The 72,089-nt window shown below is 36.1% G+C and overlaps 3 protein-coding genes, 1 long non-coding RNA gene and 2 pseudogenes across 6 annotated transcripts; 1 reads left to right on the top strand and 5 right to left on the bottom strand.

The window, feature by feature from the left end:
• Positions 1 to 5,526: 5,526 nt before the first annotated feature.
• On the bottom strand, positions 5,527 to 8,142 carry LOC149007839 (uncharacterized). Its single transcript, XR_016175336.1, has 4 exons — positions 8,042 to 8,142; positions 7,451 to 7,939; positions 6,843 to 7,223; positions 5,527 to 5,930 (listed from the first exon to the last, which is right to left on the bottom strand). It is a non-coding gene; the product is annotated as an uncharacterized LOC149007839 (long non-coding RNA).
• Positions 8,143 to 17,860: 9,718 nt separating this feature from the next.
• Positions 17,861 to 29,836, bottom strand: LOC149007837 (ABC transporter G family member 31-like; annotated as a pseudogene). Its single transcript, XR_016175282.1, has 8 exons — positions 29,609 to 29,836; positions 29,255 to 29,525; positions 27,761 to 28,326; positions 27,571 to 27,674; positions 27,261 to 27,416; positions 26,001 to 27,102; positions 25,810 to 25,893; positions 17,861 to 19,305 (listed from the first exon to the last, which is right to left on the bottom strand). The product of XR_016175282.1 is annotated as an ABC transporter G family member 31-like (transcript).
• Positions 25,759 to 26,273, bottom strand: LOC149007838 (ABC transporter G family member 31 pseudogene; annotated as a pseudogene).
• A 6,493-nt stretch (positions 29,837 to 36,329) lies between the features above and the next one.
• On the top strand, positions 36,330 to 39,530 carry LOC149007836 (putative mannitol dehydrogenase). Its single transcript, XM_089167167.1, has 6 exons — positions 36,330 to 36,480; positions 37,740 to 37,860; positions 38,006 to 38,119; positions 38,367 to 38,886; positions 39,016 to 39,169; positions 39,325 to 39,530. Exons 1-6 carry the CDS (start codon positions 36,330 to 36,332, stop codon positions 39,528 to 39,530), a joined length of 1,266 nt encoding a protein of 421 aa, XP_089023293.1.
• On the bottom strand, positions 38,277 to 44,040 carry LOC149007835 (uncharacterized). 2 transcript variants are annotated; one of them, XR_016175049.1, is made up of 8 exons: positions 43,323 to 44,040; positions 42,348 to 42,434; positions 42,163 to 42,207; positions 41,976 to 42,071; positions 41,738 to 41,839; positions 40,849 to 41,003; positions 39,051 to 40,766; positions 38,277 to 38,940 (listed from the first exon to the last, which is right to left on the bottom strand). XR_016175049.1 is itself a non-coding variant. In XM_089165513.1 (7 exons), the coding sequence occupies exons 1-7, from the start codon at positions 43,899 to 43,901 to the stop codon at positions 40,685 to 40,687; spliced, it is 1,146 nt and encodes a 381-aa protein (XP_089021639.1). In that variant the 5' UTR covers positions 43,902 to 44,040; the 3' UTR covers positions 38,918 to 40,684. The 2 variants fall into 2 exon arrangements, 1 of the variants encoding a protein (XP_089021639.1); XM_089165513.1 differs by having other exon boundaries at positions 38,918 to 40,766.
• A 9,743-nt stretch (positions 44,041 to 53,783) lies between these two features.
• LOC149007834 (ubiquitin-conjugating enzyme E2 variant 1C) lies at positions 53,784 to 60,581 on the bottom strand. Its single transcript, XM_089165532.1, has 4 exons — positions 60,286 to 60,581; positions 57,182 to 57,321; positions 54,470 to 54,595; positions 53,784 to 54,250 (listed from the first exon to the last, which is right to left on the bottom strand). Exons 1-4 carry the CDS (start codon positions 60,317 to 60,319, stop codon positions 54,110 to 54,112), a joined length of 441 nt encoding a protein of 146 aa, XP_089021658.1. The 5' UTR covers positions 60,320 to 60,581; the 3' UTR covers positions 53,784 to 54,109.
• Positions 60,582 to 72,089: the final 11,508 nt, after the last annotated feature.

The following is a 72,089-nucleotide window of genomic DNA, read 5'->3' as shown; positions in this document are numbered from 1 at the left end:
TGTAAAAATGCATTCTTAACATCCATTTGAAAGAGAGGCCATTCACAATTGACGACTATTGACATTAACACTCTTACAGTGTTCATCTTCACTACTGGTGCAAAAGTTTCCTTATAGTCAACCCCATATGTTTGGGTATATCCTTTGGCAACAAGCCTAGTCTTGTATCTTTCAATTGTACCATCACTGTTGTATTTGGTTTTATAGACCCATCGACAACCAACTGGGTGTACACCATTTGGAAGTGGAACAATATCCCAAGTATGATTCTTATCAAGGGCCTTTAGTTCGTCTTCCATAGCCTTTATCCATACTGATGAATTCTTGGCTTCAAGGTAATTAATTGGTTCCTTATGATCATCAATGGCAGTTAAAAATGTAAGAAATTGAGGAGAAATACGATCATAACAAATATGAGATTGAATGGGATATTTTACTGCATGATATGTTGAAAAGTCATGCAATCTGATGGAAGGTTTAGAAACTCGAGTTGACCTTCGAACTTGTATAGATGATGTCTGCTCATTCTCAGATGGAACCAATATTTGTGGTTCTTCTTGAGTATCAAGATTTTGTTGCTCAATGTCGATTGATGAGCTATCTAGTATACTTGGTAATGGGGTAGGAGCAAATTCCTGCACAACAAGTTCATTATAATTATCCATATTCTCCCCCTGAATTTGACTCCTGCCAGGATAAAACATGTGAGTTTCATTAAAGGAAACATCACGAGAAATAAAAGCTTTCTTGGTGGAAGGATGATAACATTTATAGCCCTTTTGTGATGTCGAGTACCCCAAAAATACACACTTCTGAGAGCGAGGATCAAGTTTGCTACCATGCTGCGAGTGAACATAAGCAACACAATCAAAGACTCTAAGATTAGTCATTGTAATTGAACGATTATAGAGAATTTCCAGTGGAATCTTGAATTGTAACACACTACTTGGAAGACGATTAATCAAATAACAACTTGTAAGAACCGCATCAGACCAATAAATTTTTGGAAGATTTCCATGAAAAAGTAAAGAACGGGTCACCTCCAGTAAATGCCTATTCTTACGTTCAGCAACTCCATTTTGTTGAGGTGTGCCAACACAGGATGTTTGATGCAAGATTCTCATATTTCTAAGATAGGACTGGAAAGGAGTATTTGTATACTCTGTGCCATTATCTGTCCGCAAGATTTTAATACTCGTCTGAAATTGAGTGTGAATCATTTTGCAAAAATCTTGAAATATCTGCAAAACTTCATTCTTGGATCACAATAAATATAACCACGTGGCTCGTGATTTATCATCAATAAAACTAATGAAATATTTAAAACCATCTCTAAAATCCATAGGAGAGTGCCAAACATCGAATGCACAATCTCAAAAACGTCTTTGGAAACATGAGTACTGCTCGGAAAAGGCAACCTATGTTGTTTAGCAAAATGACAAGCATCACAACAACTGGAATCAAAAAAGAAAGATGAATTCAATAAATTTAGAATCCTATCAGAAGGATGGCCCATACGCCAATGCCAAAGTTGGGATTTCTCAGGTTTTCTCAAAAAAACCAAAGCATTGTTTGGAGAGTCCAACACATAGAGACCATCTTGCAAGGCGACCTTCACCAATCATCATTCCCTGTTCTCATTGTCCCGAAATATTACTTTGTCCTTGGAAAATATCACATGACAATTCAAACTTTTAGTGATCTTACTAACTGATAGTAAATTCATAGACAAAGATGGCACAAACAATGCATCTGCTTCAGTTGAAAATAAATTCAATTTCCCATGTCCTTGAATAGGAACAGTGGTGCCATTAGCAACCGTAATAGGAGGGAAGGAGTCCACTTTATCAGTACTCAAATCAGATAAATAATATGAAGAACGACACATATTGTCGGTTGCATCGGAATCCACTATAAAATAATTTCGAGATAAAGTGGAAAGGGCAAGGGGAGTACCAGTGGTGTGAGCAACATTGCTTGATTCAGATACTGAGCGAACAGAACTATTTGACTGAAGGAACTGTTGTAGTTGAGATGCAATCTGTTGAAGAGAACCCTGAAAATCTGAAGAGCCTGCTTGCGCAACAATTTTTGGATCTGATGTTTTAGTGGTGGTCTGATCTTTAGAAGGACGCAAGTGAGGGTGCAACTGCCAGCATCGTTCTTTAGAATGACCATCACGATTACAATGATCACAATGATAAGTAGGTCGAGTTCCAAGACCTTTCCCACGATGACGACCATAAGAGACTTGATTTCCCAGAGCGGAATTAGGATAAATATTTGTTTTTGCAACATGGGCGAGTAGTCTCACTTTGATCAGTCCCTGTTTTAGATTCAGAATGCATAACACGTCTTCTAGTCTCTTCTCTCTGAATAGTGGCACAAACAGTAGTGAATACCTACCCGTGCAACAACCAATCAATAACCAAGCAAAGGGTTAAAAGAGATGTTTTGCCTTTCCTTTCTCCCTTTTTTTTTAATTTGGAGAAACAAAATCAGAATGGCAAAGGGTTTACACGTTAAACCCAAAGCAGAAAGGCAAAGAAAAAAAAAGGTTTTTTGAAGGCTTCAAAAAACGTGAGACCCAAGCACTAACCAAGTGCCAAGCAAACAAAGAAAATGAATGTGAATGAATTTGAATTTAGAATTCAGAGCAGCAAATCTTACCACGTTTGTGCAAGTCCCGAAAACAGAGAAGAGACCTAAAGATGCTGTGATTCTCAAAAAACGGACTCGATGAAGATAATCAACGTTGCTTTGTGAAACTAAAACCGCTTCAGCAACTCAGAGAGGGAAGCAAATCGTCTCTCCTTGCGGAGATGCAGCACAAAGCCGAGAAGAGGATTTTGAAGAACCGAAAAAAAAATTAAAAAAAAATATCAAGACCGGATCTTTGCCACCACCGAATTAATTCCCAGATCGTATATGCTCTAATACCATGTTCAAAATAGAAACACAATTTTAACGTGGTTCGATCTTCAGTATGAAGTCTACGTCCACGGTGAAATCCCCAATCAACTGTGTTCTGGGGAGAGCTTTCATTATTTTTAAATAGAGATGGTAGTGTACATGATGTGGTGTTTTACAATGAGTAGAGTTCTACAAGTAAAGGAACTTTACAATGAGTGGGACTATTAGTCTTTGTGTTACACTGAAATACTAATATCCGATAACAGCTTCAATTATTGTGCAACACTTAGCTACCAATGGTTAGGATTCAAAGTGGCGGTCAAGATTCTTTTTATCATCACCATTCGCAGCACTGAAGCCAAACGTCAAACTCAAATACTCCCTTTTTAGTTCTCTCCCATTATACGGCTGTTCTTGCCTGGTTCAAACCAAATCTCACGCAAATCCATATGTTATGCCCGGTGTCTGCCTGGGCCCAATTGGAAGGGGTCTATGAAGAACCGACCACAATCTCAACTTGTTAAAAAGAACACCACAAAATAGCAAATAAAAAAGAAATAGCATGAAAATACATAGAAATTTAACGGGGTTTACATACTAATGCAGTGCGCTACGTCCACTAGTGATGAAGAAGAGCTATTCACTATGTAGAAGAATAATATATAGAAAGAGATCTCACAACTAATGGTAAAGAACGGCGTTACAAGAACTCTCACCCAGAACTCTAGTCGAAAAAATCTTCAATCTCTCAATAATGTGGTGAGATCTCACAACTAATGGTAAAGAACTGCATTACAAGAACTCTCACTCAAAACTTTAACTGAAAAAATCTTCAATCTCTCAATAATGTGATCAGATTTCACAACTAACGGTAAAGAACTGTGTTACAAGAACTCTCACCTAAAACTCTAACTGAAAAAATCTTCAATCCCTCAATAATGTTGTAGGCGAACGTAAGACACACACACATGCATACTCCAATCGGGTAAATGAGTCACTCTACCAAAATATATCGGTTCGGGTCCATTTTTTAAATCAAGTACAAGACTTCAGGTCACAACATAACATAACTGGTCCTAAACCAAGACAACATAATGCAAATCGAGTGTCTAAGGTTATGTCACTTCTGCCCCTTGGAACCCACTAGGATAAGAGCCCTAACCATGAAGAGGCATGGACAGTTAAGAAAAGTCTTCATGCATGACATGGTCTCAAACTTGGAGAACTGAGAGAAGTCTATCTATTTAACACAAATCGAATGGCGAAGATTGAAATAAGGGAATTACATCGGGAAAATTACGTGATTAGTTGCTTTTAGATTTCCCCTTACAAAAATAGTCATTCAATGTTTCACTTCACAAAGTGACAAAACTAGCTAAAACTGAGTTTGCATTTACAATACTAGCCAAAATAGTGTTTTTTTCGCATCTTTGGACATTTTTACCCCTAAAATTGACCATACCGGCATAGGGATAAAAATGTTCAAAGGGTATGAAAAAAATAATGACTTTTCCCTTTTGGACAAAATAGTGATTTTCCCGCTTGATGTGATCAGTTTTAGTGGTAAAAAATGTCCAAATAGTTGAAAAATCAATATTTTGGCTAGTTTTGTAAATACAAACTCAGTTTTGGCTAATTTTGTAAAGTGAAACATTGAGTGGCTATTTTTATAAAGGAAAACCTAAAAACAGCTAATCACGTAATTTTCCCAATTACATCCGATCACTCAAAACCGCATAGGTTAGACTATTCAGACCCTAGACCCAGACGAGGTAAAGGTATCTGAATTCTTCTCATTCTAATAGCTATTCATTAGGCTCTGCAACTGGAGTTTTCTACCTTTGTGCGAAGTACTGACTTGATCGCCAAAGGTTACCCCAGACCAGCCAGTTGAAACTTGAAATATCAACACACTCATGATAAACTTCTCATAAACCCATGTAAAATGCTGTGACTGATGAAGTGATGATTCTTTCCCTCAAAACTCCCCCAGTCCTCTCCTTTAGTTGTTGATGCGTCTTCCATTCTTAAAATGCTAGTACTTAAAAAGTTTGTTGGTGTTTTATAGGGTCATGGAGCATGCTTAATAAACCACTTGAAAAGATGATTGGAAAGTTAATGGAAATGGACATTGCAACAGCAACCCAGCTGTTGGATAGCAAGGGCACTACACCAAAATTACCGTAGCAAAAGCCCAAAAACCATATCAAATAGTTTGACCCGATGGTAATTTTCCGTCAATTCGAAAGCAATCATAAAGATTTGCAATGAAAGTTGGTGAGGGTCGGTTCTATTTTCTTTAGCCATAGTACGTAACAACTACTGCACTATCTGCTACGGTTTCTAATTATTGTAACAACTAGTTTGCTTGGCAGTGATATCTAAAACAACATTCTCATTTTCACATCCTCTCTCTCTCTCTCTCTCTCTCTCTCTCTCTCTCTCTCTCTCTCTCTCAAAGACCTGTAGACCTCGCAAGAATGAGATTACTAATCTGATGAGAAGTATGTAATAGCATTAATAAATCTGAATTATGGGACAGCTACCAAACTGAGTTTATAACAAGGGAGAAAAATGCAAGAAAGAAGCCAATGTGGAATTAAGAGTACCATATTTACATTAAGAAAAGAAACATGTCTGTTTCCTACAGTATTTCACATTTACAAGGAAATTTCATTTGAAGATTTGAAAGCTCTCAAAACATCAAGCTTTAGCGGGATTCAATCATCATCAGAAAGGATTTTCTGAAATTATGAAATCTTACAAGCATGTACCGGCAAAAAAAAAAGGCAGATGCAATATTACTTTTGGTTCAAGCATACAGCAACAGTGCCTTTACAGCACCAACCGAGGATTCTCTCACTTGGAAGGCAAAAGGGAGAGGAACCAAAGATCTGAAAGCAGTCATTGAAGGAATCATGCCTGCATCCAACACCTCCCTTGATCTCATCTCTCTCAGGATAAGTTATGTCTGCCTTCCAAAATACTATATTCCCCTGAAGTGTATCTCGCTTACCCTGAAAATTCCATAACAAAATTTGTCTTGAGTTGTTGTTGATCATATTCAATTCAGAATCAAACCAGAAAAAAAATTTATATATGGTTAAGTGAACCACAAAAAAACCACAAATATATATGCTTCCTTGCTGGCTCAAAAGTACATTATGATTCAGTCAAATGTCTCTGAAATCAACCTGCTCTGATTCATCTCCTAGCAGAGTAAGTTAAGCGAATTTTCCAGGCTTGCTTACGGTGCTGGGGAATCCTTAAAATCTGAGAACTGATCGTCAAACAGATTGCAGGGTCTGATGGCTTACACATTTGATAGGTAACACATCTTTGGGAATGACAGGAAAAAGAAAACAAAAGAATGAAGTGCAAGGTGAAATCATTAATGGATAAGCTTACCCAGACATGTTTCAATAGATATTTTGAGAACAAGGATTCTGTTGATCGCTGTGTTTCAAGAAATTTTTGTTTGGCAACCCGCTTGTTTCTAATCAAGATTCAAGTTTTGGCATGCCTCAAAACATGAACCTTTCTTAAGCTCCAACCAACGGGTTGCTTGGAAAGATGAACAGAGTTTTGCAATTATGTGGTTGTTACAATCACAAATATCTATTAAATTAAAAGAACAAGAAATAAACAAAAGAATGAGAGGAATTAGAGAAAGAGATGAAATAGGATAGAGAGAGAGAGAGAGATAATTTGTGATTCTATTGAGGAAACTACTGCCTACCTACAGAGCGAGCAGAATTGATAAGAATGCATTTCGGGCTTGCTTGGAAATAACCTTATATCATGTTAATAATTACTAAGACCAATTTGGTTACATCTTAGGTTAAGAAAATAAAACATATCTGTGCAGCCACAAATTATCACAATCTACTGTTTCAAAAATTTAAGGGAGGTGGGAGATGAATACATACCTCAGAATAAGCCTCCTTAGGAATGGATCATTCAAGAATTGAGCCCAAGCTGGATCAAGCTTGTATGATGCTGCCAATGTCGATCCCGAATCACTTAATGAGAGGGAAAGCAACTGCTCAGCCTAGCTATATTTATCCTGGATAGAGTCCCAAAAGGAGCAGAAAAGCATCACACAATGCAGAACCAGGTGTAGTTTAATCTACCATATCCATATTAGATCCCGAAAGACCAAGCAAGTGACAGAAAGCTTGCAGAGGAGCTGCGAGGAACAAGGTAAATGGACTTCCACATGGGTGCCGAGAAGAATCAACAGCACTACATGGAGAGCTTGGCGAAAGCAGCTTAGTAACCGGCTCTCCCTTTTCAGCACCATGCATGGCCTGCACAAGCCTAAAACTATGTGACACTTCAAATAAACTGCATAAGAATTAAGATAGACTTGCAATGAAACCAAAATCAAGCTCCATTACATTATATCTAGAAACTTAAAAATATTAGACAACTAGAGACTAGTCACGAGTGCCAGTGACTGTGAAAGGAAAATAAATTACTAGGGATTGACATCATATCAACAACCTCCAAGGAAAAAAAGGCTTAGGTCAATAACCTTAATCTGCTGAAATCATCTAACGGAACAGCCTTGGAACCAACCTCTTTGGTACCTTCCCTTCAAGTTTGAGTCTTCTATATGCTTCCCGGAAGTGGCAAGGCCTGATAGGGCCAGTCTCCTTTCTTTCTATCATAACCATCCTTCCTGCAAAATAAACGACAATGGTCAACATTCATGAATGATCGGGTCCTCTAGGGCAATAACCTAAGAGCACACGGCTTCAATAGCCCATCATCCTGCAATGATCATAAGCTTCACTTTTCATAGGGTACACTGAAACAACTGTATCTTCAATTTTCCATGAATACATATTACAGTTCTGTCTCAGAGTGAGTAAAACATTTCTTGTACTCAAATTGGAACATTTAATTCAGTGTTTACATGCCTGTTTCCACAAGCTCTCCAGTGAACATTTTTGCTATTCTAGAGATTACGATCCATCATGGGAACAGAGATTTTCTGAATCCCAGTGATGCTTGCCAGCAACTGCACACTCAAAATCGTAATCAAAGAGTCAGGATCTCCATATCTCAAATCACAAGATCAATACCAAAATCCAAACCAATAAAATAATTTCATAGCTCTTACCCTGAGAATGATGCTGATGAAACACGAGTAAAGCAATAATAGTACAACCTTTGATTAGGAAGCAAAAAGAAATAGTCCTGATGTTTACATAGACCTATTGAAAAAATGGAGAACGTCAGGTACACAAGTAGTTGAAAGGTAATTCAAAGGAGGACTATTAACCTATTGAAAGAAAGAACCATACTCAATTCAAGTACATCATCCTTGCATTAGGAGCTCTATGTCAGCCCTGAGCGAAGAGTAGCCAGCCTCGAGCAAAGATATCTTTCACAACTCTGGATTGGATCCAACGAAAACCAATTAATGAGAATTTATATAGTTTCCTATCGTAGCCCTTTGCACCATTCTTCTCTTCCTCTCTAACCTGCAATCCCTCTCCCTGCATTGCGGCAACCCAAAAATCCCCAAATTCACATTGTCCCCAGTTCTGAGTTGCAGAAATTCTGCAGCTCTCTTATGCTGTGAGATTACTAAACAGAGACCAGAAGGACAGAAAAAAATAAAAAAATCAGAAGAGTAAACAGCAAGAGCAAGATGAAAATTGAGGAAGAGATCCTGGAGGAACTAACCCAGCCATTGGGTTACACTAGTGGTATCACATCCACGCTACCAGCAGCCAATAAGACCATGGAAGGAAATCCAGACAACGCTGCAGAATAGTTCAAACCTTCGGAGGAAGAACACTGCATTGACCTGAACTTCAGTATCTAATTTAATTTAAGTAATCAAGCTGAAGATATCCAAGAGACTAGCTGCAAGCTTCCAATGAAGGAGCTCAATACATCAGGGGTACAAAGAATCTATATATTTCTCAATCTAAAGTTTGTCTCTGCACAGCCCCCCATGGGGGTCCTTTGGAGCTTTCAAATTTCTTTTAATCACTACTGTCATTCCACCCAAATTGTCCTAACTCCAATGAATCTGAGTGAATTCTACAGCTGAGTTTTCTAAGCTGCCTCTCTCAATTCCATATCAGTTCAGCTTGAGGGTTTAGACATGAAATCCTCTTGACAGTTGACAAATAAGCAGTTATCAGATCCAATCAGTTGGTGTTGGCTTAAGGAATTGTCCATGATCTTATTTGTGTCTGATCACTAATATCTAGAGTTTACAAACACTACCACCTTTTAATCACCCTGATTGGCATTTCACCATAAAAATACAGGAAGCCAAAGATGCCAAGAAGACAAATGCAAATGCTAGCAAATCTGAAAGAGAAACAAAGTTGCTGGATTCTAAGATGTGCACTAATGCGTACATGTCTGATCAAAGTAGCATTGATAAAGCCATCACTAGGTAACCAGATATCAATGGCAACTTCAAGTTCCACTGATTTTACTTTTGTGAAACAATCTAGTTGAGAACATGCTTCTTAAGAAATTCTTATGACAATTAATGGCTATTCCTTTTTGTCTCGAGTCTCGACAGTGAGAGTGGAATTTCCTCAGATAAAGGACTGGAAGTTGCTGCTACCCAAAGTAGTGATCAAAAGAACCCTGCTCAATTGAAGGAGAGAAACAAATCTATGGTACAGGAACTGAATGACATGCAAGAAAGATACTCAGAGATAAGTGTCAATATTTTTTAAAACATGAAACAGATTTCTAGGTTAGCTAAATGTGCTCTAGTGGCAGGTCCAGTTTCTGAAATGCCATTTGAGTTTTTCATGAAATGATGAAACATGTATTTGCATTAACATATTATTTCATCATGAGAATATTCTTTAATTAGGACGAGAAAATAGATGTGGAGGTACTTCAAAGACTAATTTAGATTCACAGGAACTAAAGATTAGAAATTGCTAATCACCTTTCTAGAAACAGCATATCAATAACATTCACTAACCAAGTAAAGAATTATGAATTTTCTTCCTGTTAACTTTTAATAACTAAGAAACCTGTTTCCTATTTACAGCAAAGCTTCTAGTGTTGATCGTCCTTGGTCATATAAAATCTAAATTGTTGGGAGGATCAGTTCCAGCTCTGCCAGGTCCTAAATTCAGATCTGATTTATGAAGCTGGTGCTCAATCCGATTTTGGTTTCATCACTCTCTTGGAAACAGATGAAGTCATAGGTCTTCAAGTATGATGAAGCTGAAACATCTAGCTCTTTCTTATTGTATTTCTATCTAACTTAGTCTGAATAACTGAAATAGAGTTTGCCTTTCCAAATAATTTGCAGATTTGCAAGGATAGGCATGCTAAACCACAGATATGGGAATATCTGCAAAAACCTCTTGAAAAATCAACAGCAAAAATGTGAACAGATATTGATTAAGAACAGGAAGAAATCACCACTCCACCATTCCCACCCAAGTGATTAGAACATCTACATACAAACTTTAAACTTACAGTGAATCAAACATATTCAAGCAGCAATGCCCAAATGAAGCAGAAGAACAAAAAAGTAGCAGAGGAACCTGACATGTTTGATCGAATCTACCCACCGTTAGTAGGATATGAAGTTTCCGACTTTGATTTTGATTATGAAGATGGTTTTGGTTAAAATTACGATTCTGGTTTTGATTTCAGTTGCAAGCAAACCGAAAAACGAAAAGCATTTCTAGAAAATTTCTGCATTTGACGCATATTTTAATGATCTCAAACAATAGTTACAGATGAGAACAACAGAAAATATGGAGAAAAAAATTGATCAGATAAGAGAAATGACAAATGAGAGAGAGGATAATACTTTCTTACCTAGCGTGATTTCTTCTCTTTGGGGTTCTGCAAAATTGCAGCAGACAAACTGAAAGACAGAAAAACAGAGTGAATCCTCGGATGAAAAACAGCAAACCTAGCTTGGTTTTCTTCTCAGATCTCAGCGCCAGCCCGCGGCGACCCAGGCAGGGGCGCGGCGCCGGGGGGGTTGGGGGCGCCGCGAAACTACCGTTCGGCCCAAAGGGAGGACTTCAATTGTTGCCACGAAAAACAGATACCGAGGTAGATAAGCAGGTAGTCATATGACTATTTATCACGGTAAAAAATTCCTCTAGCATATAGTCTAATTGTAATCTCAAACCGACACAACCACAACATGGTCATTTACCACGGTAAAAAATGACCATAGTATATAGTCTATCATATAAGCAGGTATTCATATGACAGTCCTCTTTTTTGTATTTTTTTCTTTCCTTGAACAGCAATGCATTAATTGAAAGCCACCCATGAAAATGACATGGCATTTACAAAGCTAGAGTCAACAAAAAAAAAGGGGGTAGAGGATCCAAACCTTAGAAAAAATAAGTTTAGCAACGCCTGCTGCTAAGAAATCAGTAATACTATTTGCTAGTCTATCTACACTATTTTCAACTGTACAAATTTATCTACATTTCTCTTGAAAACTAAAACAACTTTATTTATATTATGGTTTTGGATACTAATTTATCAATACAAGACAGGTTAGGATTCAATATGTATCAGTTGATCCAATAATAACTCCTAAACCAAGCTCCCAACCAAATGGAGGATGAGTTATTGAAATGCAAGGGATTCTCAATCTAAATGAATTGGTATAGGAACAATGACGAGGATGAGAGAATTCACATGGGAAAAGGGTTTCACTTTTCATGATTATCTTGATTATAAGAGGTTGGTGGAGATCCAATGGTGCATCATCTGCTGTGGGCAACTGTGGCGAGGCAAGGGCTCCCTCTGTTTCCTTATTTTCAGCAAGCGCTTTGCCCAAAGATGTCTTTGCAACTTTGGTAACACATATCATTAGCACCACCAAATAAAAATAAAAAATAATATTAAAAAAAAAGGGGAAGAAAGAAGAAAAATAAGTTGTAAGTATGACAAAGCCAACAGAGCTCAAGCTACAACCACTTGCTTCCAACTTTTTGATATGGGATTTCAGATAGTCAACTTAGTTTGGGTATGAACACAGACAAATTGCTATGATAAACTGGCCATTTGATAGTCTAGCAGAATTCAGGGATCCTTTTCCAAAGATTTGATATTTTATGTATCTCAATAAGTCTTGGTCATCCTAGTCTAACCATGTTGGGAAACTGAAATACCCTTTATTCCATTTCATTCCACTCTATATAATAATTATTTTTCTAATCAGGCATGAAATTATGAGTATTACAAAAATAACCTCTTTCTCGTCAGTCACCCCACTTACTCATCTTAAGTTGTAAGTCCTTAAAAAGTTCTAAATACATTTCAACTCTGACAATGAACATGGAATTCAAGAAACCCTTTGTAAGAGTAAAGGGAGTAAAGGTTTAAATTCAAGATAATTTTGGCCTGTAGAAGACCAAGTACCCACAAGCTATTACAAGTCCACCTAGTTGGTCATTATTTTCTTTTTAATGCAAGGAAAACAAACCGTTGTACACAATTGTTTCTGTTTTCAAAATATTAACATTTAAATAGAGCAGAATAAGTGGGATCAGAATCAGTTCCCTTTCCTAAATCCTCATATAATATCCCCCTCTGGAATTCAATCCCCCTTGTAATGGCCTGGATACTGCCAACTCTTGTATATCAAGGTGGACCAACACACAAATGCTGTTGGAATTTCTGGAAGAAATTAACATGTTCGTGAGAATCTTTAGTTGGAATGAGGCCAGGTGGGGGAATGCTGTGTCCTACTCCTAATTCTCAGTCAGCTTAGCTATTATGGCAACAGGTCATTCTGAAACAATCTGGTTACAGAAATATTTGTTGTTTGATACTAGAATCCTAATGCCATCTGGGCCTTGAAGTTACCCTCACCTTTCATATTTGGCAAAATCCAATGAAATAGCATTGATTGTAAAGCATGCACCAAAGCAAAATGTTTATGCACAACTGTAGAATCATCAAAAATGAATAAGAAGACTAGCCACACACACATATATATGTACACCAATGAAAGCTTTTGTTCTTTACCATTAGGTTAACAACATTATAGAGTTTCTATATCGGACTGTCACTGAACATATTGGCGATCCTATGTACATCAACAGTTAACTCTCTATTTGCAAGTTTCATATCATGCTTTCAAGGATCTTACTAGCTAGAAGTGCTCTGATTCAAACTCTGGGTTGGGAATTCAAGTTTCAATCACTATAACCAAGGTTTATGTAGAAACAAAATGATGGCGTCAAACCAAAATGCTTATAAGGATTTCAACTACAATCAAATCATCTTGTCCAGAGGATCATAATCAATATCAAAATTCACAGCAGACAGGGAGAAGAAAACTAGCTCAAACAGATGCTGATTCAGAGGTAAATAAAGGAACAAGGAGTAGGTAAAAGTAACTTACAATGGAAGTGAACTACATTCAGATCATTCTAATGCATTTTAAATGAATGGAAGTGAGAAATTGCTGCAAAATACCAAAAACCAGACAATATAGTCATAGAGAAATCCAAAAAAGTTGTACATGTTAACCGTCCACTGATCTATGTATCAACCATCAGTGACACTTTCAAGTTCCAAAGAGTAAACGAAGATGTCAGCCATTAGAGGATCATATATGCATGCAAAGACACAAAAAAGAAAAAAACTTGAGAAGTGTACAGAAACTAACAAAGAGCTTCATTTAGCTTCATTTTTACGCCTCATTATTCGGAGAAATTGTTCTTTGGAGAAAGGAGTGAAGACCTTCTTCTTCTGAAATCAGGGTACAAAACGAAATCAGGAAGATTAGGGCAGAAGACAAATCAAACATTCCTTCTTCACACCTACTTCTTCTTCAGAGCATCTTCAGGGTACAAAACAAAATTATTAGAATCCAGCGCCCATCTTGGTTTTGGTGATTTTCAAACCTATATTTTGAAATCGTATATGGGGTGCGAAGAATGTTAATATTTTGAAAACGTATACGGGTTGGTTTGTAGACGGTTAGTGTTTGGTTCAGTTTCATAGACTACAACCCAAGAGGTTCACTCACTTAACCGCTACAACTGCGATGAACGGACAGGATTGATTGGAATCGCATCCAACGGCTCACATGACCATCTTGCGCATTAAATGCGCAGGACTGAAGCAAAATCCCAGTTTAAGATAGGACATTGTTGATAGCCTGATACTGCTTCAGATTTGGTATGTACCATTTGTCAGCTGGTGAGTTTCAAGCTAAAGACAATATTGCTGTTGTTTGTAATTTGTTTAGGGGATTTCAAGTTACATGGGGAACCATATGGGATCTAGATCGAATCACTCCAGGTTCTGATATAATGGTTAAGTTTCCAATGGAAGCCAGCTTCACCACTTCTATCTGTACCCTGTCTGAAAAAGAAACATTGCAATTATCTTTCACAAATCAACTGATTGTCATTCAAATTTAGAGTGCCTGGATCCCATTGATCTCTTTTATTTATTAAACCCAGACTTGTCTTTCCAAATTGACAATCTACATTGTTAATTAGAGGGCCCTACCCAAGTAATCAATTTTCCAACCAAAACACGACATCGTCCTGACAAATCATCTTAAATAGAATTGGCTAAGAAAGTCTTTCAGCCCAAATAAACTCCAAGTTTTCCTGGTTTGATTTGGTTTTCTGCCTCTGTTATTCAGTTTCCTATTTTGAAATGTGGTATTGTTATTAAGATCTATAAATAAATGGTGAGTCTATTGGAGGCTTACAACAAAACGTAAGGCATCCTAGGCTTTTGTAAATTCTTCTTTTCCACTAGCCTTCTCTGCTATTGTCTTCTCTGTTTCTCCCTCTGAGTTAAATGGTATCAGAGCTGTAGGTGGTACAATCCTGCAAACCCAATGTACTACTTCTCAGCAACCATCTACTACACAGGATTGTCAAAGTTGTTTTGAACACTTTCTAGCTTTCCATTTTGGGAGAGGCAGCACCTTATGCTATTTTATCTGTTTCTTTTTTGGATAATTTTGAGGAGGTAAGAAGTTTCTAAAACTTCTACTTTTGTTGAAGAATGTCTTAAACTATTTTTGTTTTGATTGTGATAAGCCCCTAATCACCAAGGTGTACAAGCGAAAGAAAAAGAGGGACTACGTAATACCACCTACAGCTGCTACAGGGGATACAACTGAAGAGAAGACAGCTGGCAGCACCCAATTGGACAGCAGCCACTAACCTGCTGTAGACAGGAGCAGAAGGGACAATCCAGGTGGCAACAGTTGAGTGGCTGATGGTGAAAGAATTGGTTATGCGTAGGAGTTTGTTAGGATTCAGAAAAGTATTTAAGGGGGTGAGGGGGGAGAAGGGAAAGGGGAGGAAGGAAAACAGAACAGCCGGAGAGCTTGCTGGGGAGAGGGTCACCTCTCGGCTGGGGAAGTGAGTATGTAATGAAGCTGTTAACTCATAATGGTAGTGGAGTCTATAGTCTACTTGCTGTCTTTTAATTCCAAGAAATTAAGCTTCAACCATAGATAACGGTATTGTATCTTTGATGAGGTTTATCAGTGGCAATGAATGAATAGAGTATAATTTGGTTGCTGTACTCATTGATTCTGTGACAATGAATGAAGGATTACATAGCTATTAGTAGGTTCTTGGTAGGATTCAGGGCAAGGAGTTAGAGTCTTATCAGATTGTTGAAAGGTCAGTACCCTGTTCAGGAATTGTTTTGGAATGGAAGAATCATGGAAGGTTCTACCCAGATTTTTTCCCCGCCTTTTATTGGAGAGTTTTGCTGTTTTGGAGCAGTTTTTAGGCTAGAAGTTTTGCTGTTTCTAATGTGGATTGACTAGGTTCATAGAATGATTTGGGCCTGCTTATTGGTTCTGAGATTATTCCTGGTTCTGCGATTCTGATTTGATTGTTCTACTGGTTCGAATCTGGTTCCGCTGAAGCTGTGTGAACAGATTTTGCTAGTTTGGTGATTGTTTAAGTTATACTTGTGAAGGACAGATTTTATTTGACAATTCTGTATCACTTTTTCTGGTTTTTGGTTATTTCTTTGTTGAAATTCAATGGACAGCAATTTGTCTCCTCTATAGTTTTTGTTGAATGGCTGAAGCTAAGATTGAAAACAAAACCACTATATCTGAGGTTCTGTCCTCTTCCTCTCACCCTCTCACTGAACACGAACTTGAAGAAGCCGCTAACTTCCACTAGTGGAAGAAAATTTTAAGGGTAGTAACTATTGGAAGAGGGCAAGAAGAGCACTTGACCATAAAGCCTGATGCTACATATCCTACCTTCTTCAAATCTGGTGGTAAGTCGTCCTCCATTTGACTTTGATGTTTCAAATACCTTTCGCGAAGGCACTTAGAGTTGTATTAAATATCCAGTTTCTAGACTTTGTTTCGTATGCTAACCTTTTCATCCTCTTTCCATGCTTGCTTATCTACTATTGAGAATTACCTTCTGCCTATGACTGTTGCAGAAGCCTTGTCTAGTGCAGAATGAACAGCTGGTATGACTGAAGAGTTGTCCGCTTTACATGACAACCATACTTGGGATCTAATGCCATTGCCTCCTGGTAAGAAGGCCATTGGGTGTTGGTGGGTGTTTGCTATTAAGGTTATAGCCCAGATGGTCATTTGAAGGCCAGACTTCTAGCTTAGGGATATTGCCCAAGTTTAGGTGAGGATTATTTGGATACTTTTTCCTGTGCTGTTAAGCTAACATCTGTCTGAGTCTTGATTTCTTTGGCTGCTGTGTTCCATTGGCCCCCTGTATCATATTGATGTAAAGAATGCGTACTTCATGGTGATCATGAAGAAGTTTATATGGAGCAACCTCTCAGGTTTGTTGCTCAGAGGGAGAGTGGTGTTGTTTGTTGTCTTATCCTCAAGCATGGTTCACCACTTTGCATCCTTGTGCCTGATTTTGGACATATTCGTTGTGATAGGCAGTTAGTGATCATTCAGCGTTTTTCAGGCATTTTAGTGCTGGAAATCTATTCCTTATTGTCTATGTTGATGATGTTAGTGTTACTGGAAATGACTCCACCGGGTCTGATAAGTTGAAGCTGTATCTGTAGCAACAGTTCTAAACTGAAGACTTGGGAAGACTGAAGTACTTTTTTGGGTATAGATGTTGTCACAATGAAAGTATGTGATTGATTTATTGTCAGAGACTGGGATGTGTGGTTTTAAACCTTCAGATACTCCTATGGATTTGATTGTGATACTTATGACATAAGATGGAGATGTTCTTGATGAACCAGAGACGAATCAAAGGCTTGTTTGTAAATTAAATTTTCTTACTGTGACACAACCTGGTATTGCTCTTCTAGTTAGTCTTGAGTCAATTTTTTTTCTGCTCCTTAGACATGTCATTGGCATGCTATTTTATAGATATTGAGGTACCTTAAGGAGGTTCTTGGCCATGGACTATTTTACAAAGATCATGAGTATAGAAGAGTTGAAGGTTTTCCTGATGTTAATTGGGCTGGATCACCTATTGACAGAAGGTCAACCACAGGCTACTGTATGCTGATTGGTGGTGACCTTTGTCTCCTGGAAGAGTAAGGAACTGACCGTCGTGGCTAGGTCAATCGTAGACTCTTAAGTATAGAGCTATAGCACAGGTCACTTGTAAGTTGATGCGGGCTAAGTAATTGCCAAAAGAACTTGGCTTTAGGGATGATTCACCTATAACAATGCAGTGTGATAATTAGATTGCTGGCCATATAGCAACAAATCCTATGTTTCATGAACATAGAAAGCATATTAAAGTTGACTGCCATTTCATTTGTGAGAAGCTGCAAGAAGGGTTGATTCCCTTGATTATGATCGTATTGGAGAGCAATTGGCTGGTTTGTTCACAAAATCTTTAGGGCTGCCAAGATTGATTATATTTGTAACAATCTGGCCATGATTGGCCATGATTAACCTATATGCTCCAACTTTTTTTTTTTTTTTTTTTTTTTTTTTTTTGGGGGGGGGGGGGGGGCCATGGGGGCACGGGGAGAAATAGAATATCTACAAAATTCATGGCAGTCAATAGGTTGAATTCTTGATCCAAAATCATTGAGGACAGCAAATATCTACCATATAGAATACACCCCAGAATCATAGTACAAAACCTGCCCAAATTGTCTTAGACAGAATTATGCACATGTTCACAAATGAAAAGAATAATATGAGATGCAGCCATAGGTAAGAATTGTTAGAATTTGAGTATGTAAAGTATAAACAGAAGATATTTCAGATTAACCTAGTGGAGAGAATTTGATCACACACAACTGTAATCAGGGTAGCCTGAGTAAGAAAGAAAATAAATTGTCTCCACATTCAACCACTATGTCAGTTGAAATTTCAATAATGGGGGGTTTCTAAGTTCACCAATGTCATAAAACTCTGCAAAGACACTAGACCATTAACGAAATGTTGTAAGGCTATTATTGGGTTAAAATTTCAAATGTGGCTTTTTCAAAATAGGACATTTGTAATTTTCACCTAAAACCTAGAAAGCATTTGATCTTAGGTTAATAAGGTAAAAGTCGTATTAGTTTTGGGTATTTCCATATCTATTTTTCTCTGTTAGTCTGTCCCTCCGTCCCCCTTCCCTGTCCTTCAATTCAACCACATGGAAATCTAATTAGTCCTGATTTGTTAGTTTCTTCTGTTTTATTTTCCAACTGCTCCAATAGAAGTTTTCTAATTATAATAGAAAGCTCCACAAGCTTAATCTCTCGGGGGCAAAACACGTTTTTTACCCCGCCTTGAATGTTATGTTTTGTCCCCCAAATTCAATACTGCAAAGTAAACTTCTCAGACCTTTTGTGGTGTGCCTACCTCTCCTTCCCCTTTACTCAACTTTTGTTCATCTTCCATATTATTTTTCAATTACTCAGTAACCAGTACTGCTTTCACACATTTTTGGTCTGTGAATTTCTTCAAGTTAGACATTGCCTATTGAAGTTATGGTTATACAGGAGATCTTTCTATCATATCCTTTAACAAATTAGAGAATTCAAGATTTGGGATTTGCTTGTTCATAAAAATAGAGGAAGATATTTTCAGTATGACACTTCCCTGTAAATCAATGAAGTGAAAGGCTTGAGATAGTATTCAAAGTTATAAGAAACTGTAGATACTTATAGAAAATAAATTGTTAATACAACATATCAATATAAACCCCAGCATACAAATGAGAAGGAAAAAATTACATTTTTGAACCAACAACCCAAAATATTGAGCCAATTATTATGGCACTAAATGCAATAAAGAATAACCGCATGGCATTGTATTGAGGACTTCTCCAATACACAAGGTTTTGCTTCCATAAACATATCCCAAACTGAGAAATACTATCTTGTGCATGTGTAGAAGCAAAATTTAGAGGCTCAGAACCATTAGGTGGGATGCTCAAACTTTCAATTAAAGCTTCCAGTTCCCTGCATTAACGAATTGATAAAATTAGATTGTAAAGTGAGAAGTATCATCCAAGAACAAGTATAAGTCAGCAATCTAGAGAAAATACAAACTATATTTTGTGTTCTCAAAGAAATTTTTTATTTAGTTGGTTGTCAGTTGTATTGATCAGAGTTCCTGTATATGTGTGCAAAATCTTGACCCATTCTCTGTTCAGCAGCAGGTGTAGTGATCTCAAGCATCCAAGTTGCTGGATTGTAGCCACTTGGAATTGGATAAATTCCCCTAATATTATATGTGTTAGAAAACAAGCTTTAAACAATCAAAATAGCAGTTGAACTTGAACAGAGAAAAGAGAGAAGATGAAGAACCAGTAGAAAAGACCTGTGATTCTTAGCTAAAGAGTCTAGAATCACAGAGCACTTTTATTTATAGCTTCTAATGAATCTAATACAACTTGAGAGACAAGTAATTGTCCTCTAGAAGAAGGAAACAAAATATTACAGCTTTAGTAACTTCCTAACTCCTAAATAGAAAGTTCTGAAAATAGAAACTACCACCAAAATAGAAACTATGCTTTCTAAAAAACTCTCAAAACTTATGTAGCAAGATTCCCACATTAGAAATAGAAAATATAATCAAAACAACAGCAAAATACTATTCATGTGAACAGTAAAAGCTGTTTTTACTGTTCACGTGAACAGGAACGTGAACAATAAAACTCCTAATTTATGTATACTTCAACACTCCCCCTCAAGCTGGAGCATACAAATCTCCCATGCCTAGCTTGCAACAGATAGACTGAAAACTTGGTCTGACCAGAGCTTTGGTTAACAAATCAGCTAGTTGGTCAGTAGAGCTCACAAAAGGAGTTGTTATAAGCTTCTTCTTCACTGCATCACGCACAAAGTGACAATCTACCTCTATATGCTTCGTTCTCTCATGGAACACTGGATTACTAGCAATGTAAGTGGCTGCCTGATTATCACAAAACATTTTCATAGGGGCAGAAACTGGAAATCCTATTTCCTCTAACAATGAACAAAGCCACATCAATTCAGCAGCGGTGTGGGCCATAGCCTTATACTCAGCTTCAGCACTAGATCGAGCAATGGTGAATTGTTTCTTACTCTTCCAAGTCACAAGATTTCCACCAAGAAAAGTACAATAACCTGTGGTTGACCGGCGATCAATGACGGATCCAGCCCAATCTGCATCATAAAAGGCAACCAAGTCCATACTCCGATTTGGTCGATAGATGAGCCCTTTTCCGGGTGCACTCTTGAGGTACCGAAGCACTCTCATCGCTACATCCCAATGAGCCTTCCTAGGAGATTGCATAAACTGACTCAACACACCAACAGAATAAGAAATATCAGGACGAGTAACTGTAAGATAAATAAGTTTCCTAATAAGACTCCTATAACGATGGACATCATCTAACAAGCCACCATCATCACGTCCTAACTTCAACTGAGGATCCATGGGAATGTCGCTAGGTTTAGAAGCAAGCATGCTAGTCTTAGTTAAAAGATCTAACACATACTTTCTTTGTGACAAACTTACTCCTTTTTTACTGCGGATCACTTCAATTCCCAAGAAATATTGTAGATCACCTAAATCTTTGGTTTGGAAAGATTTTTGTAAGTGTGCCTTAACTATATGGATTGCATCAACATCATTGCCTGAAAGGACAATATCATCAACATAAACTGCCATAATGACAACACAATCACCCTGGTGTCTAACAAACATAAAGTAATCAGAATAACACTGTACAAAACCAAAAGACTCCACAGTCTTGCTAAATTTCTCAAACCAAGCCCGTGGAGACTGTTTGAGTCCATAAATCACTTTATGAAGCCTACAAACACGAACATTGTCCTCCCCCTGAGCAACATACCCTGGAGGTTGCTCCATATAAACTTCTTCATGAAGATCACCATATAAGAATGCATTTTTTATGTCAAGCTGAAAAAGAGTCCAATCATAATTCACACCAAAGATATCAAGACACGGACGAGAATTAAGTCTTGCCACGGGAGAAAAAGTCTCAAAATAATCTACAAACCATATGTTTGTGTATAGCCCTTAGCCACCAAGCGGGCCTTAAGCCTTTCAACCGTACCGTCAGAATGGTACTTAATTGTATACACCCACCAACAGCGGACCACATCTTTCCCGGGAGGCAAGTTGACTAAAGACCATGTATGACGAGAATGTAAAGCATCCATTTCCACATCCATAGTGGCTTTCCAGCCGGGGAATTTTAAGAGCTTCGGTATGATGGGTTGGAATATGAACGGCAGACATAGACAAAGCAAGGGAACGAAAGCTAGGAGGGAGATGAGAGGTATAAACAAAATTGGAAACAGGATAAACAATGTTAGAGTGTAAAGTGCAAGTACGAGTACCTTTCCTTAAAGCAATTGGTAAGTCATCCGAAGGCGAGTGGGATCTCCACTAGAAGAATCCGCCGGTGGAGAGGATGAAGAAGGAACATCCGTAGGGCCAGCTTCGAGCTCCACTAAAGGAGAGCCGCTAATATTGTTAGGAGGAACTCTACTATCCACAATATGTTACGGCAACTTATGTCTTCGCTGATAAACCTGTAGAGGAACATTGCTAGTGGAAGGAACTAAAGAGGGAATAGGAGGAGTATCATCCAAAACGTTTTCAACAGACACAAATTGACTTAGATAATAAGGAGTGTCGTCAAAAAAGGTCACATCCGCACTTGTAAATTGTTTGCGAAGAACCGGATCATAACAGCGAAAACCTTTTTCAGTGCGTGAGTACCCAAGAAAAATACACTTAATAGAACGGGGGAAAAGTTTATCCAAAGGATGTGGTATGTGAACAAAACACACACAACCAAAAATTTTGGGTGGAACTGAAAACGGTTCTCTATTGGGAAAAACAATTGAAAAAGGAGATTTTTCAGAAAGCAAAGGCATAGGCATGCGGTTAATTAAATGACCAGCAGTCAAAATTGCATCACACCAGTAATTCTTTGGAACATTCATCTAAATCAAAATAGCGCGTGCAACCTCCAAGAGGTGACAATTTTTGCGTTCAGCCACTCCATTTTGTTGGGGAGTGAATGAACAACTGGTTTGATGAATCATTCCAAGAGAATCACACAAGTTAGATACATCATGTTGCACATATTCTAAAGCATTATCAGACCAAAAAATTTTAATAGGAAGAGAAAATTGAGTCCGAATTTCATGAATAAAACTTTTAAATGTAGTTAAGAACTCTGTCCGATCCTTTAAAAGATACAACCATGTAAGACGGGAGAAATCGTCCACAAAAGTAACAAAATATCGAAAACCATGCCTATTACTAATTCTACAAGGGCCCCAAATATCGGAATGAACAAGAGAAAATAAGGACTCACTACGAGAGATAGAGCGTGGAGGATAGGTGGCACGATGATGCTTCCTTAACTCACACGCTTCACAATTTAATCTAGACACTGATTTAAAAGAAGGAAATAAAATTTTTAATCTAGGTAAAGACAGATGGCCTAAACAATAGTGCCACCGGAGAGCATCTACACAATCATCAGAAAGAGCTACAATAGGTGTAGCATAGTCCAGATAGTAGAGTCCGTTCCTTTCACACCCTCCACCAATCGTCTTCCTCGTGTGAAGGTCCTGGAAAACACAATAAGTGGGAGTAAAAGTCACAGAGCAGTTTAGTGCTTTAGTTAATTGACTAACAGATAATAAGTTAAAAGGAAAGTTAGCAACATGAAGTATGGATGATAAAGTAAGAGAAGGTGTAGGAGAAACACTTCCAGAGCCTAGAATAGGTGTGGAAGTCCCATTAGCTATAACAACAGAATTTTTAGTGGTAGATTTAGAAAAAGAGCTAAAAAGTGATGACTTACCAGTCATATGGGAAGAGGCCCCTAAATCGATGATCCAAGGAGTGGGAGTAGAAGTGAGAAGTGTTGTGTTACCTGCATGAGAAAGTGTGGCAGCAGAAGTACTAGTGGATGTGGAAGCGCCAATTTCAATATTTTGCAATCGGCGAAGGATTTGGCTTACATCATCTCTTAGAGTCTTAAACAAATCCCCTGAAGAAGATCCAGAACCACTATCGTTGTTTGCTACAGTATCAGTACCACCATCAGAAACGGCATGATTGGCAAGGTGCTTGGCCCACTCTGGTTTTCCATGTTTGGCCCAACAAGCTTCCACTAAGAGCCCTGTTTTGCCGCAATGAGTACAAAGTCGAGATGTCTTATCAGACAGTTGAACACCACGACCTCCAGAAGACCTACTAACTCCCCCTGAACCACGACCACGTCCCCTTCCATAAGAGGTAGTGAAGGCTGAATTTTCTCCTTTAGAACTTTTTTTTGGAGAACTCCCTTCAGGCAAGGCAATACGTTGAAGTCTAGAATATGTTTCACTAAGATTAGGGACATGCTCACCAACAAGAAGATGTCCTTTGACAGATTTCAGTTCAGGGTTCAATCCTGCAAGAAACTTAAACACAAAAAATTCATTCCGTTGGGCCTTAAGCTTCTCTATATTAGTGGTGAGAGGTTGAAAGACATTCAACTCCTCCATCATGCCTTTAAAGGAGTTGTAATAATCCTGCAGAGACTTGTCAGCTTGCTGAAATTGAAATAGCTTTTCATAAATACTAAAAATCCGAGTCATATTTTTAGCTTGGGAATAAGTCTCTTGCAAATCATCTCATATTCCCTTTGCAGTTTTATGGAACATAACATTCGCTACAATATCCGGTTCCATACTATTCCACATCCAAATTTTGATGATTGCATCATCTTGGATCCAACTAAAATAAGATTTGTCAATCTCAGCAGGAGGTTCATCCTCAATGAACTTAAGCTTACCTTTTGCAAGTATGTACAACCGAACCACTTGTGACCACAACAAGTAATTAGAACTACCTTTGAGCTTGATAGATGTAATTTGAACGTTTACATGATCTCCTTGAGATCCTTTTGATTCAGCCATACTCATGATTGAGTCACGTGTAAGTGAAGACATTAAACTGAGGTAGATATCACTCAAATCAATTTTCCAAAACTTGAAGTAGAAAGAACACAAAAAAAAAAAAAAAAATTCTGCAACCTTAGGACAGAATAGGAGAAAAAAAATAGGTAACAAAGGTATTCAAGTTCTGGAATGTGTAAGAGTAAGGTAATAGGTAGAGAAGATCAGTTCCCATGAATATCTGATTGAACAGTCCATAATATACAGCATCAGGTGGCTGCACACCAAGGAAACAGAAGAAAAAAAAAAGAATTTCAGAAGAGAATATTGAGAACAACACTATTTTGATTCAAAAAAGCTCTGATGCCATGTTAGAAAACAAGCTTTAAACAATCAAAATAGCAGTTGAACTTGAATAGAGAAAAGAGAGAAGAAGAAGAAGAGAAGAGAAGAGAGATGAAGAACCAGTAGAAAAGACCTATGATTCTTAGCTAAAGAGTCTAGAATCACAGAGCACTTTTATTTATAGCTTCTAATGAATCTAATACAACTTGAGAGACAAGTAATTGTCCTCTAGAAGAAGGAAACAAAATATTACAGCTTTAGTAACTTCCTAACTCCTAAATAGAAAGTTCTGAAAATAGAAACTACCACCAAAATAGAAACTATGCTTTCTAAAAAACTCTCAAAACTTATGTAGCAAGATTCCCACATTAGAAATAGAAAATATAATCAAAACAACAGCAAAATACTGTTCACGTGAACAGTAAAAACACTGTTCACGTGAACAGTAACGTGAACAGTAAAACTCCTAATTTATGTTTACTTCAACAATATGCAAAGAAAGAAACATTGATCAACTACTCATTTAGGGCAGCAGAACTTCATGGACATTCTATCTCATTCTTCCACACCCAAAAATAGAAAAATTGAGCTTCTTAAACAATTCAGTTGATCAGATACTTATAATAATCCAGTGAAAAAAGGACAAAAGCTGGTTCTTATAAAACTAGTTCAGACTTCAGATGAGGTTTTAATTTTCATCATGAGACCTCCAATTATCTTCAAGAGTTTATCACAAGTTTGTTCTGCTCAAAGTGAACTCAGAAGACTAATATTTCCACAGAATAGGATCAAACACTATCTACCATGCCTAAACCTACAGTTCTGTTTCATGCTCAAGATGTTTCCATTTAAAACTAGGAAAGCATCCTGAAGCATCTCACAGTAAATTTAAGAAGTATCTTAGTCTCACTAAATACACTGCCTGTCCTCTGCAATAATCATCCCCTTTTTTCTAAAATTTTCCTTCCATTACTTGGTCGAAAATGCTTTATAACATGGATAATAAATGCAAAGTCATAATAGATTCAAGGTCAATGAAGTAAATTTCATAACACTGGTAACTAGATTCAGAGTGGTTGATGGGAGTTAAGAGAAATACAATAGAAACCAAAATTAGTTTGATGATACCATTTATTTAGGAAATTATTTCAGTCAAGACAACTAGTAAAACAAAAACGTAAAAATTACAGAATTAAGTTGTACCTGAAAGTAATCAATCATAATTTGTGAGTTCCTACCAAGTTTCCCACCATATATAACTTGTCCCCAACGTTTCATAAGAAGTAGCTACACCATATACACAAGGACGGAAAACTCTATGAGAACTCATACTAGTAAAATTATGATTTCTTGATATTTTTGGGACATTTTTGAACATATATGCTTATACTCACCTCATCAAATACTTCAGATATATCAATACTTGGTTGATGTATTGTGCAAACCACTGTTCGACCAGTATCAACAGTGTTATAAGCAGTTCGCATGACAATGGCCGCTGCCCTTGCATCCAGTCCTGATGTGGGTTCATCCATAAAAATAATGGAACGATTTGCAACAAGCTCTACTGCTATTGTAAGGTGTTTTCTCTGTTCAGTTGATGACCCATTATTTCCAAGCAAACCAACCAAAGCATGTCGTAGAGTATCAAGCTCTACTAATTCCATTACTTGTTCAACGAACTCCTATAATACATGATAGTAATATTTTATATCAGAGACAACTACAATATGCTTATCTAATCACAAAGCAATATCAAGTACTTACTTATTTATCCTCTTTACTGATTTCTTTCGAAAGGCGGACACTCGAAGAAAACAATAATGACTCTTCAACCATAACTTGAGGAGAATGGATATCCAATTGTTCAAAACCACCCTTTTGCATAACCAGATATCATAATTTCCCCTTCTATATATCCAACAGTCTTTCTACCAGCAAGCACGTCCATTAAAGTAGTTTTGAACAATCTGATAACCATTCTCCTCAAGTTACAGTTGAAGAGTTATTATTGTTTTCTTCAAGTCTCCGCCTTTCGAAAGAAATCAGTAAAGAGGATAAATGAGCAAGTACTTGATATTGCTTTGTGATTAGATAAGCATCTTGTATTTGTCTCTGATATAAAATATTACTATCATGTATTATAGGAGTTCGTTGAACAAGTAATGGAATTAGTAGAGCTTGATACTCCACGGCATGCTTTGGTTGGTTTGCCTGGATATAGTGGGTTATCAACTGAACAAAGAAAACACCTTACAATAGCAGTAGAGCTTGTTGCAAACCCTTCCATTATTTTTATGGTTATGCAAAAGGGTAAAAGTGCTTTGCTCTTTTGCATAACCAGATATCCTAATTTCCCCTTGTATATACCACCTGTCTTTCTACCAGCAAGCACGTCCGTTAGAGTAGTTTTTCCTGCTCCACTTGAACCAACTAGTGCAGTAAGAACACCAGGTGAGAATACTCCTTTTCTGGAATCCCCTTGGCAGTCATTTCCTATTGTCACACACAAACAAAGAATTGTTAAATGCATTCTCTTAGAAATTGAAGTGAAGCAATCATCCTAGGAAATTTTACCTTTGGTGTGTCAAACATATAAAGGTTAACAAAGAGACAATATGATCCATAAAATCACTAGGTGCTTTCAGACATACGATTAAGGTAAGGCAAAGCAAGAGTAAGCACAACACGAAGACCAGCGCATACACCAGTAAAATACCAACTCCAATCCAAACCCAGTTTGGGTTATCTGGTAAACGATGTGAGTGGAGAACATAATGTCCAACAGTATTATTTCCATGCAAATATATCTGCCAAAGAAATAGCATATGGTCAACTACTTCAGATGAAAAAATTATAAGAATATAGGGCATTCAAAAATCAAGAGACAAATTCATGATTGAGTCTAAAGAGACGTGAAAATTATGAAGCAGGAAAGGCCACTGTAAACAAAAAGGAACAAACCTCCATCCATCTTGTAGCAGTAAATTCATTAACTGAAATTGCACACTGTGCATATTGCAATGGTGATAACCAAAACATCCATACCCACCATGGCTTGACCATTCCTAGAAACAAAACCACCAAATCATTATATTGAAGCTGATAACTCCCATTACCATTAAAACCGTCAAAAGAAAATAATTAGACCAACCTTTTGGTATTATAAATCCACCCAACAAAAGAACAATTAGTAAAGCTGCAGATCCAAATGTATTGGCAATGACCATATCTCGTGTAAGAGCACCTATCATTCGAAATAAGCCCAATCCTAATTGGTGTATTGAAAATAGTAGGAGCATGAAGCAGAAAAACCTAGAAACATTTAAAAGAGCAAATAAATACAATGAAAACTCGAAGAAATAAATAAAAATTGGTAAAGCTAGTTAAAAAGAATACATTCCTCCCAGCACTAGGGGCAAACCCAACTGCATAATATACAACACAAGACCATACAAAAGCTTCAATGATGGAATAAGGCACACGTAGAAGCCAACTAGGAATGGACCATGCCCAAGCAGGATGAAAGAAATTATCTCTTTGCTTATAAAAGATTGGGAATTGACTAATGGTAATGGGTAACTCGGTAAATCCACTAAACATCATACGCCCCAGTCCAAAGAACAAGCAAGAAAGGTATAGGTTCTCATTCATCACATTTGTAGTATTTTTTCTTGTCTGTAGAAACATTGTGCATGTTATGATTCCAACAAATGCAACCTGAAAGTGTGTTACAGTTAGTACTTGCAAAGAATTTCCAATAAAGATACGTATGTTACATTGAAAGCTGTCACTTCCATTTACTCTGAATACATAGATAAGGCTAAAAATGCATGAAATGACTACTTCAATCAACCACTAACCATGTTTTAAACCGATAAGAGCCTTGTCTATTCAGACAACAAACCATGCTGTTGTTACCCCCAACACAATTGAAAGTTAGACACTTATGATAAATATTTCATATCAAGATACACAATTTATTATTTCTTCACAAATGCATTATGTAGCATGTTTAGTAATTTGTAGGACCAATAAGTGGCATGTTTAGCTGTCAAGAGACTATATGCTTTATATGGTTTAAGAAATATTAATATGGACCAATCAAATAATGAACATCATGCTCAACAAGAAGGGTAATTTTGAAATTGAAGCAAGGATAAGGAGTTCTAGGGTTTCATAACTCGTATTTCCATATAGCCTAAGTGTCACCTAGTGATGCCTAAGAGTCATGGAGCTTCTTTGGGTGAAGGCATACTGGTGTCGCCTTGTCGCCTTGACAACTTTGCATTTTTCACAAATGAGGTTTATGTTACGGACAAATGAGCAAGAATATTTATATCAGTTACAGAGAACAAAGTTGGTGCCTGCATTATCTAATGTTTCTCCCTCAGTAGGAGAGCAAATCATGTAAGGTATAGAAAGCAAGAAATAAAAGAGAAAGACAAGGGTAGGGGGAGGGGAGATGGCAACAGAGTAGATAGAGACAAATTCATCTGGACAAGTCTTAATTAATCTAGGAAAAAAGATAGTGTGTGAATAAATAAAGTCATGATAAAAATGAGTTTCATTTCATGTTAATGCGGCATTTACTCGAACAGTATAAAGTTGTAAGCTTCAGAAGCAAAAGATGGAAAGTAAAGCATACTTGGCATGTTCGGAAAATATAAAGAAATCTGTTCCTACGAATTAGTTGCAAAACATGCTTTGAAGAGTTCCCATTTTGAAACAGCAAACTTTCTCTGGGCAAGAGCTGAAGGAACATTCTTGGTTTTATCATATGGAACTCCAAGAGTAAAGTGCAAGGAATGTCCAAACTCAGAGTCCATGAATGCATCTACAATCTTTGAACTGGGAAGAAACACGTATGGTTTTAAAGAATCACCCCAATATTGTGTTTAATCATTTCTTGAGGTAACCTGAAAACAGAACAAATTCAAATAATGCAAAAATTGAAGTGGGCAAGAAACACAAGCTCCAGTGACTTTTTACATAACAATACCTATTGAAGAAAGTCTGCGATCCCCTTACGAGGTGGAAGTATAAAACCTAATGATTCGAAGAACATCATAGCTTCTGACCCCGGTCCTTGATAGACAATTTGTCCTTCAGATAATAGTATTAGGTCATCGAACAAATCAAATGTCTCCGGTGCAGGCTGTAGAAGAGACATCAAGACAGTGGCTCCCATTTGGTGAATAACATTCTCAACATTGTTATAGTTCACAGTTCAAAGCAGTGGAGGTTTCTGGCATTGATTCTAAGACAAGATTATTGCCTGAAACACCTAGATTGTGGAAAAATTGCTCAGAACTAGCTACTAAGTGACAAAACTCAACCACGATTGAAGGTTGTGTATGGATTTTCAACACAGATATGTAAATCACTATTGTCCCTTGTCATCCTAGCAAATCATTACAAAACTCCAGAGAAAAACATTGTCCCTATTGCTAACTTCGCGGACCTGAAACCGGAAAAAAAAACCTTCACGGACATGAAACCACTAGTGAGCATTTGCTCATACAAACATGTCAGTTAAAAAGTGTTGTCGCAATTATCAAAGTAGATTTTTCTCTAAATTCAAACAAGTTGGACCCTTTTAAAATTGTTGGAGTAAACCAAAAAAAAAAGAAAAAATCAAAATTAAGCTTATAAATATGTGTAAGCTCTCACGTGAACTCCTTTTATATCCTTTGGCTTATCCAAATATGTAGATCTCAAATGAATTATATCTTATTTAAGGATCAACGATGGAAATTCCTTCCAACAATATTAAACTCACTCCTTTCACCTAAAATTAAAAGACCTAGCTTCCCATCATACATCATGTAGAGAGAATCTCTTCAAAAATGGGATTTGATCCTTTAGTTGAATCGGAGAAAATATGTGGTAGCGTTTTCAACTTTCTAGAATAGATGTTAAAAATTAGGGATAAAAATTTTTTTTTGGGGAGGAAAATGAACTAAGGATAGTGTCCACTCTCCACAAGGCTAATCACAACACCAAATCACCTATACTCATGTCATTCTATGTGTTTTTTATTTTTATTTATTTATATTTGAGGTTCATTCAAATCAGTTTACACACACCTCGGCTACATCTTCAGGGGAAAATCTATATAATTAATATAAGCAAAGATTCACTGAATAATCGAACTCAAAAAGTGAACCCGTGCCAAAGGCTTTGTACAGAAGCCAAAACAAAATCCAGAGGGGCGGGGATAGTCATCCTACATTAATTAGTAGAAGAATAGCTGATATATCATTCATTGTTTTGAACCACATAACAAATTCAGGGGTAGGGGAAGTACAGCATGGGATAGTATAAGATTTATGTAAAAAATAAAAAGAAAAATTGAAAGTATACATAATAATACAATAAAGGATAATAAATTTTTACCAAAAAAACAGAGGATAAGAGATTGTTGCTTGGTAGCATAAGGCCCACTAGCAAGCGTGGTGAGTGCTTAGAAGGGCATCATTGATGAAATTTTAGTGTCCACCACCAAAAAAAAAAAATTGATAAAAATTTTATCAGAGGAAATGAGATTACAATTTCATTTGTTTTGTATATCAGGACATAGAATCAAGGTAGCCAAGCGGCACTCTTTTCCACTATAGTAACATATTAGCGTGTCTTAAATTTAATTTAAAAGAATATGACAACTATTAAAAATAAAATAAAAATAATTAGCATAAGAATGAATATCAATATCTTAAGAAATTTTTATCATAGAATGTGCATTATTTGAGAAACTTTGATGAATTTTTTTCCCTTTGGTTGGAACCATAAGTTACAAGGCCATACATCAAGGCACCGTGAATTTATAATAATTTTTATTATCTTTTTTCTGTTTTTTACGAGATAGAAGTATACAAATCTTTAATTTTGGGTCAAATTTTCCTACGAGAGATAAAAAGCAAGGTGGAGTTTCATGAGCAGGGTGGTCCCAAAAGTAGGGTCATCCCACAAACAAAAAGAGAAGAAAACAAATTAAATGAAACTCGATTGATGAATAAGCAAAACACCTTATGCTAAGAAATTAAGAATGTATTTCGAAGGAAAATTTTTCATGGTAAGTTACTTTTTAAAATTATATTAAAAAATTAAGATCATCAAGATCTAAGAATGTACTTTACCCGAAGGAAAAATTTCAGGAAACACCACTATGTTATCCAAGATCTTAAGTGAATGCTTTTTGGGATGAAAGATCATCAAATTGCTCAAAATTTTCTGCATTTAGAAAACCATTCTTCCTTTGAGATTCTATGGAAAGAAATTAATGGAATAAACTAAAACTATAAAATTGTAATTGTTTTACCTCTATTGCATCTATGTAATAATTCAACAATGTATATAACGCTCTATTGCCTATTTGAACATCAGCTGTAATACAAATGTTCTTAAACCTCACTTGCAAATTTGGAACCATCAATCTTGAACTGTAATTTTTCAACAATCTTTATTAATATTCTTTTTTCCTTCTCAAGAAATTAGCAGTTGATTGATCTTAAACATTAATTTCTTCTACAGGGAGTTTGTACCATTATGTTGTTATTTAAATTATGAATTTTTGAAATACAACTCTTAATAATTCTATAATTATATTAGAAAAGGTTTCTACCACACCTTATTTAGGTGGAGGCAAAACTGCTCGAATTTGAGTTTTGAATTGATTAATTTTTAAGAAGATTGATTTTTTTTTTTTTTCTATATTGGGGTAGGGGGGCCGAGAGTTGAGATTCTTAATTGTCATACTAACCCTCCATTGGCTCTATTAGGATGTTTTAATTTCTAAGATTTTCTTAGGAACCATTTGATAACCCACAAAATGTTTATGGAAGCAGAAACACTCTTTTAGGTACAAAATTTGCTTCTAGAAGCGAAAACACCTTCGAGAAACAATGTCAAAATTGCTTCTTAGAGAGGAAATTATCATAAATTTTCAATTTATATAAAAAAAAAATCGCTTAAAACAAAACAGTTTGATTTGGTCAATTTTTCTGTTTTTTTCCAACGTAAAAAATTATTTTTTTGATGGGTTATTCAGTGGGTCCATGTATTTTAGAATCCAATCTAAGGCTTCAAGCATAACCCAAAGCCCATGAAAAATTGGGCTAAGGCCCAACTAGGGCTCGTTTATGAAGGCCCAAAACCGCGTCATTCAATTCCGTTACCAAACCCGATTTTCATGAAGTTGGAAATCACATAAAGTAATAACTAATAAGGATCCTTGAGAACTGGTCCAGTTTCTTCTCTTTAGGGTAGAGAGATTGAAGAGCTAGATTCTTGAAGTACAAACACGAAAACCAGAAGAAGGTTATTAAATAATGCTGACCTATAGAGTTCACTATTATCGTGCTCGTTGGTTGCAAGAGCTTATTGAAGAAGAAATTCTGGACCTTTATGATCTAACGAACATCAATCATCTCTGTCATCTTCTCTTCTTCATTTGAATCTGCAAAATTATCTCGTTTCAGAATCGCCAAATAAGTACGTTTTTAAGTCGGTAATCTCTTCATCGCAGTCCAAAGGAGTTCTTCTTCGTCAATCTCCACAGCAAGGCTGAGCAAAAGATTCACTTCTCTTTCCATAATGGCAGCTTCGAATGGGAGATGGACGATTCTGAAACAGCAGTTTGAGTCTCCTCACGCCTCTCACGGGTCTCAACTACCACTGAAAAGAGTCCTATATATTACGATTCATAGCTTTTCTGTTTCAGCTTTCATACAATATCGATGACCATGTAATTGCTGGTGAATTTGACCCCGGTTTGTTACAAATTATGTTTTTTTGTAACTAAGTAGCTTTCATACAATATCCATGGACCATGACTACGTAATTGCTGGCGTCTCTTAAATGCAGGATTACCAATTAAGGAAATTCTCGCAAAATGGATGCCGATGGATTCAACTTACGAAATGTGTGGGAAAACTGTTGAAACATTATGGCATGTCTTTATTTCGTGCGAGTGGACAAAAAGAATCTGGGCAGCAGGGCCGCTATGATTAAGAACTGAAAGTTGGAGACATTCGTCTATTACATATTTTTGCAACTCTTTCATTATAGATCCATGGATAGACAGAGCTACTAAAAAATGGATGGTGTCGGTCTTTATTATAACTTGTTACTTTGTCTGGAAAGAAAGAAATGACAAAGTTTTCAACAAAATAATTCCCAACCCCAGTAAAGTGTTATATAACACCTTAAACTGGATAAATGATTTAAAGCTTTCAAATTCCGAATTTTTTGAATCAACACAAAGCGAGCTTCCTCTAACAAGTAACGAACCAAACACTTGTTTTTGAAAATTGATTATTCAATCCACTCAATTGTCTTTTTTGATATGTGCAGGGGTACACAATCTAGTACTAAATAGCGTCGGGTGGAGTGTTGGCCTTTTTTGGAAAGGAAGGCTAAACTATGTCAAGAGTGGAGGAATAGGGAAAGGAAAGCTAATGGAGGCCTTATTCGTTGGGATGAAAGATGTATTAGAACAAGCACAACAAAGGAACATCACTCTAGATGAAGTTTGGTGCAACGACAAGAAGGTGCTAGCTCTACTTTCAACAGGAAATCACCACAAATGGCCAATAAACTATGTCCCGATTTTGGTAGATTTCATATATAATATTAAAGACCTTAACCTAAAGGACTTTGACCAACCAACACTCCAACTTTGGTTTAATCATTTTGCATTAATCTCCTCCATATAATATCAGCATACTACTGCTATTGTAGACTTTAGCAAACTATGTAATTGCTTCTCTAAGTAATAGAAATTTTTATTTAGGACCAAAAAAAAAGTAGCTTGTTTGAGAGAATAGACTAGGTAAGGGGGTAGGGGGAAAAAGGAAGAAGCTTTTCCACGTTTGAATTTTTTTTTTTTTTTTTTTTTTTGATAAAAGAAGAAAATATGTATCACTTAAAAGCACTTACAAATATTAGCTTACAAATCATTATATTCTACCACTAGATTAGTTGCCATTAGAACTAAAGTGGTGATCCAGTGATGGAGCACTAGGGATGAGAATGCATCAAATTTAATTATTTGTGTTGTCTTAGCTATCTGTATTAAGTTAGATATTACATGTAGAGGTCAAAAAGTAGCTACAAGCTTGGGTAAGAGATTTGGTAATGTTGTATGAGTACTCAAAATTTCTCCTAGTTCTATCCTATGATCGTTTGCTGCTACAATCCCTGTTTGTAAACCAAAAAGTGTTGCATCCACTTCATCTTCTATTTTTAGCTTGCCAAAATTGATGAACCTTATATGTCCATCTAATGCAATCCCCATGCTCCATCCTGCAACTTTCATCCGTTTGTTAAAAATCCCTGCACACATTAACACAATATTAGTATATGTGGTATAAATGGACAAATATACTTTTCTGCATACGTAGATAACATAGTATCATTATGTGTGGCATTTTGTAATGTATTAGAGTCATCATTCGTATTTTCTTGTAGCTGCAGTGCTACAATCCATCAATTTACTTGAAAGAGTACCATCAATGGGTTGAGCCTCTTTTGTGTAAATGCCTAAGAGTTTATTTCTTGCCAGATGAAATAACAAGTGATCATGAAAATTGAGAATAGCCAGGTAGCTTTTGACTTATCCATTTGGGAAGGAAGTTTTGACACATGCTCAGAAGAGATGTATCATTCCAATCTTCCTTCCGCAAGCCTAATGATCCAGTAGTATGAATTCTTTTGCCAATCACATGATATAAAAATATGCCATATGGTTTCAATTTCCTTCCCACATAATACACATTCAGGTTGGATTATTGTCCATTGAGCAAGTTTGGCTCTGACGGGTAACCTTGCATGCAAAACACGCTAGAAAAAGACTTTAAATTTTGGATGAATTGGTAGTTTTTACATAAACTTCCACCATACTACAAACTGAGTTGCCTCATGAAAATAAACCTAGTTGAAAACTAAAGAAAGATAGTTGCAAATGTTTTGATCACCACTTGGGTGGTATCAAGTTAATTTTTGACAAGTGCAAAACGATTCGGATGCACATGCCTAGAAGTTTCTTCCTTCTTCCTTGTAGGGGTGTAAAACGGACCGGATTCGGATCGGATAGTTGTAATACCATATCCACATCCCATTATATTCAGACAGATTCGGATAATATCCTATCGATTTTCGGACGGATTCAGTCGTTTCGGATAATAATCAAATAGTTATTTTCTTTAGAATGGGCATTGATTAAAGATTGAATACAAGGTTTTCAACTACTTGTTTATATCTTTGCCATTTTATTTGTGAGGGCTAGGTTTGAAATTTAAGAATTTAACAACTTTGGTAGTTATTTTAGTAGAAAATCCATAAAAATAGTCACATATCACAAGTAAAAAAGTTTATAAAAATAAGAAAAATAAATCTAATAAATAGCTTAATCGGATTATTTTATCGGACGGATAATTATTGGTAAAAAAAGAGTATACCATATCCGCATCCTATTAGTAATCGGACATATGTGGATGCGAACTCGAAAGCAAGTTTCAAGCACGGGGCGATTTTTTGCCATGTCGTTGGGGGGCAACACGAAACCCCCCAGCAACACCAATTTTACATTAAGTCGCCGACTTATCGGCATATATCGCCAATTGGGCGACATTTCGTTGAAGTTTCATCGACTCCGGCTGAAGCAGAGACGAAAACAGACCAACAGAGACGGTAGGTGAGCCTTAGGGGCCATTCCAACGACGATGCCACTTGCGTATCCGGTATCCCAGAGTGGAGGCAGGGAGATGTACTTGCCGGTGGCGATGGAGGCTTTGTGGGTGCCAAGACCATCGGAATCCCTGGGAGAACGGTATTCAGACCATTGGTGGCCTCAGCGATTGCAGAGAAACCTAGGTCCGATGTTCTGCGAAGTCGACCGAAAACCTTCCATCACCATTGACAAACCAAGAACGAGAGAGAGAGAGAGAGATAAAGAAAACCAAGATAAAGGGCATTTTGTTTGTTGCGTTCACGTGTGACTGTTAGTTTTTTATTTTTAAATATTTAATGGGTAGAAAATGTTGAGTAAAGATGTCCCATCAAAATCGGAAAGAGTGATATTTCAAATATTTTAAGTTTTTAACTCGTTTTCATTAATTGATAGGATATGATAGTACCGTGCAATTGAAGTTTCATCACCCAAAAAATCGCCGACCATGGGCGATATGTCGCCGTGTCGGTGGTGTCGCCAACCACCGACACGGCGACGTCCGACATGTCGGACCTTGGTTTCAAGCAAGACGGTGGAGGGGGGGGGCAACACGAAACCCCCCAACGACACGATAAAATGGTTTATCGGAAACCGGAAAGGCGAAACCATATCTCCCCCGGAAGAAGAGAAGGCGGACCCCCGGCGACTTGTTTCCGCCACGCTGTTTTTGAGTTATTCAAACCTTCAAACCCCGGCACCCACGATGGAGAAGCGTGAAGAAGATGAAGGGAGGGCGATTAAATAAGACTGGGGGGGAGGGCGGAGACAGGGATTAAATGTTTAATGTTTTGTGGAAAATTATATTTTGAAAATCCGTTGAAGTTAAAGTCACCTTCAGTTCCTTTTTTGTCTTTATATTGCATTAATTAAAGGTAAAATGGTAAAAGTAAAATACCTGTCCAATCACACATTAAAATTTTAAAATACCTGTCCAATCACACATTAATTACCGGTTGTCTTTACATTCAAATGTCGCTACATGTCGCCCGACTCGCTGTGTCGCCACAGTCCGACACGGACCGACATGTCGGACCTTGGTTTCAAGTCCTTCCCTTCGTGAGTGGAATGGAAGAAATATTCATACTTTTTTTTTTTCAAAGAGGAATTCTTCATATTGACCAATATAATATATAATATGGAAAAAGTCCAAGTCACCTGGCACGTAATGAATTTGCCATTTAAAGCATAATACGTCACGTATTACGCAAAACGCTACGGTCGCTACCTTGAATTCTCCTTATATAAACAACGTCACGTATTACGCAAATTGCTACCTTGAATTCTCCTTATATAAACAACGGAAACATAGATCCCCATAGAGAAGGGAAACTCACACAGATACTAAGAAAGCACAGATTAATCGTTTCTGGTCTCTTTGTACTTGTCAATTTCATTGTTCTAGCTATCAAAACTGGTTGTAAAATGTCTAACATTCAAGGAGGAGAAGAGCACACACAGGAAGCATTGGGATGGGCAGCAAGAGACTCCTCTGGAATCCTCTCGCCATTTCAGTTCACCAGAAGGTAGTCTATATATGTATATCTATAGTCTATAATTATCTACCCTGATTTATTACATTTTGTTTTAAAAGACAACTTATTGGCATTATATTCTGTCAATCCCTGAATGACTATGATTTGAGAGCTAATGGCATTCTTAATTTTACAGGGCAAATGGAGCTGAAGATGTTACTATTAAGATACTTTACTGTGGAATCTGCCATGCAGACCTTCACGTTACTAGGGCTGAATTTGGACATGGTGTCTTCCCTGTTGTTCCTGGGTATGTATCCATTTATGCTTCTTGATCAATGATTTACCTCTTCTCGTCGAAGTTCTAGTTTCATTAATGTTGAGATATTTGAGTTATATGCAACTTATGTTCTAATATAGGCCATTATAGATTGGTTATGATCCAACAGTGTAATGAGCCCTAATATTGTCTATAAATACTAGTTGGAAGCAAATTCGTTCTTAAACTCTTCCGATGCCCTTTTAACAATTAATATTGGTCGTTTAATTGAACTCAGGCATGAGATCACAGGAGTGGTCACACAAGTTGGATGCAATGTAAAGAAATTCAAGGTAGGAGACAAAGTAGGAGTGGGGAACCTAGTTGGTACATGTCGTTCTTGTGAAAACTGCCAACAGGAATTGGAGCCCTATTGTCCCAAAGCAGAAAGTACATACACCATGTTTGATTTCGGCGGCACTGGAAAGAAAAACTACGGTGGATACTCCGATATCATCGTGGTTAATGAGCACTTTGTCATTCGCATACCTGAAAATATGCCATTAGATGCCGGAGCTCCGTTGCTGTGTGCAGGAATTACTGTATACAGTCCCATGAAATACTATGGAATCGACAAGTCCGGAATGCATTTGGGAGTGGTGGGTTTAGGTGGACTTGGGCATGTGGCTGTGAAGTTTGCTAAGGCCTTAGGCATGAAGGTCACTGTGATAAGTACATCACCAAGCAAGAAGAAGGAAGCCATTGAAAGACTTGGAGCTGATGTATTCTTGGTCAGCAAGGACTCGGACCAGATGAAGGTGGAGCTTAATCAAATTGCTTGATTCAGTAGTGCTTCAGCTCAGCTACAAACCCTGCATGTATAATTTAGGTCATGAGATTTTTCAACAAAACTAACCATCTATATATGTTTGAACTGAATCATGTAGGCTGCGATCGGAACATTGAATGGCATCATTGATACCGTTTCTGCACCACACCCTGTGGCACCGTTGCTTGATCTTCTGAAGCCTCATGGGAAGCTAGTGGTGGTGGGTGGATCAGTAAAGCCACTGGAGGTGCCTACATTTCCATTACTTATGGGTAAGTAAACATACAACATATTTCTCAAAGCTTTTGTTTAATTTCCATGCTGCAACATCCATCATGATCTACAAATAAAAGTATCTATCTAGCTAGCAAGTCTATAGTGAACCAAAACAATATTTGAGAAAGAAACCTTTCATTTTGGATAACAGGAAGGAAGCTTATTGGTGGAAGTGGAGCTGGAGGATTGAAAGAAACCCAAGAAATGATGGATTTTGCAGGGGAACACAACATACAAGCAGATATTGAACTCATATCGATGGACTATATCAACACTGCTATGGACCGACTTGCAGAAGGAGACATTAGATACCGATTTGTCATTGATATAGCTAATACCTTGAATTCTAAGATGTAATCGCCATTTAAGTTATGATTCGTTTTGCAAGTCCTTGTTTACTTGGGGTTATAAGTGGGTGCACGAGCAAATAATCTTTGTAAGGAAACGGTGGTTTATTATATGGTTAGGTAGGTAAAATGAGGTGGAGATCCTGGTTAATTTAGTTTTGTAGTAATACTTTTAATAATGATGATAATTTAATTTGCTAGGAAATGAATTTTTGTTATATGGCAACTTCCTGCGATATTGTCTCAGACACATCACAAAGAGATAAGATCAGCAAACACCCGAAATACTTCAAATAAAGAAACTGATTTGGTCAGGGGAAATGGAAGTTGCTTCTATGTAAACCAGGAAACCTGAGCCTATTGGCAGCAACTGATCTCCCTTTGGAGGGTCAATGCCAGCAAATAAAATCTTCTGGATTGTGATTCTTGTACCTCAATCAAATCAACCATGTATAATTCTATTTCCTCTCCATGAATTCCACCCAAAATAAATAAATAAATATATATTTAAACAGGAAGCTGAAAGCTCAAGAATTTGATAACATACTTTCAGGTAGAGAAGCTTGTACCTTGACTAAATATGCCATACGCTCCTTTGCTGCACCAGCATCAACATTCTACAAGAAAGAATTTCAAACAGTCAAAAGGAAGATGAAATGTGTAATAATACCTTGAAATTGTGTTTGTGCAGAATAATGAAGCTGCAATGGGTAAATTTCATAAAATAAAAATGAAGACCTCAAAACGATGAAAATGAATCAGTTGATTTTAAAGGCATTGAAAATTTTCAAATAAATTCAGTAAATCTTAATTTCAATTCATCCTGGACAAACTATACCATGTTCAAGAAAAAGAAAAATAAGCCTATGGAAATAAAATGAAGCACAAAAATACATGATGCATTCACTTTAAAATGAATTTGCTCCAACAGCGGTCATCTTCAGATCATACATTTGACACTAATTAGTCAACTCATAATTTATTAACTACAGCCTCAAAATATAAATGATAAACAAGTACTACAAAATGCTGATTCTCTCAAAATTGCTTCAGGATAATACAACATAAATCTCCCGAAATTGCTTTCATCTTTCCACCTATAGGTATTCACATCTGAACTGAAACATCTCCAAATGAGGATTTATTTCCAAAACCATGTCCTAACTACACCAGCATCTCTGCAATCTGAACCGCATTAAGAGCAGCTCCCTTGCGTATTTGATCCCCACAAACAAAGACGTCCAACCTGTTTGGAGATTCTCTGTTCAGTATATAGGGTTATATGGAAGGAAACATGTAGGAAAAATTGTGATGTTGATTGGTCTTACCCATGATTTCCTTCCTGAGACAAATCCTGGCGTATTCTGCCAACTGCAACATCGTCTTTGTTTGACACCTTCAAAGGGGTGGGGAAATTATTGGAAGCTCGCTCATCAATAACAACTACACCAGCAGCTCTCTTCAAAATATCCCTAGCAGTGTCCTACACAATGACAACAACATGGATTCATAGTATAGTGAAATCAGAATATATATCAAGAAGGTGGGGAGAGATCAGTGGAAGTTTCATGCATGATATTCTCTGGTAATTGGCTTCAAATTCAAGCAACATCCAAGTCTCAAGAGGTTGAGATAACACCTAGGGAAAAGTATGATGCTAAAAATCAATCATGACATAATTTAAGTTAGGCAATGGTCGAGGCAACATCATAACTAATCCTAGACAATTTTTTTCCTTTTTTAATTGCTTTCTGTAGGGAGACAACTATCGAAACTTCAATTTGCTTGAAAGCATCTATAGCTTACAATGCAAGGAATTTGGTCACCTGTTTGTCAAACACACTTTCTTACTTGCTGAGCAGCTTGAAGTCAGATGGAAAGACTGAAGTAGGAAATACTGAAACAGAAGATACTTTCTGGCCAAGAAGGACCATAGAATGAAATAAGCAAGGTCAAGTGAGGAGGTGAAGATAATGTAGTACCAGTAAATACCAAATTACAAATTTAGAACCCATGAAGAGGTCAAGAGGATGCCAACATAAATTACTTGTAATCCTCCTCTACCAGTATTGATTAAAGAATTGATATCTTAAGCAACTTTGAGTCATGTGCACAAGAGGATGGCAGTAGATACATAGTAACATCCTTTAGCTGTATTGGTCTGAGAATTGACATCTTAGGTGACTTTTTGTCTAACCAATATTTCAACAGTCTTACCTCATCAAGTGGCTTCTCAAACTGCAGGTTAACACTCTCAGCATGTGCCCGCATCACAGGAACTCGTATGCACGTGGCAGTCACCTTGATGCTGTGGTCATTCTGCATTTAAATTTAGAAAGATTTTACATAAATTAGATGGCCTATGGCCTACACTAACAAAGAAAGAAAAGAAGAAAGCTGAGCAACTTTAATAACTGAGAAAACTAGCACTTTGTGCTGATACATAGTTACATACCCAAATTTTTCTTGTTTCTTTTACTAACTTCATTTCCTCCTCATTGTACCCATTGGAGAGAACAGGTGCATTGTGTGAGAACAGATTAAAAGCATACTGCATAAATTGTAGGCATTAAGTGGTGAACCACTGTGATCATATGGAATGTTTTAATATCAATCTTGCTATATTTGAAACAGAAACATACCTGTTCCTTAAAAATGTTACAGGTTGGCTGTTTGTCTTCTAGAACCTTATTACACAAATTAGAATTCCCATTTTGTAAGTATGATATGATTCAGCATTTAAAATTATCATTATTGGACCCAAAAAATCGACAGAAAGAAAGGAAAAAGAAAAGGCATTAAGAGTCTTAGTGGAGTAGAATAAAACCTCACGAGTTTGTTGAACGAGCTCTTCCATTGCAGCAGCACCAGCACCACTAGCAGCCTGGTATGTGCTAACAACCATTCGTAATACCTGAAAGTACCAATATCATTCATAAGGGCATGCTGGGATTGTTCACTATGTCATTTGAAACTTGTGATCACCATCCACCCAGTTAGTTTGTCATCCACGAACAACAAGAAGAATTTTTTCTTTTATTTAAATGATTATGAAAACTCAATAATTAATGTATAATAAATATCTCAAGGACCAGAGATATTTTAAAGACAGTCAAACTGCTGGATCTATTCATCAGCCATAAAGCAGGAAAAAGAATAAGTCTTGCATATCACCTGGTATCTGATCTTTCGTTTATTAAACAAAACAGAATGGGTTAAGCCATCTAAAACTACACTATGACAAGACACCAAATCCACCGTGCACTGAAGGCTGTTAAGCACTAAAGCTAGCACCAAACAAATGTATAAAGCCAGTACCAGTAGATACTACAATGTAGAAGTAAAACCCAATTCCGTTATGGTAGCATTGTCAAAGACTCATTGCCCACAACCAGGTCAAATAAAACCTCCAGCTTTGGCCTGATTATTCAACCCCAAATTTCAATAATTTCCAATATAATGGCCATGTACCTTCCTGATGAAAAATCTCTTACCCAGTCATGTCAATCTTTGATACAATTCCTTTTTTTCAAATAGGGTGTAATTTACCTTCAAGGTTTCACAAAATTCCTACAGTGATAATATCAAGTATTGCCCTGTTGTCAGCATGATGAGGCCAAGTTAATCTACTAAAATTGAGTTTATATTTTTACAGAGCTAGAAATGTCTCTTTCTGCTGTCTTTATTTCAGTAAAAGATAATCTATTTTAAGAATTCCCAATTGCAAATCTAACCATTCAAACGCACCAATATTGAACAATGCACCATGAATTATAAATGCCACACAGAGTGGGTTGCTTACCTTGGCGTGGCGATGCAGGGGAGTGGCGGCCATCAAACATATAATTGTTGAGCAATTAGGATTCGCAATGATAGCACCCTTGCCAGACCCAAGATCAATCTGAGCCATGGCATCCGGATTCACTTCCGGAATCACAAGCGGCACCTTCTCATCCATTCGAAACGCCGAACTGTTATCAATAACAATAGTTCCGCGCTCGACCGCGATGGGTGCAAATTGCTTACTTATAGAACCTCCAGCACTAAAAAGAGCTATATCAACTCCATTGAAGCTCTCTGGGGTTAATTCTTCGACGACGTATGATTTGTCATCAAAGATCACTTCTTTACCAGCAGAACGTTTGCTGGCGAGCATTCGAATGCTCTTATAAGGGAAATCGCGATCAGACAGAACACTGAGAAACTCCTGACCAACTGCACCTGTGACGCCGACAACGGCCAAAGAAGGAGCATCTTCTCTGAGACCCATTCGTACAGAGAAGGCGTTTCCTCGTCTACCACTTCGAGTAGAGATTGGCGTGAAGGTGCTGGCGGCACCGGAAAAAGAGTTGCAGCGGTAACAGCTCATAATGGCTACCATTTTTGTCTTCCACTTCAATTCCTCTGCAATGCGAAGAAGCCAAGTTTAAATTTTTTTTTTCGAGTGGCCAATAGCGAAACGAAGAGCTTCTTTCTATGGGCAAAAAAGCAGATTTTGCAAAAACGTTGGCTTGGGCTGGGCGGCCTAGGGTTCGTAAATGGGTTTTATTTCTCGGGGCTCGATTTGCATCGTTGGATTTCGCCAGTGTTGCTGCTCGTCTCCGTCTGATTGGAACTTTGACTATATTGACTATTCTTGCTCAAACGTTGTGATTCGTTTGGAAAATTTCAGACCAAATCAGCCGTTAAATTCTGTCCAAAAGATTTTTCCGGGTACGCGGGGGATTAATATCATGCTAATTTTTTTTGTCAAACGTGTACTTATATTTTTAACTTTTTTGAGTAAACACTGTACTAGAAAAATCCTCGCAAAAATTCACTTGATTAGGTACTATTATGTTTATGTTTACAAAAATAATAGTGCAGAGAGTAGAACGAAGAAGATGATGAGGATTAGGAGTTGCAGCTCCTTGGGCCAAAGAAAATCCTTAAGGAAGAAAGAATGTAAGGGCAAAACTGTCAAAACAAATAATGGTCACTCTTTTGGCTACTTTTGTAAACACAAACTCAAAACACTTTATTTCTGTCAATTGAGCCAAACCGAAAAGACTCTCACCTTACCATCTTACTTTAAATCTGAAGAGAATTATATCATATCGAGTATAGAAAAAAACAAGCAGATAAAAATAAAAAATAAAAAGATAACAAGTGGGGAGGAAATTAGAATGAAATTCAATATATTAAACAAAGAATAATGATTCACCCACTCCATTTTCAAACTCCAGAGTAGAGGACTGCTTTGCAGAGAATTGCAAATAAGGCATAACCCAAAAGAGAAGGATTTACAATAAAGAGGGTAGAGAACGCCACAACATTCTAATTGATTTAAAAACTATAAAAATGGGCTTCTAGCACAATGCTGACAGCCTTATATGTAAAGGTAATAAGTCCATGAAGGTCATGGGTTCAAACATTCACTTCTATCATACCTTCTCCCCTCCCATTTTTGGCCTATAGGCCCTAGTCACTATGCCTGATTGATGATGACCCAAACTAACTTGAAAAATATTGTCACTGAACTTCGTGGACATGCAAAGGAACTAGCCGCCATGGAAAGCCCTCCTAGATCCCATATCAAACATCCTCTTCTACTCCTATGAGTTGTTGAATCCCAATATGCATTCATATGAATCAAAAAGTGGTCTTCCAACCTAAATGGTTCTTCATTAAAAGCTGAATAATTTTGTCTAACAAATGATGCCTCTTTGAAGCTTGGTGTAGCTAATATGTCTCCTTACCATGGGCAAAACTCTCTTAGGACCAAATACTGTCACTAAACTTCGTGGACATGCAAAGGATTTAATCGCCATAAAAAGCCCTCCTGGATCCCATATCAAACATCCTCTTCTACTCCTATGAGTTGTTGAATCCTAAGATGCTACATGAATCGAAAAGTGGTCTTTTAATCTAAGTAGTTCTTCATTAAGAGTTGAATAATTTTGCCCAACAAATGATGTCACCTCGAAGCTTAGTGTATCTAATATGTCTCCTTACTATGGGCGAAACACCCTTAAGGTCAAAGCAACATGCTCCCACTCCCACTCCCACTCCCAACAAAAAAAATTAAAAAATTTTCCATTACCTCCTCATTTTTTTGCAATTTTTCTAGAGATGTCCCTCTAACCCTTTTTCTATGTGTGAAATATCAACATTTACCCTCTAGCTCAAATGGAGAAAAATTTTAATAATGGAGAAAACAAATACAAGGTCCTTCTGTTTTTTCTCTTTTCGCTCTTGCTTTGTAAGAAAATAACATTAATTTTTAATTAATACTTGATAACTTTTTTTTTTAAATGTTAGTGGTAGAAATTTCATTATCATTATTTGGTCCCTTCCGATGTTAAATCTTGACTCCTCCCCTACTCCTAACAATGCACGAAAAAGTGTCAGAAATCTGAGAAGTGAAGGAAACCCCTATGAAGAGATAAGAATTTTAGTCCTTCCATATGACCCAACAAAAAACAATTCCCATGGAGTGTATTGGCTCCATATTCCCAACATTTTGATAACCAAATTCAATAATTTCATCTATTCTTTAGTAATAGCAGACCCGAAATGGAAACCGAACGCCCCGAACGACGAAGGGACCGACGAAAACACCGAAAAACGGACCGCCGCAGCAACCGGAGGATTGGATAATTGCTTATCGGACGGATAATATCCGAATAGAGTAAAGTATTTAACATTTTCTAAAAAGATGAAACGGACGGAAGCGGAACGGATCGGAAGCGGATCGGAATTATAAATTAAAAAAATTAAAAAGGACAATTATCAACAAAACGGATATTTTATCGGACGAATTACGGAATCCGAAAAGGGATGATTCGGAGCCTCAATCGCCGGACGGACGGAAGCGGGCAATCGGATGATTGGAGGTGATCCGCGATCCGGCCGTTGGCCAGTGATAGCACCAATAAGGGATGAAGTGGGTTGATCTGTAATTCTTATTTCGCTCATGTATTATGTTCGTATTGAACTATTGAGTTCATTATATTTTTTGGTTTGGTCTCTTTGAACCAATGCCATGTTTTATTAGGCCAGACTAAAGGTATATTAGTTGATTGGGTTCATTCATTTGTTGCTTGAGTCATACGAACAAAATCCCATAAGCATTCTTGCAATAGGGTTAGATTTTCTCCTTTTTCTTCTTAGGTGGTTTTTATTCCTTGAAATGAATTATACACTCGATGGTGAATTTTAACCTTCTTTAAGTTATAATATTTACTATCCATTATAATGGAGTTGGGTTCCTCTGAGCCCTGAAGATGTAGGCAAATTTTCGAACTCTGTTATCGAAGGTGTATCTCGTTGTTCCTTTTGAATTTGATGTCATCATGACTAACAATTACCCTTCTTCTGACGATTATCCTTCTTCAAGTTCTAGGTACTAAACTATTGTTAATTATGCAATCTTTTGAGCTTTAAGGATTTGGTGTGGTTTAAACAAATAGTATTGAGAGATTGTTTTTGTTCAGGAATAGGCTTGGTTATTTCTTTTTTTTTATTTATTTGTTATACTAAGTTTTCAATTCTATTTAATTGTTCATTAATTGTTTAGAGGTTTGAATTAGCAAAATTTAATTATTCAACAGTTTTAGGATTTCTCTCTCTCTCTCCCTCTCTCCCTCTCTCTCTCTCTCTCTCTCTCTCTCTCTCTCTCTCTCTCTCTCTCTCTCATGCAAACTGCAACCCAAAAGTGCAATACAGAGACGATGGGTTCCCAAAAAAAAAAGTGGAGAGAAGATGCAAGTGGTCCTTCTAAGTTGTTTCTCCTGCATGCATTGCTACTATTTCCTCCTTGTAATATATACACAACAAAAAAACCCTACAATTCAGCCTGTTTCCTATTTCTTCAATACCTGCCAAAATTAGAGTAGGATTAATGAAACTTCTTCATTCATAAATCACAATAGATATAACAAGAAATTGTTGGTATTGGATTTATTTAGTACACCCATTCCCAAACTCCAAAACTTCTGCTGCCAAGAAAATTTTGTTATTTATCAACTGTTCAAATTTAGGAGGATGAATTTACTATTAATATAAATGTAATTTATTCCTAGCTTGTCAAATGAATATCAAGTAGTGGTAACAAATAAAAAATACCCAAAAGAGATCGATCTTATTCTATCTATTACAATGACATACCTTAATACAAAGTCCTCAGGATAAGTGATATGGAGCCGCCTAGTATGCAATAGGCCTGTAAACGGACCGGATTCGGCTCGAATACACCAGTATCCGAATCCGAATCCGATTAGCAAATCCAGTATCTGAATCCGAATCCGGCAAAAATTTAGAGAAGGCATCCGAATCCGAATCCGAAACTTTATCGGATATCCGATAATAATCCGATCCGATAAAATATCCGATTATTGATTGATAATTGTCACTTTTTTACATTTTTTACTATAAATTTCTAACTTCCGATTACCGATACCGGTATCCGAATCCGATTACCGGTATCCGAATCCGATTATCATCTATTTTTAAAGAAAAAATGTTAAATACTTTACTCTATCCGGATAAAAATTTATCAGGATATTATCCGATCTGATAAGCAATTATCCGAATCCGAATCGGGTTGCTTAACGGACGGATACGGATATTTTCCGGTAAGAACATTTTCGGATACGGATACCCTTAAACGAATACGAATGCGAATTCGGAGGCGGATTTCGGCTATCCATTTACAAGTCTAGTATGCAACCCAAGATGAGCAATTATCCAAACTTTCATGCTAGTGTCACATTTCAAAAAATAAATGCAAGACGGTTTCTACATATTTATTACAGAACCCACACATAGGATTAGTAGAAGACCATTTTCATATAAAAAAATTTAACACTGGTAGGCCCCCTTGAAGGACTCTCAAAAAAAAAATCTAACATCTCAGAATATCTTCTAGTTTTCAAGTGGTGACCTACCATCTCTTTTGAGCAAGTGATAATGTAGAAAAAGAAAACAAGAAAATAGACATTACTTTTATGTTAAAAGTACTTTGCTTTGAAGGAGAACTTCCAAATATCAGGGCAAGAAAAAATGAGTATCCTAGCAATCTCATAAACATAGTGAATAGGGACCTGCCTAAGTAATCATCTATATCCCAACTTTTGTTTGAAAATAAAGTCTGATATCTTGGTGAAAGGGTCATCTTTAAATGAGGAAAAGACAACAGAGGTAATGGAGGAGCTTTGATCCAAGGGTCAACCCAAAAGAATACTGACTACTCATTACTTATCTGTTGATGCACCATTGGCTGAAATAAGGAGACCAGCGGAGATATACTATTTCAAATACGACAACCCTTCTTATGTCTAACTTTTGGGTCAAAGAATGACAAATTGAAAAAATATTTCTCCTTCAGAACCCTAGCCCAAAGACTATCATGTTGTGCATGTATTGTTGTCTTAGTTTTGGTATAGATTTATTTCATATTGCGCATGTTGTTGTTAAGCTAATTTTTGTTCAAATTTGTGCATCTTGAGCTGTATATATTATTACATTTCATTAGCATTTTTCATTAATTGTCTGTTCATTCATATGTCTAATTTGATTTATGTGCAAGGTTGTGCTAATTGGGACAACAAAACCAATGCATAAAGAGATAGAAAAAGTTAGGTAACATCTCCCTTTAATATGCAACATATGCATAGCTTGAAAAATGCACAAAATAACACTAGAAACCATCACAAACAACTAATAGAAGGAAACAAATAATACACAACTACATAATGCATCCAAAATGTTAAGTAGATTTATCTATTCCAAATAAATCAAGACAATGCAAAATTTTAGAAAGAGGTAAGGCTTTAGTACCACAATCAGTAAGATAATGCTTTGTGCTAATTCTCAATATCAAGCACACCATTAGTTGTCTTTTATCTAAGAAATAAATACTTAATATCAATAAAAGAGTTTACCTTCAACTAAAGATGGAATGTTCTCAACATTTGTTGAGCATGTGAATAATGGAAAAGCATATGTACTATAAATTTGGGTGAGGAGAATCACTCCAAATAAAGAAGAGTTTGAGATTCGTTCATTTTGATTAATGTTCAACCTGTTGAGAATGCATCACGAATAACTTTCCATAAAAAAAGATATAATATTTGGAAGAGTATTGATGACATACTTTCTTCGACTGAGTAGTGTTGGATGTGGAGGTTGCACCCAAGGTTCGAAAAATCAGTCAAATTTTGGGTATCGGTGGCTAGTGAAACTACCAAAACCTTGAAATGTCGCTATATTTTACCGACATTTAAAAGGGTTTGCTCTCATTGTTCGTTGGAGATTTTTGCAGAGAGAAGCGCAGAGAGAGAGAGAGAGAGAGAGAGAGAGAGAGAGAGAGAGAGAGAGAGAGAGAGAGAGAGAAGTGCAAAGTTAACATGGTGTAGAGAGAGACAGCACAGAGAAAAGAGAGCAAGAGAGAGTCAAGAGGGTGTAGAGAGAGAAATTTGTGACGGAAGAGACCGAGAGAGAGATCAGAACACAGAGATGAGAGAGCATGAGATTTAATGCCTTCTTCAGATCTCTGTCTGTCATTGCCATGGTTTTCGTCATTGCCACGGCTTCCATTCTGCAAAGAAAGAGAAAGAAAAGAAATAGAAGAGATCGCACTCATCGGCCTTCGCAAAGATATTTTAACATTTTTAGATGAAAAAGGGTAGTTATTGCGTTATTTTCAAGATATAAATTTTAAAGTTTCGATATTTTCAGAATTTATCGCAATATTTCAGTGATTTATTGTCGATTTTTAGAAGAAAAAAATCGTATTGCTCTTACATTTCATGTTAGGTCCTTCCAACATGCCGATATATCACTAACTTTTTATACCGTGGTTGCACCATGTATTTACCAAAAAGAATTAGTTAGAACTCTATAATAAGCTGATTTTATGTTGAAGATTCCTTGTTTAGAGCAGCTTCCTGACAAGAAAATATAGTTTTGAGCAAAAGAACATTCCATTGTCTTATATTCCACAAGATTAAATCATTCAGTAAATTAAGTTCATTTCAAGTCAGGAGACTAAAAATAGAGAGAAGATAATGATGAAATCCATAGGTCAGTACATATGTTAGTTAAACCATTTTCCAGCTTCCTGATCAAACCCTTACATAATACATCCCTTCCAATCAACAAGCTCTTCCATCTCCAAGAAGCCCCCCTTAGACACTACACATGAAGGAAACATGAATTTTGGAAGTATTTATGCTTCATAGCTTGTGCCTACAAGAAATTTGGATGATGTAACAAGTACCAAACTTGTTTTGCAAGAAGAGCATTATTGAAAGCATAAAGATTGCTAAATCCCAATCCTCCTACCCTTTTATGTGTACAAAGTTATTTCCAACTTATCTAACTAATTCTTAAGCTTGATTCAAGTTCCAACCAAAATTGTCTAATTTGTTTATTTAACTTGTTTGCATTAGATAGCAATTTACTTTTCCACCTTTGCGAGTTTTAAGGCATTTCTATCATAAAAGTAAGAGAACACTTGAGACTTAGATTTTCCAAGACTTGAAGGCAATCCTAAATACATCTCATGTGAAGAAAACTCATTGATGTTGATTAAGGAATAGATAAACCTACAAGTATTAGGAGGAGTGTCCTTGCCAAACAAGATCAAGGACTTTGAGTAACTAATGCACTAACTTAACCTACATGTACTCCTAGAGAATGTGTGCAATGTGAATTGCATTCCTTGGATGGGTTTGAGAGAAAATCATGTAATCATCTGGAGAAGAAAAAAAGGGGTGATTAAGCTCAGGACCAAATCCATAAAGTTTTATACCTGGATGTTTTGGAATAGCCAGATTGATAACATTCTTTTGGTGAGTGCCTTCTAACAATGTATAAACAAACATGGACTAAGAAGACACCCATATGCCATACCCCTAGATGGGATTAACCTCTCAGTGAATTGCCCATTTACTTTGATGTAGTATTCTACAATCGTGATACATTGCATTATCCATCTTATCCACAGAGGTGCAAAGCCCAAAAATCCAGGGTCCTCTTCAAGAAAACTCCAATCAATTTTATCGTATGCCTTACAAAAATCCAACTTCAGAGCCATATATCCCCCCTTTTTTTTAAAAAAATTCATAAAATGTAGACACTCGTGAACCAAGTATATGTTGTCTAAAATAGATCTCTTAGGGACAAATGTATTTTGAATTTCACTAATTTTGGTCTGAAAAATGGGTTTGAGTCTATTAGCAAAGCATTTCATTATGGTTCTATAATACACTATGCACAAATTAATAGGCCTCAAGTAACTCACTTCTTGGGGATTTTTCTTCTTAGTGATGAGAGAAATTATTGTTCCATCAAAATTTCTAAGAAGAAAATCCCAATTGAAGAAGTCTTGTATCCCTAGGGTTAGTCCTCTTCTAAAATTTCCCATTATGGTAAAATCTAACCAGTAAGCCATCAATAACCTCGGATCTTGTTCTCCTTCATTTGAAACAATGCACTTCTTATTTCATCACTTGAGATCAAAGGATGGTATTCATTGAGAACAACTAATAAAAACCTGTGAGGGTGATCAGGGAGAAGAAGAAGAGAACAAATTAGAGAAATATGACTTGATTTCTACTTGGATTTCCCTCTCCTCCATAAGCCAATGTCCAGCAAATGACTTCAGCCTATGAACTGTATAACCTTGTCTTCTTTGAGCAGTGGTTGAATGGAAAAATACAGTGTTTCTTTTCCCTGCTTTAAACCATTTTCCTCTCAACCTCTGCTGCCAATATTGCTCTTCTTCCTTGAATAGTATTGTTATCTTGGTGGTCAATTGAGCTTCTTGTTGCAGGGCTTCTAGCAGTTCATATTGCTTAACATCCTCTAGAATTGTAGTCTTGCAATTTCCTTAGCAGAAATTGACACTATTCCTTTGCTCGATTAAACAAATGGAATACATAAGATTCATCCGTGACATCGCGTTTCAATTTTTTAATTTAATAAATAGAAGAAATTAATAAAGCAAACAGCAAGGTATGAATTGCAAATCACAATCCTCTACTCTGATTTTACTCCCCTCACACCCTTCCATCATTCGAATTCACATCCTTTGCTGCACTCAAAACGATCGATCAACATTTAATTTGGAAATGCCACGTGTTTTTCCATAAATCCAACGTTCCAATGCTTGTTAATGTCATTAGATTTTAAACAGGCTAAATCACTCTTGGTCCATCACATAATTCAGAGTCCTTTTAGCAAAATAAATCTTTATTTCAACAATGAAATGGCATTTTAGGGTCCATTTCTTGTTTCTTTGTCTCTGTAATTCGGTCTGCTTTTAGGGTAGGGATTATTTTTTACATCCTTCACCATTTGCAGTTATAGTTATAAGTATATATATATATATATATATTCTTAACATAAAACATAACATTCTGTTCTGAAACCTAAAAATCTTCCCTGCTCGTTCGTTCTTTTTATTACAGAAACCTTTATTTCCCTCTGCAACCAGATATGATTTCAATAGCTAGAAACAACGAAAAATAGGAAAAACTGTTCGTAACCTAAAACCGAGAAAACGGAATAGTAACATTGCCATACAGCCCCTTACTCTAATGCTTAGGGCGCGTTTGATAACACTCTGAAAGAACGTTTCTTGCGTTCTTAATTTCAGCAGAATTAAAACGGCTGCCTTTATTTCAGTGACTAAGTTGGAAAAGCCCATGCACTTTCTCTGACCACTGGCATCTCTCTCACCTCTGAAAGCACCGTGTTTCTTCCAAGTTTGCTCACTGTGCTCCAAGTATTATGGACCCAAGCAACAACGATTTAGAGAAGGTGATGGTTGCCAAGGGCAGCAATGGTCAAGAAGGTGATGAAGATATGAGTAAGGAAATGATGGGATTACAGAAAATTCCGCCCATTGGAGACGATGGAATTTTGGAGAGTATTGCAGATATGAGAAGAGATCTGAATCCATCAAGTGGGGAGAGAAGAAGTGCAGCAATGAGTAATACTTTGTCAAGGGTTTGAGTCAAACCAGTTAAAGTCATTTGGGTTTGGCACACTAAGATTTAACTTCAAACTTGAAAACAGATGCTATTGCTATCCACTGGTTGGATGTTAAACATCAAGTATTCTTGGCTAGAAGATGGGTAATTAATACAGCAGCACAACTTCGAGAGCCTAATAACAAAGGTTGAACAGAACCTCACCTCTTGGAAGCCAAAGTGAAATCGGATGATCGGATCCTGTACTTGTGCAATTAGGTTACATGACACCCTGGAAGTCAATCACATGAAATCAATTATGGAACCCACAATGGAGTGATTTCATTTCCAAGATATTCTCAATCAAAGCCACACAAGCACACAACATACAGATTTCATATTCTCAATTAAAGCAATATGAGACACAAGCAATGCCATTCATGAAAGAGTATCCCTGAAGCACAGTTTGACAAAGGAAGACAGGATAGACAGAGAGCACAGGAAGGGATTAATTAGGGAAGTTTCACGATGTACTGGGTCCTCCTTTGACTTCACAGGACCGATACAGCATTACAAACTATATATTGGTATATACCCAATGCATTCTAACTATTCATTGTTTCATTTTCAACTAGAAAAAGGTACCCTCAGGGGGCTGAACCAGTTTCCGGTTATGGGGTGCCGCCATCTCCTTTTTGAGCTGAGTCAGTATGTCTTCCATTGTGTATTCCCGCTGCCAATTTGCCAGCATCCCAAACTTCTTTGATTCTACCTGGAAATATATCAAACACTCATGTCATGAGTATGAAATATTTTTAATTTCAGCTGATACAGTGGAAATGGGAAGATGAGCCATTAAAACTCCAAAGCTTGCATTTGACGACTGCAGGATGTAATTTTGGCAACCCAGGAGTTGGTGTGTAAACAAACAGCAACAATGAAAGAAAATTTTTTTCCCACGGTATCAACTGGATAAAGACTGAAATTTTACCAGGCCAGTCTCATGGTTGACACAAGTCATGTTGACCCTTGAATGGAAGCGAACAGTGGGAGGCCTCTCTGGGTAATCTTTGTCACAGAACAGCTTCAACTGATAAATGCGACCCTCGTGCACGGACTGAAATGGAAATGGTAAGTTCACAAGCTCTGTATATCAGAAGGAAGGAAGAACATGGAGACATTTTTCAATTCCCACTATGGTTCGAACTCAACAGTTCGTAGTAACCATAAAAAATACTAACCAGTCAAACTGAGATCACACTGAATTATTCAACATCTATTACTTGACCTGACAAATGCCAGAGCAATTTATTAAGATTGGTTAATATTGGAGTCAAATAGACTCTGGACAACAACCATAATCATGGCTCTCGCACGTACAGCAATAATAAAGCAATCCTAAGTAAAAGCTTGCAGCAGAACTAGTCGTTCAGCATAGAATTGGGAACCTGGTTGAATAGCGTATTGCAAATCAGAACTACTGGCATTGGATACATACATCATACTGCCTAATGGGGCAAAGATAATAGATAAATCTAATTGAAAATATAAATAACTCAACTTTGAATCCATAAAATAGAACTGACAACCGAGTTCCCATTACAATCCTAATGCATGGTTTATTTGCTGACGAAGGACAAATAGTTTCAACAGAAACAGTTGTCAATGTCTAATTGATAAAGTGGCACAGATCAGGATCACAAGAGTTGGTTATCTAATAAATTTAAATACATGACCAATAGGAATTCAACCAACTTAAGATGTTAGACCTTGCATTCTAATCATGCTGATTTCCTGAGGCATCAGCAATCCAATCCCAAATCTTGTGGCAAATCCCATTTTAACATGTTAACTAGTAATCAAAAAGAAACAGTAGCCTTCAACTTACCCCATACAAAAATAACAAGAGTTCTAGCTATTCCAATATCAAAGAAAGTGTTATCAGACTGACAGAAAAGGCACCAACTAGCTTTGCAGTAAATTACAGTACATATCCTTGGGGCACAATCTCTTTTTTAAGGCTACCATAAGAGAACAGTATGCATGGAAAGAGGAGAAATCAATGGTACAACAGGACGAAAAATGCTAGCTTTTTATTTGCCACGTGATTTCTTTAAGATGCTTCCTTTGAAATGGTAAGGAAACCCCTCCAATTTTTCCACCATTCAGCTGTGCTTCTATTTGCCAGCCTATATCTGGAGGTCTTTGAAGGTCATTGATTTATAGGATTCAAGAATATAATATTGCCGGTCCTCTCAAGGCAATCTGGAAAATCTCTTCCAAATAGGGATCCATTTGGGTCGATTGAGTTTATTCCCAAATCCGAATCAATTTGGAGTACTCTCTCTCCTTCCAACCCCTCCTGCATATGGAGAAAATTTTCGACTCCTCACCCCTTAGACATCAATGACACTTCTTCAATGATTGCTATTGGTGCGACCACCTCCTTCTGGCTCAACCCTGGCACCCTTTTGGCATCTGTTATAATCTGGTCGTGCCCATTTAGTCTACACCCAGGGATCCCTAAGAATGCCCCCCCCCCCCCCCCCCCCCCCCAAAAAAAAAAAATCCTCTCTCTCCTCCCCCAGGGTTGTACCCAAGTTTAAGCCTTCTTTAACCCATACCCACCTGCCTACTCCAAGATAGATCTTCCAATTGGCAATTCATTAGATCCCACCCCCCCCCCCCAAGTGCCTTGGTGCGAGCTAGTCTAGTTTAAAGGCCATAGCTCTCGCCACCCAAGAACCTTGAACCTTTGCCTCCCCACTGATGCCATATCCAAGTTCAACCCCCCCCCCCCTTTTCCTCTTTTTGCACCTTTATTGGAACAATGTAGAGGATGATCAAACACCTTTTTCCCTTCCTGCCCTTTAAGCTGCTCCATTTGGAAGAAAGCCCCTGCCTCCATTTGACCCCACAAAAGACACCCCCCCCCCCCCCACAAAAAAAAACACCCTTTTTTCTCCCATTCAATGGAGAACAGTTTTGGCTGTCCTTTTCAGGTTCCTTGATCTGCAAAACCATTGAAACAAGCTTGTTTTTGGAGCCCCTATCCCACACTCAGCTGGAGGAATCAATCTTTAGACTTGATCTGGAAAGCCATCTCAGTGGATTCCTCCAGCTGCAGGGTCGTACTGTTTCTCTGTAAGCTTTTTGTCCCTCCCCAAGAAAACAGGCCATGGTTGTTACCTGCGAATTTGACCCTTCCCTTTCATTACCTAGTCGTCTTCCTGACCTTGTGGTTTTTTCATATAGTTCTCCCCACCCCACTTGTTTCCATGTGTATTACCCCTCCCCTATCCCATCAGAGTTTTGGTGATGAACTTTTTATTCACTCCAGAAGAAGAAAATTAAATCATAAATGAACCTTTGACATATATGACAGCAAAAAGTAAGTAATAAAGGGGGCTGAGAAGAATAAATTATTGACACCAACCCTGATATATCAAGAAAAAAGCTCTATGTGATCCTTTCACTGGATCACCCAATCATTCTTTGATAAAGATTTCACGTATCTTTTAGCCATTACCCTATTTAGGAGTTCCCGAATATCAAGATCCCAAATGCATCATCCTTGAGACTGCTCTAATTGCCACCATCAAGCTACCAAATCCATATTTTAAAGGGTAATAACAATAGTTTATTAATGGTAGTAGAAGTAATACGATCAAAGCAGATATTGCACAAGCATCAAGAAACTTACATTGTGAGGACCAATGATAGTACCAGTCCAAGAGCGCATGTAAATATCATCTCCATCATCCATTCCATAGCTGACGGTACCATCTCCAATACCCTTTTCCCCACGTTCAAGTTCCTCCAGCAATCTGAAGTTTCGGGGAACTGCAAAGCAACAGTAAGATATAAAAACCTTTCCTTCTATTGGAGAATTTATGGGTGGTCTGAAGGCTTAATATGGTGTGTGTGCACAATGGCACATCCATGCCAAACATCTCTACCACCTGCAATGCCCAGAGTCTCAGAGCCATGCTAGCACCACATGCAGTTCAACTGAGCAGCATGGATGCCTCCAGCACACACACACCCCAATATGCCTGAGACCTGTACAAGAAGATCTCTTGAAACTTCATGTGAAAGTGACTTCAACAATCTAGGACTGAAAAATATCATCATTATATCAATTATCTCAGTCCAAATGATTCATCATGCATCTGAATGCCCTTTTTTCCAACTTCCTAGAGGAAAGTAATGAGAATGAATCATCCAGTCCACAAGTAGCATAACTCCTCAAATGCATGAAGATGGAAGCAAATAGTAAGCATTAGTAACTGAGTTCTCACTTTGAACCATAGTTGTCAAAGTGTCCGCCTAGGCGGCAAAGCGGTTTTTGAACCGCTTTTTTTTTAACCGCTTAATTGACGACCAATCTGCAAAGGAACTCCAAGGCCCAAAGTAACATAGAACCTATTTTTTGCTCCAGGGTCATTGCCCCCGAACCCTGCCCTCTCACCGGGAAGCGTGACCCCCCTGTGCCCGTCGGCAACAGAATGTGAAGCATAAACCATACTCAACATCAAGAATCAATGAATCAGTAAATGCCTAGGCAAACGCTTTGACAACCATGGTTTGATGAGATGAACTTATGTTTGTGTTATTTTTTTGAATAATTTTTCATAATTATGATTCTTGAATTCTTTTTTTTTTTTGATAAATGTGAGTATTGAATTTTTGTTTAGCTTATTATAGAAAGTAGTTTAAAAGTGGTTATATTGAAAGAAACAAAATTTGACCCAACTGCTTTGGTCGCCTTATTGCCGCCTAGGCGCCGCTTTGTCACCTAATTGCCTAGGCAGAGCCCCAATCGCTTTGGTCACCTTGCCGCTTTGACAACTATGTTACTCACCCATACATATTCAATGGGAAAACAAATTTTCCACGAATCAGATAATTATCTTTCTACACAAATACCACTAATATGGGATTCCATTTTGACATACAAGAAAGTAAATCCAGATTAGAAGCATGTTTTTTAACTCTCAATTCCTTATTCTTTAGACACACAAAAAGATTACCATTTCTTAAGACATAAGATGGCTCCAAAGCCCACAAGATATAAAGCTTTCATAACAAGAATGAGAAAAAAGTCAATCTTAGACACAAGCAACAGCATGCAAGACATGAATTCCCACAAAACAGAATGCAAACCATGTTTGGACGTTAACCATAGCATTACTTCTTGGTGGTAGTCAATCGGTAGAGCAGGTTAGGCAACCTAGTGTAAGCTTCATGAGTTGTGTTAAGGAAGAAAAATGAAGGTCAAGAACCAAGGAAAATTTTGCCAGAATATTTTATGACCGTTAATGTTATATACTTTTTAAAGCTCAAATTAGGAACTCTCTGATATGTTCTCAGAGTTAAATGGTATGGCATAATTGAACTAACAAAAGCCACAATGAAGGGTACGTACTCATTGTTCAAAGCAAAGCAAGGTGCCATAATTTCCCCCGGTAACTGTAGGGCAGTCAAAAGATGTCAAATATAGGTTCATCGGGTTCATCAAGGGATCTCCTTTCTTTGTTTAACCAAAAGCTAGCACACTGATTTGAAATGTCAGATCATTATCTACAGCTAGAGGAAAAATCATCTTACTTCAAATTTGTCAAACTTTGCAATCATGTACTCATCCATTGATCAAGGTAGTGGTCAAGAACAAAAGACAAATATTCAGTATAATACAGCTCTGCATGAATAATGAATGTGAACACATGTGTCACTAATCAAGAGAATTGTGTTATCTAACTACCATAAACAACTAGAAACAGTACACTGAAAACACAAGTTTAAAGGAAATAGCAATCCGTTTAAGGCAGTCAAATTTCATTCAACAATAACAACTCAGCATTATCCCAACAAAGTGGGGTAGGATAAATGGATCCTTTCAAAGACAAATATTAACAATAATGGTGAAAAGAAAGAGAATACAGCCACAACTTGACACCTCAACCACATCCCAACTAAATGGGTCTGCTACATGGATCCTATCCTCCAATTAGCTCTATTGAAAGTCACATTTGAAACAAGGCCTAAACTATGCACCTAGGGTCAACTTAGGCCTGACCCACGCTCTTTTAGTTCCTTCAATCAGCAACAAAGCACTCCTCCGCACTTTTGCATCCCAGGCTTCCATTGAACGTGGCCACACCACCTTAAAAGACTTTCTTGGAGCTCATCATGAACTCCATACTCTTCCCCAAGAAGCACACAAGAAAACCATAGAAATATAGAAATGGTACATTGAAATCACAATCCGTTTGTGCCAACAGTACTCCACCCAGAAACATAGAACAAATCAGATGTTTAAGAAACTGAGCAAACACTGTGAACTGAGTCCTGAAAACTAAAAATACTATACTTCTACTTTGGTTCCCGGGATTCTAAAAAGATAAATAGCAATAAAATACAGAATCTCCTCACCAAAAGATCACCAATAATATTTTCATATCACCTGAAAATTTTCCAGGTATGAAACTTCGCGATTCACGCAACAGGTAGCAAATAGTGTAATCACTCATCATCCAAAATAAAAGAAAATGATTGAAAACCCAGAAGCACCACTACCCAGGAAGACGATTTGCATAAAGCCTTCTGACCAACATAAAACATCATCAAGAACTCATTAGGGATTCTTTTTACATAAGAAAAAGATAAAACACACAATCCGGAAAGCCCACAAGAATTACAATCTAATATACGGAAAAATTAAGAACAAAAAGAGAACACCCATGATGCGCAACCATCAGAAATAGATTCATAGAAGCAGAAACTGCCCAAGGCTGAAAAACTCACCCACGACACTCGATCCTCCCGAGCCAATCGTCATCGATGATAAACAGCTTTGCTCAACTGGGTCTCTTCAGATCTGGGCGAAGAAGAGGTATTTGGAGAGATGAATTGAGAATCTTGGGTGGGAAAAAGAGAAAGAAGACCGAAACTAAAGAAGGAATAAAGAAGCAAAAAGAGGTAATGCGTTGATGGTGTTTGGGTGAGAAGGAATAAAGTTGGCTATAAGTTACCACTCCGCGCAGAGCTTATCGCCCTTTGGAGCCCCTTTAGCTGATAACCTACCAGCCTTGGTCGAAAGATTTATTCAGGAGATACCCAAAAGGTCAATTTTGTGTGGAAATGGACTCTTCTTTACAGGGACGAAATGACAGATTCACCCACTTTGCATACTTTTTACCTTTTGATACAACTTTTGAAAATCATTTTCAATTCAGTGTCACAAAATATCTTCCACATTTACTCATAAAATTTTTAAAAATAATAAAGAATAGAATCTAAAATCAAAAGTGAAATCCTACAATCATTTTATTTCAATTTCTAAAGAGACACTCGATAACCAAGATGTTTTGTGTGACAACCCACAAGTATATGGATGAGCTTTCACTTTCAACATTTTCTTTGATAAAATCTACTTCAAAGGCTCCACCCAAATAAGAAAATAACAAGTGAAAATGATAACATATATTAGGGGTGTCAACTGTTCGGGTTGGGCTGGTTTCGGGCCGGGCCTAACAGTTTCGGGCTGAAAAACACTCAGTCCAAACACGGCCCATTAAGAAAATAATGGTTTCGGGCTGACTAACGATTTGGGCTAACGGTTTAGAATTGGGTTTACTAACGGTTTGGGTTCGGATTTACTAGCTGTATGTTTTGAGTACCTTGTTAATATGTGAAATTTATCAAGAGTATGTGAACATATATAGGCATTAAGTTATCTCTAAATCTTTTGGGTTAGTGTTTAAAATCAAAAAAAATTTCTACAAAGATTTATAAAATTTATAGAACTAATATACAAAAGAAAACGGGCATCATGATGAATTTTAGTGGGTTGTCTCTGTTTATTTTCCTCCTCCTTCTTAACACTTGTAAAAATGGATCAAACTAAAGCATTAAAAGATTTTCAAATGATGATACATTTGCTAAATATTTACTAAGCCCATCTTCCAAATGGCGAAGGCTTTAACAAGCTTGTTGTTTGCATATTCCAAATCAAAACAATAAAGGAAAACAAATAGATACTTGGGGGTTTTCTTGTCTTTTACTTTTAAATTTATTTTATTTTATTTCTTTATAACGGGTTTAATGGGCTGGTTCAGGTTCGGGCTGGTTTCAGGCCAAACGGTTCGGGCTAGCGGGTCATACACGGGCTGGCCCAACCTAGCCCAAACCATTACGGGTGAGGTTGTTCAGCCCAAACACAGCCCATTAAGCTTCGGTTTGGGCCGGTTCGGTCCGGTTTTAACGGTTCGGGTTAGGTTTTAACACCCCTAACATATATATTGTCAGAGGCTTGGTTCAGGAGACAATGATCAATATCTATTAGTAAAGTGGTCCCTAGTTCTACTCTTTCAAATGATATATATAATAGTTCATCGTCCCCCGTCCCCCTGTATGTAGATGTTGTCTTGTACTAAAAAGAAATGGTAATATATAAGAATAACTATTGTTGTTTTCGTGTATTATAATTTTACTACTAAAATAATCATGTTTTTTATTAAATTACTGTTGTGCCCCTCAATTATAATAGTGTTAAGAGACCATTAAGGTTAAATGTTTAATGCCTATTTTGCTATTTTAAAATTAAAAGGTCAAAAATAATATTATCTTCATTTATGCAAAAGATAAGTCTCTGAATTCAAATTCAAATTCAAATCCACCGTAACTAGTTCTATCATCGATTGATCTTACCTCCAACCGATCAAGAAGAGTGTGAGTTACTATCAACAAGTTGTAAAGTTTGATTGTAAACAAGTTGTAGTTCAAATTCAAATATTTGAATTGTAACTCATATAATAGGGTAAGTATCACTTACCTCCCCTCTTAGTTGGACAAATAGCACTTACACCCCCTCTTAGTTGGATAATATCACTTACCTCCCCTCTTACCTAGCAAATATATCAAACACCTCCCCTCTGTTAACTTTCTCGGTTAAATTTAACTTTTACCGTTAAATATTTTTCTAAAATCCCAAACTACCCTTGGCTAATTTTATTTTATTTTTTCATTTTAAACCCTAAATTACCCTAAATTACCGTAATCACCCTAATAGTTAAAATACTAAATCACTCTCAATTAAAAATAATTGTTAAAAACCAAAACACCATAGTTAAAATCAAAATTATCTTTAATTATTAAAAGCCCAACTTACCCTTTTTTTTTTTTTAAGAAATTGATCAAACAATTAAAAAAACCCAAAATAGTAGTACGTGTTTAATTTGATCAACATACCCTTGTTTTTTTTTTTAATTGCATTTTTTATTTTACTTGATAGTAGTACGTGTGTTTTTAATTGTTTGATAAAAAAAAATTTTTAAAAGGTATGTTGGGCTTTTAAAATTAAAGATAACTTAGGCTTTAACTATGGTGTTTTGGTTTTTAATAATTATTTTAATTAAGGGTAATTTAGTAGTTTAACTGTTAGGTGATTACGATAATTTAGGGTTTAAAATAAAATAAAAAAAACTTTTAGCCAAGGGTGGTTTGGTGTTTTAGAAAAATATTTAACGGTAAAAGTTAAATTTAACCGAGAAAGTTAACAGAGGGGAGGTGTTTGATATATTTGCTAGGTAAGAGGGGAGGTAAGTGATATTATCCAACTAAGAGGGGGTGTAAGTGCTATTTGTCCAGCTAAGAGGGGAGGTAAGTGATATTTACCACATATAATATTAATATACATCTCCCACTCACTAATCTAAGTGTGGAAGAATTCTCTCTCCAACGAAATTCTAACAATTTAAAATAAAAAATCATATAAAATAATTTTACTCGGGTATGGGATTCAAAAAAAAAAAAAAAAAAAAAAAAAAAACCAAACCCTATTGGGGGTAGTAGGAACTTCGTAAAATTGTCAACGTTAAATTAGACAATATATAAATAACAATCTATTGGAAGTAGAAATTTCTTAAAATTGATAACATTAAACTGTAAAATAAATAACAAAATTAAAAATAACACAAAAAATTAAGAATACTTTTTAATTACCAAATTGAAAAGTACATATATAAATTTGAAAATGAATTTTGTTATAAATAATATTTATTTATGGATGTTTATTACCCCCAAAAAGATAATACTTCAAATTGAAGATCTGAACCACCTCAGCATACAGTTTTTGTGATTCTTTGGTAAATCAGCACTTCATTCATAGAAGAAAGAAAAGTACAGACACATGAAGAAAAGAAAAATACAGACACATGAGCATGAAGACACAAGGTCCAAACAGAACCAAGTAGCGGAATACGACCAAACTGTCATACACGCAATAGATAGGGTCCTCCAGAGTAAGGGATGGGTCAAGCCCACCGGACAAGATCAAGTCCGATATACCCTTAGAAAGAAAGCTGCAACACATACAGCACCAGATAAGCACAGACACCCACATAGGGGGACAAAATAACACCCACATAGGGGGACAAAATACACGCCACCATGGCGGACATAAAAGTCGTTTGGTTGTCACAGTGGTAACATCAAAAGTGCGGAAGGAGGTCGGACCTGCCATCCGGCTCTGCCGTAGAGGCGTTCAAGCTTCCCGCAGAAGAACTTGGATCCAGCTATGGAGTTAATCTGCGGTGTGTACCAACGATCGCTGCAACCAAAGAATTTATTTGTTATTTAAAACCTAAACCAAGAAAAAGAGATGCTGCAACCAGAGAGGAGATCGGCCGGAAAAACAAACAAATCGAAGCCAAACCAACTACAGATCTGGGTGTTCGAACCAAAAAAAAAAAAACAGATCGAGGAATAGAGGAAGGAGACCGGAGAGGCAGGAGGTGGGGACTGTGGAGGTGGAATAGAAGAAGGTGAACCCGCAGATCTACTTGTTGTAGGGAAGAGATCTGAGAGACGAGAGATAGAGGGGTAAGCTGGAACCGAGAGAGATGAGCAGATCTGAGCCGGTGGAGGAGATGAAAATAGTAGAGAGGGAGAGATGGGAAGGCAGAGGAGGCGGAGAGCAGGGAGAAGAGCAGGCGAAGAAGCAGGGGACGGCGAGCAGGGGGGAGATGGGCCGGAGATGGGAGAAACGAAGCAGAGATGGGACAACAGGGCGTCGAGCATTGGAGGCAGAAGAAACAGAGGAGCCGGAGAGACTACTAGGCGAGCCTCTCCGCCTCTCAGACGACATGACCGCTGTCGGCGACAATCAGGGTTGGGAAGGAGAAGTTTCGTTTTACAGTTTTGGTGATTCACATTCTCATCTTAATTGAATATCACAATCATCTCAACACACAATGTTAGCAGTCAATATTTACATTCTATGCACCTTCTATCTTGGGCGGCAATTTATATTTTTATATCAAAATCATCTTATTGTGTGCAAGAGTCATATATTGTATTTCTTTGTAGACTATGATATTTCCATAGAAAATAGAATGCAACTTCTACTATAAATATGTAATGTACTCAACTCAATAAATAATTTTGATTGATCTTGTTCTTTTTTTTTTTTTTTTTTTATCTCTAATATATTTATTTATTTTATAACACGTTATCAGCATAATACTGCTCAAAGTATGCATTTTGAAAAGAAAGACAAAAGATTATGTATCATTATACTTTTTCTTCCAAGATGAAAAAGATAATCGACCTCTCCGCATGTTTCTGTAAACAATGGAATTTGTCTTGCTCACCTTGTAATGTAAAGCATCGTGATTAATGTATATTGAATCTAAGAATCAAACAAATTATAAGATATTAAGTTGCTTTAACAATTGTGGTTTGTCATTAATCAATTTCAACATAATGGTTTTATTTATTGTATATAGTGGGTGCTAGTTTTGCACCACAAATATTATTGGATGTACTTGAAGTTGCAAAATTTTAAAACTGTAAATGAATACAGTTCTGTAGATGCACTTGAAGTTGCAAGATTTGTTACAGTTCTGGATATCTACATGAAGATGCAAGATTTTAATCTATAAATGAAGTACAGTTCTGTAGGTTTTTAAAAATTAGTACTCAGTTGAAATTATGTGGATAAAATATTATTGATGAGAACTTACTGGAAAGAAAACTTTTTTCAACTTTTCATGATTTAATGTATTGGAATATGTTATTTGAGCATGAGTGAGTGGAAGTCATTCATTATAGAGAATTTGTGGAAATAAGTGCATGGAATACCGATGGTCTAATGGGTGTTTCATTTTCCAATGATAGCTCATGAATGGAGGGTTATGAGACCTTTTATTTCCCAAGGGACTTCTCATTTCCCTAGCATAGTTCATGAATGGATGGTTATGAGACTTTTTATTTCCCAAGAAACTTCTCATTTTCCTAGTTTGTATACGAATGATTAAAGCTATTCATTTCCCAAACCGAATTCATTAAGTTTGGTTGTAAATGACTATGAATTTTCATTTTTCCAAGCTTGTTAATGAGACATAAACCTCCTCTATAAATAGGGATTCCCCCTTGATGAATATATGTGTTGTTTTGGATTTTCTCTTTTGATTTAAGAAGAGTGTTTAGAGTGTTTTAAGGGTTTCCTTAACGTTTTGTGAGTTTTGTCAATGGTTTGAGTAGTTGTTCGTGTTTTGAATCTTGCGATATTAAAAAGAAGGCACATAACAAGTTTGTCGTTGCGGTCTACTTTTTGTTAAGTATACCGTTGTTCGTTATTGTATCCTGGGAGATAGACGTCCATTAGATCCTCAAGCACACATCGGAGAGGACGAATCTATTTTAAGGAAAGCGTCTGACATGCCTCGACGATTCTTCCTCTTTACTCTATTGCTTCTGGTTCAGGTTCATTTTTTTGTGTATTTCAATTTTCGTGTTAATTAGTATTGATATATTATTTTAATTGTTCTCTTCTAATTTCTCCTAATAATATCTAGTTTCTCCTGATTCACTATCAATTTGGCAAACAAAATGTGCTATTACAATAGCAATATCATGAAAAAAAGTTTTAAGAAATACTCTGAATGATATCATGTATTTTTGTGGTTGCGTAAAATAATGGATTATAAATGCAAAATCATAAAGCTCGTTTTATTGGTTCTGTTCCATTTCCTGAAGTGAATGCAGCAATTCATGATAAGCATGAAATAATGCAAAATTATAATTATGATCATGACTATGGAAGTGGACAAGGCAATAAACAAAATAATTATTGACATTATATGAAAATAAATAAGAAAATTATAAGGATTCTCAATGTAACTCTTCAATGAGTAAAGATAATATTTATCATTGATGTGGTATAAAATATCATTAAGCATGTACTGTCGTACTCCACAATATTTCTTTAAGCTTTTTTAAGTTTTAATTAAATAAAATAAAATAATGTGGAGATAAATTGAACTTTCTAAAATAATGATACTAAAACAAATTTTGCCTGTAAAGAATATGATTTTGATGGCCTCACAAATGCTACACATCTATATACGTAGATTTCTTTGAAGATATGTTACTGGAGTTCAAATAAAAATGAAATTGATATTATATTAGTTTGTTTATCTTAAATGTAATTCCTTTTTTTTTTCCTTTCTAATTTTAATTTTTTTATATTGATTTTCTACATATTCATTTGCAGTATTTTATTTTATTTTGATGAAGAATATGAATATTTCATAATGTACTACAACGCATATTATATTGAAAAAAATATATATTAATCTTATTTGATGACGTGGAAGCCAATGTTCATCAAATAATTAATAGTACAACATTGATTGAGGGCTCCGGAAGAACTAGTCTATTATTACCTGGGAGATCAAATTGGCCATAAATAATGTATTATTTTATAGTAAATTTCAAATATACTTATTAAGCTACGAAACTATTTGTCAAAATAATTACCAGATTAAGACTACAAATGATGGTAAAAGTGAATATCCATATATTACTACAAAAATGTTAGATATTTCTTCAAATTTTTCCTACGTGAATATTCGCATGGTTGAAACACATGCTTAGGTAAATCAAATGAATATTGATTCTGATAGTTTTATTATTTGAAATGATAGATTGAATTATCCGAAATTAAATATGATGCAAAAAAATTTTGAAAATTCATTGTCATCTATTGAAGAACCAGAAGATTCTTCATTCTGGTTATTCAATTAAGTGAATTTTTTTATGCAGTTTGTCCTCAAGAAAAATGTATTATTAAATATTCATTAGATAAAGTTGATATTAAACATTCTATATTTTTTAAACATATATTTGGTGAAATATATGGGCTCATTCACCCATCATGTAGATCATTCAGATAATATATAATTTTAATAGATGCATCTATAAAATAATCACATATATATTCATTATGAACTCGCAATTTGGTATTTGGTGAGATTGTTTGCTCAAATAATTAAATTAAAAGCATAATTTATGAATTATAATATAAAGACAGTTTATCTTGATAATGATAATGAATTTACATCTCACGCTTTATAATTCTTATATAACAACTAAGATTAATATTGAATAGTATGTTGCTCATGTTTATATCCAAAATAGTTTGGCAAAATAATTTATTAAATGTCTTTAATTAATAGTTAAATCATTGTTTATGATAACAAATCATCATATGTTTGCATCAGACCAATAAGTTGTTATAAATTTTTCCCATACAATTATTTATGGTCAGAAACCAAATATTTTTCATCTTAGAATTTTTAGATGGACAACTTATGTTTCAATTACTCCACCACAACGCACAAAGATGAATCTCCAAATAAAATTGTGAATATACATTGGATATGAATCTCCTTATATAATTCAATATCTTGCTAATGATTAAAGATTTATTTAAAATAAGACTTATTGATTAGTATTTTGATGAATTTTCAACATGAGGGAGAGAATAAACAATTGAAAAAAACAATTTGATTGGAATGCAATATCATTATCTTATTTAGATCATCGTACTGAGCAATGTGAACATGAAATGCAAAAGATAATGCATTTACAAAGTATTATGAATCAACAATCAGATTTGTTGACCTGCTAAGAGTAATTAAATCTGATATTTCAGTTGCAAATGCTCTAATTTGGGTTAATGTTCCGGTAGGACAATCTATTAATGCAAATTAAATTAAACCACGTTTAAAACGTGAAATGTTAATTGGTTCTAATGATAAAATCATAGAAAAATATAAGAAACAAATCATCAAGATGGTTATAATATGGAGACAATTGATTATAAAAATCCTGACGACATAACTTTCTATAAAATCATAGAAGAAGTTCAAGTACCTGAAAATAATGGAAAGATCTCGATAATTATGTCATTACAGTAAAAAGATGGAACCTAAAAGATAAATTTGTTAATAACATTTTTGCACATTATGTTATTATTGAAATAATGCAACAAGACGAGAATCTTGAACGTAAATTTATTGATGAATGTAAATGAAAAAATGATTAGCAAAAATGAAAAAATGCAATTCAAGCATAATTGAATTTGTTCGAAAAAAAAAGTTTTTGAATTTGTAGTTCAAACATCTGAAGGTATAAAATCAGTGGGGTTTAAATAAATTTTTATACGAAAATGAAATGAGAAAAATAATGAAATAATGATATATAAAGCATGAATTATGGTATAAGAATTTTCACAAAGATATGTCATTGATTATATGAAAATATGTTTTCTTGTAGTGGATGCAATCATAGTTATATATTTTATTAGTCTGACAGTATATGAAAATTTTGACATGTGTCTAATAGATATTATTACAGCCTATTTATATGGTTACTCAAATGTGAAATTTATATGAAAATTCCAAAAAGATTCAAAATGTCTGAAACACAAAAATTCCGAGAAAGTTTATTCAATAAGGCATCAGAAATTATTAGGGCATGTATGATATAATCTCCTTAATGGATATTTACTAAATAAAATGTATAAAAATGATCCAACTTTTTTATTATGCCTTTATTAAAAGATATGAATCTAATTTTGTTATAATAAGGTATATTTTGATATCATCAAAATTCCTGAAGATCTTCCAAAAGCAATAGAATATTTAAAGAAAGTTGAAATGAAAGATGTTGGAAAGACAAAGTTTTGTTTAAACTTGCAAATTGATCATTCGACGAATAAAATATTTGTTCATTAATCAATTTCTATAGATAAGGTTTTGAAGCGATATTACATGAATAAAACACATCTATTGAGTATCCAAATGGTTGTGAAATCGTTCGACATAAAGAAAATATTCATTTCAACCCTATGAAAACAATAAAGTACTTATTGGTCATGAAGTATCATATCTAAGTGCAATTATGACACTAATGTATATTGCTAATAGTACACAATCAGATATTGCATTTGCTATAAGTGTATTAGTAAGATTTATCTCTTCTCTAATACGAAGACACTGGAATGTTGTTAAACATATATTTTAGTACATTCGAATAATTATTGACATAATGTTATTTTACGAATGTGGACATTAACTTACTTGTTATGCAGATGTATGATATTTATGTTATCTACATAAAACTAGATCTCAGACATGCTATTTATTCACAAGTGAAGGTTATCTATTTCATGGCGTTCAACAAAACAAACCATAGCTATCATTTCTTCAAATCTTGTAGAGATAATAATGATTCATGAAGTAAGTTGACAATATATTTGATTAAGATCAATGATACAACATATTCATGAAGCATGCGGTCTTCTACTAGAAAAGGGGTTTCAATAACATTATACGAAGATAATGTTGCATGTATAGCTCTATTGAAGGGATGATACATCAAATGAGATAAAACGAAACATATTTCGCCGAAATTTTTCTTCATTCATTATTTTCAACAAAATGGTGAAATCGATGTTTATTAAATTCGTTTAAATGATAATTTGATAGATTTATTTACTGAGGCATTGTTTTCTTTAAATTTTGAGAAGCTGATATATGATATTAGAATGTGCGTACTCAAATATACTTAATTATTTTATCATCAGGGGGAGTAAACTACGTGTTGCACTATTTTTCTCTTCACCAAGATTTTGTCCCATTAGATTTTTCTGGTAAGGTTTTTAATGAAGCAGCTACCAATATGTATTATTTAGATATGTATACTATTTTATACAAAAAAAAAAGATATGTATACTATTTTTCTTTCACTAAGATTTTTTTTCCATAGAGTTTTTTCTTAGGAATATTTTAACAAAGTACATTATTTATTAACGAATATCCAAAGGGGAGTGTTATAAATAATATTTATTTATGATGTCCATTACCCCCAAAGAGATAATACTTCCAATTGAAGATCTCAACCACTTCAGCATACAGTCTTGGTGATTCACGTTCCCATCTTAATTTAAGACCACAGTCATCTCAAAACACAATGTTGGCCGTCAATATTTTATTCTATGCACCTTTTATCTTGGGTATCAATCTATCTTTTTATATCAAGAACATTTTATTGTGTGTAAGAATCATATATTGTATTTCTTTGTAGACCTTGATATTTCCATATCAGATAAAATGCAACTTCTACTATAAATATGTAATGCACTCAACTCAATAAATAGTTTTGATTGATCTCGTTCTAGTTTTCTTCTTTGTCTCTAATATATTTTCTTTATTTTATAACAAATTTTCTTTTATTTTCTTTCTTTCTTTCGACTAGAAAAAAGATTGTTTAATTAAGTTTAAGTTTTCCCTAATTACTGAGGATAGTAATGTAATTTAATATAAAGTATAAATAAGTAATACAAAGTCGTAGGGTTAATTTAGAATCTTTAAATAAATAAAATATGCCATGTCATCATTTAATTAACGAAGTTTAACAGTAAGGGGCAATAATAATTATAGGCAAAGTTGAAGTTTGAATTAGTAATTTCAAAAAGTATAGGGGATAAAGTAGTAATTCAGCTATAATACAAGGGGACAATAGTCATTGTCCATAATATATATTATACAAATAAAGAGAAAAAAATATGGGTATTTTTATATATTTTCATGTCTCTTTTCTTCGACTCGTTGGTTCCCACTAGACTTTAAAAAAAGTTATGGGCGTTGGCAAGTGTACAAATTTTGCTCGTGACTCAAATTTGTCTAGCCCTGTCTTGTGCTAAAAAAGGGTTTGGCCTCAAAATTTTGGCTTTAAGGGGCAAGTTAGGGTTGAGCAAGGTTGACCTTGATTAAAGTACGAAATCATGATTGAGTGTTTAACTAGGATCAAGGTTAGGGTCAAAATTATGATCAAGTTCAAGGTTTGGGTTTGAAAAGCCTAACCCAACCTAGTCCTGTTGTGGCTATAGATGTTGGTTTTTTTTTTTTTTTTTTTTTTTTTTCCTTTCTTTTTTCGCTTCTCCCTTAAAATGGCAAAAAAGAGATCAAAGTGATATAAAAAGGAAGGATATCATCCAAATATGTTTCACCATTATTGTCGGGAGAGGAGACAAAATCCAATGTTTATATTAATTAAGTAAAAGATGATTATATGACCAATGACAAAAGGATAATGGCATATGCATGCTATTATTTATGGAGAACTTTTTATTTTTAATAGAGTTCTGTTTTGAAGCTTATAGAGGAGTCTTATTTTTTGAGAATTATAAGAGCAAATGTCTTTGCATCTTGGGCATTGAAAGGTTAAGGTTCGATGTGATGCATCGCATTTTAGCTTTA

This window comes from Hakea prostrata, chromosome 8 (genome assembly GCF_041222555.1).
Source record: "Hakea prostrata isolate BN-2017 chromosome 8, UWA_Hpros_2, whole genome shotgun sequence".
NCBI classification, from domain to species: Eukaryota; Viridiplantae; Streptophyta; class Magnoliopsida; order Proteales; family Proteaceae; genus Hakea; species Hakea prostrata.
This window is presented reverse-complemented; position numbering and strand designations above follow the sequence as displayed.

Bases quoted from the DNA above. Each gene is read 5' to 3' on its own strand.
- LOC149007836 (XM_089167167.1), top strand. From the start codon at position 36,330: ATGCCACTTGCGTATCCGGTATCCCAGAGTGGAGGCAGGGAGATGTAC. The intron at 38,120-38,366 runs GTATGTATCCAT...AATTGAACTCAG, and splicing joins GTCTTCCCTGTTGTTCCTGG to GCATGAGATCACAGGAGTGG. The intron at 38,887-39,015 runs GTGGAGCTTAAT...TGAATCATGTAG, and splicing joins AGGACTCGGACCAGATGAAG to GCTGCGATCGGAACATTGAA.
- LOC149007835 (XM_089165513.1), bottom strand. From the start codon at position 43,901: ATGGTAGCCATTATGAGCTGTTACCGCTGCAACTCTTTTTCCGGTGCC. The intron at 42,435-43,322 runs GTAAGCAACCCA...TGGTACTTTCAG, and splicing joins CCCTGCATCGCCACGCCAAG to GTATTACGAATGGTTGTTAG. The intron at 42,208-42,347 runs GTTTTATTCTAC...TTGTGTAATAAG, and splicing joins TCGTTCAACAAACTCGTGAG to GTTCTAGAAGACAAACAGCC.
- LOC149007834 (XM_089165532.1), bottom strand. From the start codon at position 60,319: ATGACGATTGGCTCGGGAGGATCGAGTGTCGTGG. The intron at 54,596-57,181 runs GTAAGTTTCTTG...TTTCCATTTCAG, and splicing joins CTATCATTGGTCCTCACAAT to TCCGTGCACGAGGGTCGCAT. The intron at 54,251-54,469 runs GTAAAATTTCAG...ATATATTTCCAG, and splicing joins TCAACCATGAGACTGGCCTG to GTAGAATCAAAGAAGTTTGG.